Source organism: Gopherus flavomarginatus, chromosome 2 (assembly GCF_025201925.1).
Source record: "Gopherus flavomarginatus isolate rGopFla2 chromosome 2, rGopFla2.mat.asm, whole genome shotgun sequence".
NCBI lineage: Eukaryota > Metazoa > Chordata > Testudines > Testudinidae > Gopherus > Gopherus flavomarginatus.
In genome coordinates, this window is record NC_066618.1 from 133,760,950 (window position 1) to 133,833,038 (window position 72,089).

Consider the following 72,089-nt stretch of genomic DNA (forward strand, 5'->3'; position numbering starts at 1 on the left):
GACATGATCTTAATATTTAGGGCCAGTTCCTGATACTCTCATTTATATTGGACCAGAACTTCTTAATCCTTTTAGTGAGCAGTTAATCAAACAAGCAATCATATTGACTTCAGTGGGCCTACTCATGCCATTAACTGCTCACTAACAGGAATAAGGAGTTCACAATCTGGTCCAAAGAGCAGAACTTTAAGAGTAGAACTTTAAGTAAGTATTGCCACTGGTTGCTGAGCTCTGTGCCTTTATCCTTACACACAACTATTTCAAATTTGATGACAATATATACCTCCAGATCAGTGGCACTGCTATGGGCAAATGCATGGCCCCACAATATGCCAACATTTTTATGGCTCACCTGGAACAACGCTTCCTCAGCTCTCGTCCACTCACGCCCCTTCTCTTCCTACGCTAAATTGATGACATCTTCATCATTTGGACCCCTGGGAAGGAGTTTCTGGAAATATTCCACCACGATTTCAACAGCTTCCACCCCACCATCAACCTCAGCCTGGACCAATCTACACAGGATGCCCACTTCCTAGACACCACGGTGCAAATAAGTGATGGTCACATTAACACCAGCCCATACCGAAAACCTACCGACCGCTATGCCTACCTTCATGCCTCCAGCTTCCATCCCGGGCACATCACATGATCCACTGTCTACCACCAAGCACTGAGACCAACACCTACAAAATCTCCACCAAGCATTCTCAAAACTACAATACCCACACAAGGAATTAAGCAAACAGATCAACACAGCCAGACGTGTACCCAGCAGCCTCCTACTGCAAGACAAGACCAGGAAAGAAACCAACAGAACTTCACTGGCCATCACATATAGTCTCCAGCTAAAAACCTTCCAACGCATCATCAGGGATCTACAACCCATCCTGGACAATGATCCCTCACTTTCACAGACCTTGGGTGGCAGGCCAGTCTTCGCTCACAGACAACCCACCAACCTGAAGCATATTCTCACCAGTAACTACACATCGGACCATAGTAACTCTAACTCAGGAACCAATCCATGCAACAAATCACGATCCCAACTTTGCCCACATATCTACACCAGCGACACCATCACTGGTTCATTCATCTGCACATCCACCAATATAATATACGCCATCATATGCCAGCAATGCCCCTGTGCTATGTACATCGGCCAAACTGGACAGTCCCTATTATAAAAGGATAAATGGACACAAATCAGATAGTAGGAACGGCAATATACAAAAACCTGTAGGAGAACACTTCAATCTCCCTGGACACACAATAGCACATTTAAAGGTAGCAATCCTGCAGCAAAAAACCTTCAGGACTAGACTTCAAAGAGAAACTGCTGAGCTTCAGTTCATCTGCAAATTTGAAACCATCAGCTCAGGATTAAACAAAGACTGTGAATGGCTTGCCAACTCCAAAACCAGTTTCTCCTCCCTTGGTTTTCACACCTCAACTGCCAGAAGAGGGCCTCATCCTCCCTGATCGAACTAACCTCGTTATTTCCAGCCTGATTCTTGCTTGCATACATATACCTGCCTCTGGAAATTTCCAGTACATGCATCCGATGAAGTGGGTATTCACCCACGAAAGCTCATGCTCCAATATGTCTGTTAGTCTATAACGTGCCACAGGACTCTGTGCTGCTTTCACAGATCTAGACTAACATGGCTACCCCTCTGATACTGAAACCAAGGTGACTACAGAGTAAGATACCAATAGAGGTGAATAAGAGTAAGGGTGACGAAGGACCTAGGTCCTATGAATATGCACTCCTATTTAGGATAGTATTTAAGCATATGCTTAAACTCTAGCTCTGCATACTAATTGATCCATATAAATAAAACATTAAAAACAAAATTTTGAAAACACAGATTAATTATACACCTTGATCTTTGGTCTTTATTTTATTGATACTCACTTTTTAAAAGTCCTCAAAAATGAATCCTGTCATACTTGAGACCTTGTTTGCCCTAGACTTTTTTCTTACAGTTGCCCTTAGTTACTACTGCTAGTGATAGATAGATACCATCCACACATCCATGCATACATCCATGATCTGTTTCAACTTGTATTTAGCTGTGACACTCTGAGTACCTGAAGAACTCAGTATAGCTCAAAATCTTGTCTCTTTCACCAATAGAAATTGGTCCAATAAAAGATATTACTTCATCAAGCTTTGTCTTTCTACCATCCATACAGGAGAGAAACAAAAGGGAAAAATGATGTGCAATGTTTTTGACATCATATAATGTCTTTGTGTTGCTTATATAGCCCTAGCCTGCAGGCATCAGCTCTGCACCTAAGAAATTATTTCAGTAACAGAAACTGAGGAAGTGAACAAGCTTCAGATGAATAATCTCAGTTTGTAAAAAGTCACTTTATGCTGATGTGTGCTGCTTTACAGCTAACAGCATTTGTCCCAACTGCCTATATATTCACATAAACACAATTTGTGAGACTGTCTGAAATGGCACCATCTGGTGACTTTCATTTATATTAAGGCAGAGGAGTTGCTTTTGATGTCAAAATATTTATGCCAATAAACTACAATTTGACCATGAAGAATTATTTGTTGTTGAATCATTTTGATAATGATACAAGTAATGAAAGGAATAGATAAATGATACTGAGCATTTGCATACATATACCTGCCTCTGGAAATTTCCAGTACATGCATCTGACGAAGTGGGTATTCACCCACGAAAGCTCATGCTCCAATATGTCTGTTAGTCTATAACGTGCCATAGGACTCTTTGCTGCTTTCACAGATCTAGACTAACATGGCTACCCCTCTGATACTGAAACCAAGGTGACTACAGAGTAAGATACTAATAAAGGTGAATAAGGGTAAGGATGACGAAGGACCTAGGTCCTATGAATATGCACTCCTATTTAGGATAGTATTTAAGCATGTGCTTAAACTCTAGCTCTGCATACTAATTGATCCATATAAATAAAACATTAAAAACAAAATTTTGAAAACACAAGGAAGACAAGAAAGAAAAATTTCTGCAGCAACTCTGTTGGTCTTGAAGCCACAGGATACAGTACTGCAGGGTGATTTTAACTGGTGACTAATACAGTCAGAGTTCTAAAGTAATGGTGACAGCAGATTTATGATCTAGAAAAGGAGGAGTCCAAAGCTTCCTGGAACTACTTCTTACCAGTTTTATTATTATTTGCATGTTGTCCATCTCCTCTCCCTTCCCACAGATTGATATGCCCACCACTGAGTCCTGCCTTAAATTAAGTGTGAGCTCTTTAGGGCAGTGAATGCCTTTTTATGCAGAGGTGCTGGGGGTGTTGCAGCACCCCGGCTTCAAGTGGTTTCCATCATATACAGGGTTTACAATTTTGTTCAATGGCTCTCAGCGCTCCCACTGTACAAATTGTTCCAGCACTCCTACTTTTAAGAGCAATGGGAACATATATTAACATAAATAATTTATGTGCATAGTTTGATTGGTATGAGTCTTAAATATATATGTGTGGGTCTGTGCATATAAATGATGAATAATATCAGAATTTTTTATCGGCCAGCTCCTGAGCCATTACCTATTGGATATTTTCCATAGGCACTGTAGCAAGATATGGGTCTTGAGGAGGAATTTAATGGAGTACAGAGTACTGGTTTTACAAATCAGTTAAGCAGGCATTCTACACATAAGGGACAATGTGAAAGCAAAGTGTGAACAACTGGCAACAGAGGCTTGCCTCAATGATGGAGTGAAGGAGAAAAAGTGAGACAAAAATGGAAAAGTAAAAGAAAAGGTGGAAGCTTGTGTCTGTATGGGTGATTGATGGAGAGGCAGAGAACAATTATAGAATAAAGAACTGAGGGGGAAAATTTGTTTAATTTTTTCTGTGGGTTTTTTCTAGATTTTTTTGTAATCTCCTAATTCCTAGACCCCTTCTCTAGCTAGTTAGTGTAGGACACCAGAATGTCTCTAGCTGCTGCAATTTTTGATTCCCTGTTACTGCAACTCCCCAAAATTCTTATTTCTACATTTAATGAATCTCTCATGAGGGAAAGAGCTTATACATTGTTTGACAGAAACATTGTTGTTGTCTCCTGAAGCAGCATTCAGTTTTACGGTAGCTTATAGCAGAATCAAGATTAATTTATTTCTCCCATAATTTAAGTCTCACAGTGAATTCTAAAAGGGAACATTTCTATCTACTCTGTTACACATACTACACAAATTGTTAAACTATATTTTTTCTATACATTCCATTTCATAACATGTCAGTTAGATCTACTTCATTTTAATAAATACTTCTAAAAGAATAGTACCTTGCATGTAACTCTGCAGGTTCTTTTTTTTTTAACTTGGTTTGTAATGCCAGACAGATTTAGCAATTTTGGCCAAGTTTTCATTCATCCTACCTAATATTTTGCAAATAAACTGCCTGCAAAAACTTTTGTAAGGTATTAAACTGTCCTAGACGGGCACAATTGCATATTTTAAGTGGATCATACATTATTCTGACTGTTATTACCCTGAAGTTAAATTGTATGTATTTATTATTTTAGGTTCATCATGTTTAAGAAGCTTCTGACTTATCAAGGACCCAGTCTGTTCCCACTGAACCTGTCACAAACAGATAGCTAAGGGTTAATGTCTCTTTCACCTGGAAAGGGGTAACAAACAACACCTGACCAGAGGACCAAACAGGAAACAAGACTTTTTCAAATCTGGGTGGAGGGAAGTTTTGGGTGTGAGTCTTTTGTTCTTGGTCTGTTCTTTTTCTCGGCTCTGAGAGTGACCACAGGAATCTCCAGGCTTTCTAATCTTCTGTTTCCAAGTTGTAAGTACAAGGATAGTAAGACAATAGGTTTATTTTGTTTTTTTTTGTATTTACATGTGTGTAGTTGCTGGAGTGTATTCTTTTTGGATAAGGCTGTTTATTCATTTTTCTTTTAAGCGATTGACCTTGTATATTGTCACCTGGATACAGAAACCCTTTTATGTCCTTTTTCATTCTTTTTATATAAAGTTTTCTTTTTAAGACCTGTTTGAGTGTTTTTCACTGGTTAAGGCTAAGAAACGAAGGGAGGGGGGAAATCTCTTTGTTTTAGATTTACTAAGCCTGACTTTGCATACCCTCTGGGTGAGGGGGGGAGAGAGATTAGATCTCTCGGTACTTGTGTTTCAAGGACTTGAAGCAGGGAGTATCCTAGGGTCCCCAGGGCGGGGAAATCTGGGAGGAGGTAAAGAGGGTGGAATCCCTTTGTTTAGACTCACGGAGGTTGAATCTGTATATCTCTCCAGGAACCCAGGGAGGGAACACCTGGAGGGGAGGAGGGGGAAGGGAAATGGTTTATTCTCCTTTGTTGTGAGACTCAAGGAATCTGAGTCTTGGGGTCCCTCAGGGAAGGTTTTGGGGAGACCAGAGTGAGCCAGACACTGGAATCTTCTGGCTGGTGGCAGCAATATCAGATCTAAGCTGGTAATTAAGCTTTGGAGGTCTCATGCTAGCTTCTCATGTTCTGAACTCTAAGGTTCAGATCTGAGTAGAAGAGTTATGACAGAACCCTAGAGCGAAGTTTCTATTTATTTCAATGGGAACAGGATAGAGCCCCAAAATGTGTTTTTAAAACTGAACATCTGTTGTATAGATAACATCTACTACATCACTCCCATTCAGAGAAAAACATCATTTTGGCAGAGTTTAGAAACCATTATAGAAACTGATACCCTTCCATAACATATAAGTTTTGATATATAATATAGGCTTTGGGGAAAAACCTCTTCTTTTTGATGTGCTATTTGGTATGAAGACCAAATTGAGTAAGCAAGGCTAAGATGTTAGAGTACTTTAGAAATGAATAAATCAAGATAAAGAAACAAGTGTATTTTAAATAAAAACACATGCTCTGGTAGCACTAAGTATCATATCCTGGTTAAATGTAATTTATACGTTTGTTCCTTCTCAGATGTTACTACATGTCTAATTCTCATCAGGGAAGTTGGAACACCTGAAGGAAATGCCTGTTTTTTGTGTTGTACACAAACACGTTCTTAATGCAGTCATACACAGGCATTCCTGAACGTAGAGAACAGAACCATCAGAGCATAGATATCAGAAAAAGAAGAGACTTACTAATTAATCTAGTCTTTCCCCAGTCAGCTAGGGATTCTTTGATGGAATTCCCAGTACTTTTCCTTAATCACTTTTACTTTTTTCCCTGCTACCCAGCATAAATTTTCCTTTGCTCAGCTTCTCATTACTACCCTAGTTGGACCATAACCGCCCTAAATAATCCCTCTCTATTCTTAGTGTTTTTACATACTTCTAGTAACAGACTTATTATAATATCTTTAGCAACGTTTAGCCAACCCAGATCTTCTGCTGCAGGCAAAAAGCACACAACATAAGGGAGGAGCCACCTTTGTGCTCCCTCCATTCTGGGCATGCTGTGCCAGTGTTGTCACCAGGCATAAGTCAGGGCAGCCCTCAATGCTGTTATGGCAGCCAATGATCCCCTGGGCATAAGAAAATCCAGCCACGTTGTGATAGGTACTGCTAAGCCATATCTGCAACACTGTCCAACTGCCTATGCAGGAACGATTCTCGAGCAGTTGGCTATTCTGATTTGAGAGTTACTTTGTGTTGGTGTTGTGATGCAAAGCAACCTTAAAGCTGGGGAGAATCAGAGCCTCTCTATTTATATAACTGGATAGCAAAATGCAAAGTTATACATCTAGGAACAAAGAATGCATGACAGATCTATAGAATGAGGAAAGCACTGACTGAAAAGGTCAAGCAACCTATCATGTGCTCCTAGAGTGATGCTGTGGGAAAAAAGGTTAATACAATCTTTAGCTGTATAAGCAAGGGGAGTTGTGAGAAGTAAGGACATGATTTTACCTCTGTATATGACTTCAGTGAGACTGGTATAGGAATACTGTGTCCACATATCAAAAAGATGTTGAGAAATTGGAGAGATTACAGAAAAGTGCCACAAAAAAATTATTCAAGGGCTGGAGGAAATTCCTTCCAGTGACAAGTATCAGAGGGGTAGCCGTATTAGTCTGGATCTGTAAAAGCAGCAAAGAATCCTGTGGCACCTTATAGACTAACAGACATTTTGGAGCATGAGCTTTCGTGGGTGAATACCCACTTCGTCAGATGCATGTAGTGGAAATTTCCAGGGGCAGGTATATAGATGCAAGCAAGCTAAAGATAACAAGGTTAGTTCAATCAGGGAGGATGAGGCCCTGTTCTAGCAGTTGAGGTGTGTAAACCCAGGGAGGAGAAACTGGTTTTGTAGTTGGCAAGCCATTCAGTCTTTGTTTAATCCTGAGCTGATGGTGTCAAATTTGCAGATGAACTGAAGCTCAGCAGTTTCTCTTTCAAGTCTGGTCCTGAAGTGACAGCATCACAGGACCTAACCAGATCAGCCACACCATCACCGGTTCATTCACCTGCACATCCACCAATGTAATATACGCCATCATATGCCAGCAATGCCCCTTTGTTATGTATATCGGCCAAACTGGACAATCTCTACTGAAAAGGATAAATGGACACAAATCAGATATTAGGAATGGCAATATACAAAAACCTGTAGGAGAACACTTCAACCTCCCTGGCCACAGTATAGCAGATCTTAAGGTAGCCATCCTGCAGCAAAAAAAGTTCAGGACCAGACTTCAAAGAGAAACTGCTGAGCTTCACTTCATCTGAAAATTTGACACCATCAGCTCAGGATTAAACAAAGACTGTGAATGGCTTGTTGTCATAAACGGATAGTTAAGAGTTAATAGAACAGAAGTACTTCATCTCTCTTTTGCCTGTAAAGGGTTAACAAGATCAGTGACCCAGGCTGTCACCTGACCAGAGGACCAATCAGGGGACAGGATACTTTCAAATCTTGAGGGAGGGAAGTTTGTGTGTGTGCTGTTAGTTTTCAGTTGTTGTTCACTCTGGGGGCTCAAAGGGACCAGACGTGCAACCAGGTTTCTCTCCAATCTCTTTGATACAGTCTCTTATATGTCCACAATAGTGAGTACTAGGTAGATAAGGCGAGTTAAGCTTATGTTTGTTTTCTTTATTTGCAAATATGTATTTGGCTGGAAGGAGTTCAAATGTGTATTTGGCTGGAAGGAGTTCAATTTGTTCTTGTATACTTAGGCTGAGAGGGTATTCCCAGTGTCTATAGCTGAAAGACCCTGTAACATATTCTATCTTAAATTTACAATGATAATTTTTTCTGTTTTTCCCTCTTTAATTAAAAGCTTTTCTTGTTTAAGAACCTGATTGGTTTTTATTCTGGTGAGACCCAAGGGACTGGGTCTGGATTCACCAGGGAATTGGTGGGGATAAAGGAGGGAAGGAGGAGAGAGAGGCTAATTTCTCTGTGTTAGGATTACTGTGTCTCTCAGGGAGAATCTGGGAGGGGAAGAGAGAAGGTGCATTTTCCTCTCTGTTTAAAAATTCAAGGAGTGTGAATCACAGTGATCTTCCAGGGTAACCCAGGAAGGGGAAGCCTGGGAGAGGCAACGGTGAGGGAAAGGGTTTACTTTCCTTGTGTTAAGACCCAGAGGGACTGGGTCTTGGGGGTCCCCAGGCAAGGTTTTGGGGGGACCAGAGTGTACCAGGCACTGGAATTCCTGGTTGGTGGCAGCTCTACAAGTACTAAGCTGGTAATTGAGCTGAGAGGAATTCATGCTGGTACCCCATCTTTTGGACGCTAAGGTTCAGAGTGGGGAATTATACCATGACACTTGCCAACTACAAAAGCAGTTTCTCCTCCCTGGCTTTTCACACCTCAGCTGCTAGAACAGGGCCTCATCCTCCCTGATTGAACTAACTTCATCTCTAGCTTGCTTGCATCTATATACCTGCCCCTGGAAATTTCCACTACATGCATCTGACGAAGTGGGTATTCACCCACGAAAGCTCATGCTCCAAAACGTCTGTTAGTCTATAAGGTGCCAGAGGACTCTTTGCTGCTCTTCCAGTGACAGACCTACAGAGCTCAATCTGTTTAGTTTAGCAAAAAAGATTGAGAGGTGATCTGATTACAGTGTACATGCATCCTCACAGAGAGAAAATATGGGGTACTAAAGAGCTTTTTAATCTGTCACACAAATGCATTACAAGAACCTATGACTGGAAACTGAAGCCAGTCAAATTCGAATTAAAAATGCAACATAATTTTTTAACAGTGAGGATGATTAACCATTGGAAAAACTGCCAAGGGAAGTGGTGGATTCTCCATCTCTTGATGTATTCAAATCAAGACTAGATTCTGAAAGATATGTTTTAGCCAAACACAAGATATGCTTTAGTCAAATACAAGTTATGGGGCACAGAAAGGGATAACTGAGTGAAATTAAATGACCTGTGATTTACAGAAGGTCAGACTAAATAATCTTATGTCCCATCAGTCCTCAAATTTCATGAACCTATAAATCTGTTAATATTTACTCTGTCCTTATATGTCAGATTGATATTCATATACACATTATGTAAAATTTATCATTGGCACAGATATGAAATATTTTCCATCTCCATTCTCCCCTCTATTTCTCCCTTCCTCCTATTATTGTTCTGCTTCATTCCTCTTCAATTCCATTTTCAATCTTCAGTCCCTTCCTATTCCACCACCACATACCTTCATTCTCTCTACCTGTTACAGTAATTCAATCGCTGTCTTCTATTTGTCCTCTTTGTTCTCCTCCTCCTCTACCATTCTTCCCCAAGAAACAGGGGGAAACTTCTACGTCCCCTCCACAAACAGAAAAGGTAGGAGAGCTTCACTGCCACGTTCCTACACCACCACCAATACCAGTGTTATCCCTGACTGCTACTTAGTGACCTTGGGCAGTAGTTACAGACCAGGGAGCGAGACAGAGTAGGATGTGGAGTGATAAGGGAGTACTCACAGGCTGAAAACCAGAAGACAGATTCTGTTCTTCATAGAATATTAGGATTGGAAGAGCCTGCAGGGGGTCATCTAGTCCAAACCCCTGCTCAAAGAAGGACCAACCCCAAATAAATCATCCCAGCCAGGGCTTTTTCAAGCTAGGCCTTAAAAACCTCTAAGGAGGGAGATTCCGCCACCTCCCTAGGTAACCCATTCCAGTGCTTCACCATCCTCCTAGTGAAATAGTTTTTCCTAATATCCAACCTAGACCTCCCCCACTGCAACCTGAGGCCATTGCTGCTTGTTTGGTCATCTGCCACCACCAAGAACAGCCTAGCTCCATCCTCTTTGCAACTCCCCTTCAGGTAGCTGAAGGCTGCTATCAAATACCCCCTCACTCTTCTCTTCTGCAGACTAAATAACCCCAGTTCCTTCAACTTCTCCTCAGAAGCCATGTGCCCTAGCCTCCTAATCATTTTTGTTGCCCTCCACTGGACTCACTCCAATTTGTCAACATCCTTTCTGTAATGTGTGTGGGGCAAAACTGGATGCAATACTCCAGATGTGGCCTCACCAGTGCCAAATAGAGAGAATTAATCATTTCCCTCTATCTGCTGGCAATGTTCCTACTAATGCAGCCCAATATGCCATTAGCCTTCATGGCAACCGGGGTACACTGCTGACTCATATCCAACTTCTTGTCCACTGTAATCCTCAGGTCCTTTCCTGCAGAACTGCTGCTTAGCCAGTCGGTCCCCAGCCTGTAGCAGTGCATGGAATTCTTCCTTTTTACGTGCAGGTCTCTGCACTTGTCCTTGTTGTGGATATCAGTTTGCTTGTAGAGAGTGGCCTCTGCCTTCCTGACCCTTCTGCTCTTTTGTTAGCTTGATCACCAGCAGTGACATCTAAACAGCAGCATCCTACTGTAGGAGACATGTATCTGTCTTTTTTACACGCAAAGGGAAGGATATGTACCAAATCCAACAGACCACCAAAGATTAAGCTGTTTCTTTTAAGTGGATCCAGACACCTCTTCCTGCTCAAGACAAGCCTTCTCTTTAATGGGATACAACCTACAGATTCCAAGCTCCTTGAGATCTAGCCCCAGGTCCTCAACGGTGCTATGCTGATTTACACCAGCTGGGGTCTGTCCCCTAAATGCTTTTTGGGAGAGCAGCTGAATACTATTTCTGAGTACTAGTCACCTACGTGACTAACAGGTCTATGTGATCCATCTAAATCATAGTAAGTACAGGAAAATCCAAAATGCAGACATGACAGGAAAACTAAACAGAATCCTATAGGAATTAATATTGGTTTTCCCTGAGAAAACTAGTACTTTAAATTCTGCTACATTAGCATTTTGTCATTCAGTCTCATCATACAGGGTTTGGGAAATTTATTTTTAACTCTACATGACATGTAACAAGACTTAGAACTAATGATGTGATGTGACTTGACAACATTTTCAGCATTAGTTATTATCTCTCTGCTGCCAGTGTATCAGCCTGACTATTTCCCTGTAGAAGAAAATGTTTGCAGTACAAAAAGGTGACCTTCTCTTTGCCTCTAGTAACTGATACTCATTGCACTACATACAATGGCCCATAGAATTCCCACATTTTATCAAAGACTACTTAGCCTTTCTAGATTTCTAAACTGATTTATTTATCAATTCATATAGTGCTCTTCGCCAGCTGTCTCCTAGAGAGCAAAGTTGAAACATTAGAACTGGGTCTAGTGGCTCAGGGGAAAAGCCAACTGTTCTGCTAAAAATAATGGGCAAAAAAAAAGAAAAGAAAAGTAATCCAGAAAGCAAGAAAAAGGGGAAAAGAGCCCTAGATGGCAACGGTAAATTGACCTGAATAGAATGGCTTTACTTATACTAAGCCTTAAAGACAGCTACAGAGAGCTCTGGAAGATCTAGAGAGAGAGAGAGAGAGAGAGAGAGAGAGAGATTGGAGATCGAGAGAAAGATCGATCCACAATTGTGCTCTCTGGGTTCTTATGCATTTCATAAATAAAAAGTTTCTTTTCCCTTTAGAACTAATTAGTTCTTATGTTTTGCAACTTTTATAGAGCAGAATTGCCAAAAAAGATTTCATATCACTCACCTACAAAACCTGGGCTCTTTGAGGAAAGCAAATGCTGTCATCTAATCATCTTATTCACTAGTTTTAAGCAAAATTCTGCAGTGTTGATTAGAATAGTGCCAACCTGTAGATCATGGAATAAATGGATAGGCAAGAAAATGTCTAAGAAAAATATATATATATATATATATATATATATATATATATTAGTGTGTGTGTGTGTGTGTCACCTATGGCCCAAGATGGTTTCATTATTGATTGTTATTGTTTATTATTTGTATTATGATAGTGCCCACAGAGCCTGAGTCTTGCCATCACTTTCAATGAGTATTGGATCACATCCACAACCCCTAGTCAGGTTCAGTCCCCCATTGTATGGAGCACGCTATAAACATATAGGTAACAAAGTATTTAACCTAAGAAATTTGCAGTCAAAGGCCCTGATCCTACACTGCAGGATATGAGTATAGGTTGAAACATGATGCCACACGCGTGTAACAAACAAAAGGAGGAAAGCTGAGAAGGGAGCATGAGAATAGTAAAATTCAGATTACATGGTTACACAGGTAACTCTTGCATGACTTGATGCTTTCTGATGGTTCCTAATAATCTAAAAATATGGAAATAAATAAAACTTATTCCTGACTGCTATACAACCTAGCTACTGCTTATTCATTTCATTTGTGAATATCTGAGACATATGTTCCTTGTATTTATTACTCATTATTATTCCCTTCTTTTGATCCTTTTCTGTTTGTTTTCTTAATTGGAATCCATTTCATAAAGATTACAGTTTCAACTCTGAACACTGAAACTCTCACCTACCCTACAGGTGATTGCCTGCCCTGCAGAGTGAATTTCACCAAATTGCACTGTGTTTCTACAAAGAAGACACCCCTTCCTGCAAGCCATTTAAAACTGGCTGGCTGGATTTTTCAACTAATTAGGCGTTTTTGGTTTTTTAAACTTTCTTATGTAAATATTTTTTCATAATGTCAGTCAACATTCTATGAACAGTTGGCTTTCATTTTTTCTACTTGTGTAACCCTTCTGCCCCTCTGAGTTGGTAGCAACAAGGGCTGGGTTCAGTATCCAGGGGTTCCGTTTCAGTAACGCAATGCATAACCGGCTCGAGCCCTCACCCAGTGACCTGGGACACTCACATACCACACCCCCCTGGGCGCCTCTAGGAGGCAATACTTCCCCTCTCGCAAGCACGGAGTCTGAGTGTAGCAAAATCTTTTTAATAAAGGAAGGAATCAATGCGGCATCCCATTGGAGAAACACCACAAACAGGGTTATAACACAAACCATAAACAAAAACCCACCTCCAAGTATGTTTGGCAATGTCCTTTTTCCCCTTAGGGTTTTAAGTCCAATCACCCCAAAGTCCAACAACCCAAAAGTCTCTGGTCAATGCCACCCCACAGTTTGAGAGTTTATCTGTAGAGGTCCCTCCCCCCAGCCTGGGTAGAAAGGGGCACCTTACGTGGTCCAGGGCCAACTGCCCTGCCTCTCTGTGGGTTCTGCTTCTGCCTTCTCCACAAACTGCTCCGCTTTAACAGCCGCTCCACTCTGCTTCTCCAGCCATCTTCACAAACTGCTCCGCTCCACCAGCTGCTCTGATCCATGAGCTGTTCCAGTTCTCCCTGCAAACTGCTCGGCTCTGCTCACTCTGTGGGCCACTACACCTGTTCCACAGCTACTCTGCTCTGCCAGTTGCTCCACTCCAGCAGCTGTCCCGTTATCCGCTCCAGCCATCCCCACAAACTGCTCCACTCCGCCAGTTGCTCTGTTCCACAGTATAGCTTCAGGCTCCCCCACTAGTTAGCACAGTACTCAGTGCTCTCAGCTCAGTAATTTCAGCTCTTTAGTGATTTCAGCTCTTAGTAGGGGAGCCCCAGTGCTAGTGCACCATTAGCCCAAAGTGAGTTCAGCTCAGTCACCTGTATCTAGATTCTTAAGGGAATTAAAAAAAATCAACTCTGACATTCCACAGTGGAGAGAGGAGGGGGTGGAACTGGTGCTTCTGGCTCCACAAGGAGACTGCACCACTAGGCACAGATACCTGTCCCCAGTCTCTCTCCATTCATTGCATTTTGGAACCCATGTCCCTTGTCTAGCAAGTACCACCCAACTGAGGTTGAGTCATTTCTGTCACAAAGCAGTCCCACAGCTCGGCAGCCTGGGATGGGGTAGGCGTGCCTATGCAAATACACTCTCTGAAATTCTTTCCACCAGATGTCAGGGTAGAGCTCATCCTGACTCTGCTTACACTTGTATATTTCAACTCTTCTCATCTGCTGCTTTTCATGTCCAGACATTGTTTGACCATTATGACTCTGAATACAATTGCTTTGCAATCCCTAAAGCAGGATGTCATGGTATAATTCCCCACTCTGAACCTTAGCGTCCAAAAGATGGGGTACCAGCATGAATTCCTCTAAGCTCAATTATCAGCTTAGAACCTGTAGCGCTGCCACCAACCAGGAATTCCAGTGCCTGTTACACACTGGTCCCCACAAAACCTTGCCCGGGGACCCCCAAGACCAGGACCCTCTGGATCTTAACACAAGGAAAGTAAACCCTTTCCCTCACCGTTGCCTCTCCCAGGCTTCCCCTCTCTGGGTTACCCTGGAAGATCACTGTGATTCAAACTCCTTGAATCTTGAAACAGAGAGGAAAATTCACCTTCCTGCCTCCTTCTCTCTCCCCCTCCCAGAGTCTCTCTGAGAGAGAAAGTAATCCTAACACAGAGAGAAAATTAACCTCTCTCTCCCCCTTCCCTCCTTTCTCCCCAACAATTCCCTGGTGGATCCAGACCCAGTCCCCTGGGGTCTCACCAGAATAAAAACAACAATCAGGTTCTTAAACAAGAAAAGCTTTTAATTAAAGAAAGAAAAACAGAAAAAATTATCTTTGTAAATTGAAAATGGAATAAGTACAGGGTCTTTCAGCTATAGACACTAGGAATACCCTCCCAGCCTAAGTATACAAGTACAAATTAAAATCCTTTCAGCCAAATACACATTTGAACTCCTTCTAACCAAATACACATTTGCAAATAAAGAAAACAAACATAAGCGTAACTTGCTTTCTCTACCTAGTACTCACTATTTTGAATCTAAGAACCTGTATCTGAGAGATTGGAGAGAAACCTGGTTGCACATCTGGTCCCTCTGAGCCCCCACAGTGAACAACAACCAAATTCTAACAGCTCACACACAAACTTCCCTCCCTCAAGATTTGAAAGTATCCTGTCCCCTGATTGGTCCTCTGGTCAGGTGACAGCCAGGCTCACTGTTCTTGTTAACCCTTTCCAGGCAAAAGAGATATGAAGCACTTTTGTTCTATTAACGCTTACTTATCTGTTTATGACAAGGAGCTAACAAGCTTACTTCTCCCTGTAAAATATTCTACAGAGAGTTGCATGAGAAAATCCATACTGTTTCTCCTGGGGCCTTTTTTTTTAATCAAAAGGCAGATTTTGAAAATTAAAAATTATTTAACAATAAAATTTGCTTAAGCTGGGAATGTTAAAAATGAATAGATGAAAACAGTAAATTTCTGAGTGACAAATGAATAAAATTTCATGGTTTTGCACTTGGGGTGGAGATTCAATATGGAAGGGGCAAGGAAGGAGGAGAATGGAATTTTACCCCATTTTTGTAAAAATGAGGGGTGAGACTCTGCTCTCAATTACACAGTTGAAATATAGAATAACTAAATAGTGGATTCATCCTTTCCCTAATTTAAATAATAGTTTCTACAACACATTCTCTTTGTATGGTTTTATAGCAGGTTTTTTTTATACTGGAAGTACAGAAAATTTCTACAAGTTTTCCTAGGAGCTTAAGCACATCACTGCCAATGTGCCACTGGTTCTCCGAGGAAGGGAGTGTTTCAAAGCCATTCCCCATTATGTGTGTCTATTTTATTCTATTTAGAGTCTTATACCAATCCTATTACAATGGATACGAGTCCCAGAGAATTGTACTGAAATGTTTCCAAGTCATTGAGTTATTAGGCTTTTATTTGTAACTTTATGTAAAAAAGTCCGAAAGCGATGGCAACAGATTATATTGCAATTGTCCAAGATCTGTTACAATTCCTATTGTCAGTTTTGTAAGGATATGTTTTCCAGTATTAGAATCTGTAAGCTTTTCTGCCTGGCTGAAATCTAATTTTCTGTTTCGATTCTGTGCTGAAGAAAGTGGCTTTTTCCAGTTTAGCTATATGGACTAACTGCATCTGAAGAAGTGGGTATTCAGCCACGAAAGCTCATGCTCCAAAACGTCTGTTAGTCTATAAGGTGCCACAGTATTCTTTGCTGCTTTTACAGATCCAGACTAACACGGCTACCCCTCTGATACTTAACTGTAAAGTAATTATTTTCAGATTCACTTAATTTATCTTTTAATTCCACTGGCTTAGATCAATGCCTTAATGAAAGCTTCAGTGATTTCAAAGATTCCTGTTGTAGCTAGATGATATGAAAGAAAGTTGAAGGCTAATAATTCAGATGTATTGGCAGTTAGTACAGACTACCTATGCTCCCCTATCATCCACGTGCGCACCTATTGCTGGTACTGAGAAGCTGTTTCTGTATTATTAACTTTCAATGGGTTATTAAGGTGACTGTTAGATGGATTCAGCACTCAGTAATGTGCATTACAGGCATTGTTCTGTAAACCTGTTTGAGCAGTCTGGCTTGGAAAGGGAAGAAAAAGAAATTGTCAGTTGTTCTCTATGATTTATCACCTTCCCTTTCTGCACACAGGATCCAAACTGACTAATGGGGTCCCAGTGGGGTTTTTGGCTCTATGCAATTTAACATTTCTATCAATGACCTTTAAGAAAACAAAATCATTGCTGATAGTGATCAAATTTGCAGATGACACAAATATTGAGGTAGTGGTAAACAATGAAGAGGACAGGTCACTGGTACAGAGCCATCTGGGTTGCTTGGATGGGCACAAGCAAATAATATGCATTTAAATACAGCTAAACAAATCTATACATGGGTTAATTGGAGTTGAATAGAGGGAGACCAAGGCTGGTACCTCAAGAGCAGTGACTATGCTAAATAGTAAAAATAATGACGACTTTCACAGAACTGAGGGACTATTCACAAAACATTAAGACTGAAGAAAGGGTTAAGCTTGTTGGATGATTTATTCACAAATAATTTGGTGAGCTATAAAGATCATCATAGAGGGAACAATAAGAGAATCACACTGCTTATTGAGGAAAGAGCACCAAACATGAGAAGAGAAAAAAAATATCCAGAAATATTCTCTCTGCAAGTAGACATTTTTGGCACTGGTTGTACTGAAAACAGTGAAGCATACTTTAACTGATACACATATTTAATCAACTTATGTTTTAATGCAGCACAGGCAGTAAATGAAGCTCAGATTCAGTAAACATTAGTATGTAAAATGTCTTACCTTAGAAAATTATATAGAGTCTTTTGAAATATAAGGCCACATACCAGATGTCTGAGCTTGATCCTGCAGAGAGCCAGCCACAGCCCCTGACTGCGCCAGGAATCAGAGCCTCCCCAGGCCTGCTCGAACCCCAGCGACTGGAGAAGCCACAGGAGGCAACCGGCACAACTGGAGAATCCGAAGCCTCACGGGAGACCCCAAAGCAGATACTGGTAGGAAGTGACCCAGGGAGGGTGACAGAGTGGTACCTCCCACCCGGGAAACCTCAGTGTGTTTTGGAAGAACACTTCCGCTGAGTCAGTAGCAAATTGCTCTGTCCCTGGATCTGGCCCTGGTGGTCAGGTGGGCCCAGCCCCCACCGCCCTTTGTGGGTGCCCTACCAGACATTGAACTTTGACTGCTAGGCCATACTGCCCTGCACCCAAGGGCTGCTCTATTGAACTCTAGCCACTAGGTCACACCACTCTGCACACAAGGGCTGTTCTATTGACTCTGGCTGTTAGGCCACACTGCCTTGCATCTCAAGGGTGGCTTCATTGTACTCTGGCCACTAGACCATGCTGCCTTGACCCTAGGACAGCTTGGGAGAGGAGTCATAGGCAGTGCTCTTCCACCCTCAACCCCCTATTTTTGTGATGAGGGGTAGGGGGTGCGTAGACCATCACAGGCATGTAATGACATAACTATATGCACTCAGTACCCCCTTCTCATTAATCTGGGAACTTTTAAATCAAATACAGTTGGCTTGGGTGTTCACTAAGCAGGACTTTAGAGAAGCACATAATCTAGTTTGAGTCAGGGCAGGGGTGAATAGAAAACATTCTTTAGAACTAGGTGTGGACACTTTGAATATTTGGTAGTGCCCTTTATACTTGCCAATGCACCTGCCATTTTCCAGCATCTGATCAAGGACATATTTTGAGATATCTTGGACAAATTTGTGGTGGCATAATCAGACAATATATTAATATAGTCCACTAATCAAGCAAGGCACAACCACCATGTTAGTGAAGTTCTCACATGATTCTGCCAGCACAGGTTATCTGGAAAAGTGCAGATTTGGCCAATCCTCTGTCAATTTTTTAGGGTTCATCCCATCAACAGATGGACTATGAATAGACCCTCAGAAGGTATCTGTAATTCAGGAGTAGACAGAACCCCACACAATCCAAGATATTCAAAGATTCATGGGCTTTGCCAATTTTTACAGGTTTATCAGATTTCTCAAAGGTCAGAGCACCTATAACTGCCATCATCCCCAAAATGGCAAGGTTTCACTGGTCCCCATAGAAGCCTGCCAAGCCTTCAAATGTCTGAGGGTAGTTTTCATCTCTGCCTCAGTATTGATCCATTTGTTTTCCCTATCACTGGTAACATCATCCAATAGTACCAGCCAGTACCATCCTATACCACTAAGCCTGGGTCAACAACTTCCTTCATATCAACACCTGCCTATACATTTGCAATGGTTCCCCAAGACTGGAGGTGCTGCGCATACATCATGACACAACCTGGGCAGGTCAATTTGGACAGTCTAAAACTTTGCATGCTGTAGACCTCTCTTTCTGGTGGCCACAAATGAGGGATGATGTCTGGTCCTGTGTCAAGTCTAGTGCAGCCTATTTGGCCTTCTAATGCCATTTGAGACTTCTGCCTGGCCCTGGTCTTGCATAACACTCAATTTTATAGCGGAACTACCTGAATCAGTGGGCCACAACACCATATCGACTCTCATGGACCAGCTTACCAAAATGGCACATTTTGAACTGTGCACATGTCTCCTAACTGCAGAAACTACTGCATGCCTTCTAATTATATGTCTTCTGCTTCCATGTCATCCCTGACAATCTTACAATGGATGCTGGCTCTCAGTTAATATCCAGGTTCTGGAAGGAAGTATTTCATCTCCTGGATGTTTGGCCCCATGCATCCACCACATATCAAGCTCAGATGGATGGCCAGTCATAATGAGTCAAGCAAGTGCTCAAACAATGGCTGCACTGCTTCTTGAACCGCTATCAATATAACTGGGTTGCATTACTCCTATTATCTGAATTTGCTTAAAACAAAGTGGAAGCACACCTTTACCCAATCCAGTTCCTTCTGCTCCAGCTATGGTTTTTGTTCATGTTTCCACCACTCTGTTCCCTTGTCCAGTGGTTCCCACTGCCTCTCATCTGGTACAGACCATTCTTGAAACTCAAACCTGTCATGGCTAGGTTATGGGCAGCCAGACCTATTAGTTGGAGCCAGAGTCCACAGTCATGCGACAGAAGTCAAGAGTCCACTGGGTCAGGATACTCAGAGGTCAGAAGCAGGAGACAAACTGGAGATCAGAACCAAGAGTTGGGAGGTAGCGTCAGTCTGGTTCAAGATACCAGGGGGTCAGAGGCAACACACAAACTAGAGGTCGGGATACATAAATCTGATGCCAGGAGTCAAGCCATGTTGGGATGCCAGGAAATCAAGTCACAGGAGCAGGAAGCACAAGACAATTCAGAGCAGGGTAGAGCCCAGATGTTCGGACAGTTTCCTGTTCCTGCTGCTGGCTTAAGTAGGGCCAATCAGCTTCTCTAGGACTCCACCAATTGGACCTCAGGGGCGGAGTCTCACATTGGGGCTGGACATCACGGGTTCCAGATAACTGATTATCAGTAGGCTGGCAGGTGGAGTGTTGGAGTGTGGCTTCTCCCACAAACCCTGCTGGTTTGAGACACATGGGTCATGACAAAGCCAAACTAAAAGAGCACTTGAAAATAGCCAACAAACACCATGCTGACAATGTCTGCCAAGAAGCCCTGCATCTAAAAGCAGACCAAAAGGTGTGGCTTTCCACTAAAAGCTTACAGACTGGCTGACCTGTACACAAATCAGATCAGTATGCAGGCCTTTCATCATTACTTGGCTGATCAATCTGGTGGCATTTGAATTACGGCTCCCTCGATAATGGAAGAAGCATCCCGTATTCCACATCTTCTTCCTGAAAGCTTTCCTTGACAATCCATTCCTCAGCTAGCTTGCACTATCTCCATCCCCAGTTCAGCAACAAGGCCATGAGGAGTACATCATCCACAACATGCTGGACTCACAAATGTTGAGACAGACTCTGTACTATCTGATCAATTGGGAGGGGGTTTATGGGCCTGAAGAATGCGCTTGGGAGCCAGCTCAACACATGCTCCACCCTTAAAAAATACAGGCCTTCCACAAGAATCATCCTGCAAAGAGTCTGGGCCCATATATCACCTTGGGAAGGTGAGTGGTGGCAGGTATTTCAAATCCAGTCCTGTGTTGGTTGCAGAGCAAAAGCCTTATCCCTTGTGCCACCGCACCACAAAGTCAGCCAATGGGACTTCAGTTAACACCCCAATGCTAGTTAGGTCAGGTGACTAACAGCTAAGGTTGCCAAAGTTCTAATTTCTGAAAACTGTACCCCCTGCCCTGTTTCTTCCCCCAAGGCACTTCCCTCTGCCCTGCCCCTTCCCCCTCTGCCCCATCCCTGCCCTGCCTGTTCCCTTGAGGCCCTGCCCCTGCTCCTCCTCTTCCCTCTAGGCCCCATCTCCTGCTCCACCTCTTCCCTTGAGGCCATGCCCCTGCTCCTCCTCTTCCCTCTAGGCCCCATCTCCTGCTCCACCTCTTCCCTTGAGGCCATGCCCCTGCTTGCTCCTCTCCCCCTACCCCCAACACTCACTTCTCTCTCCATCCCCCTTCCTCATCACTCAATCCTCTCCACCTCCCTCCCATGCCCTGCCAGCTGGGCTCTTTCTGCTCTGTGGCTGGAATGGGAGCTGCAGCCTGATATGAAGCCTGCTGCCTGCCTTCCCCATCATGGTAACCAGACTTTTGCTGTCCAGTCAGTACCTCTGACCAGACACTTGCAGGTCCCATTTTTGACTGGACTTTCTAGTCGAAAACTAGATGGCTGGCAACCCTATTAGCTAACTGAACACCACTGGGAATAAACCTTCCTGTTCCTGACCCACCACTTGCCTGAGCAACACTTCATTAGGCCTGCTGCTGATCAGCTCCTTGAGACCAAGGTCCTACCTCCTTGCCTAGTGACTCTGACTCTGGTTTGGACCTTTAGCATGACTTCTTACTGTGACCCCCAGCTCTGCCCTGGCTCTGCCCACCAGGTCAGACTTCCCCATGATTTGCCCTGACACACTGGAAGGAATAATTTGACTACTCAGACATATTGCTGGGTTCTAAATTAACTGTAACCACTCAGGAAAAAGATCTAGCTGTCATATTGTGTGTAGTACAAAGAGGATCTCTGTTCAGTACAAAGTGATATTAAAAAATTAAAACAAAATATTAGGATGAATAAAGAATAGAATATAAAGTAAAAGTGAAAACATTATAGCCACATTAAATAAAATCAATGGAACTATTTATAATGACATTCCATGTTCTAATGTGACCACACTATATCCAAAAGATAGAGCAGAAAAAGAATGGGTCCCAATAGAGAGACTTTCATATGAAGAAATATTGAAAAATCTGGGACTGTTAGAAGAGATAAGTAGGTTGAGTGACATGATAAAACAGTGTGCTGCTCACCAGGGTACTCAGGCCTGGAATGGTGGAAGCTTCCTAAAAGTTGGGAGGCCACTGGTGCCTGAACCGTGGCCTCACCCTCTGTACCACCTTTTCCCCCAAGGCCCTGCCCTCACACTGCCCCTTCCCCACGTGGCCCGGCCCTCATGCTGCCTCTTCCTTCCAAGACCCAGACCCCACTCACTCTTCTCCATCCCCTCCCATTTGTTGCTTGCCCTTACGGTCAGTAAAAAGTGATGGGACCATGGCCCCTGTGTCCTCCCCACCCCCGTTTCAGCACTCCTGACTCAGGGTTGTGAGACACCTCACCTTCATCTGCCCTTAGTGTGAGGAAGTCCTATCTGTGCCTGCTGTGGATCAGCTCACTGAAACCACCAGCCTCTAGTAACACCAGTACTGCTTTCCAAGTCACCTCAGGCCTTGCAGTCTCTGTACAGGCTAGCGATAGGCACACCCCACGCCACAAGTCCCGAGTGCCTTTCCTGCAGTGTCCAGCCACTTATAAACTGAACACTCTAGAATTTCCAGGCCTGCTGTTCCCAAAGGAACAGCTTTGTAGTTATATATTAGAACACAGCTCTGCTGAGCACACAACATTTATATATATTTGCAGTGAAAATAAGAATAAGGTCATTTCCAAAGAACAGAGATTTAAGTGATTGTTTCCAATATTCTTGTTCGCTAACAGTTATAAAATAAAACCATAACGTACTTTCTAGAGACTACACTTAACAAAACAAGTTATCCTCTTATGTAAAGAAAGATATTTCACCCAAAGTTCTCTCCAGTGTTTTCAAGTAAGCCTGCTTGAGATGCCTTTTTTATAAAGCAAATTCACTGTCTGTTTACTTCCTAGGGGAAGGAGTCTCTCTTTGTAGCCCTGGCCTAAATACACCCACATAGACATTTGATGTGCACCTCAAGATGCAAGGTTCCCCTAGTTCCTGTCCCTGCCGTTTACCTCATCCGGTTACTTTTCTTTCTTTGAAGATTTCACAATCCTTCATTAGCATTTGGTTCAGACTGATGAATGGTAGTCCATTGTTAGCCAGACAATACTTTACATGTAAACAGACAGATAAATAATTAATTAAACATTTCTTGTCTGAAATAAAACCCGTTTTTTCACATTTGCTGGTGACTAGTCCCTAGACAGACTTTAAGTACATAATTTACAGTATAAATATATCACCCCTTATACAACATCTGTACATGTGTTTCACAATGATATTGATGGCCAGTGTGGCATGAACTTTTATCAGAGACCGCACATGACACTCTTTGGTGAACCAGGACATAAATACTAGACCCAGGGGATTGCTACAATTCTTATGCTCCCCTTATGCCAGCTGACATTTGGCATCAAGAGGTCCCTGTGTCACAAGCAGTCACTGGTATAGAGAAGTGGAAAACAGTCAGGTGACTTAATTTGATCTTCTCCATAAATCAAGAACAAGGTGACATTCAATGCAATGTAAAGGCAACAAATGTAAAACCAATAAAATAAACACTATACCATGTGATCCACAGTTAACCTGTGGAACTGTGCGCCACCTGATGCCACTGAGGCCAAGAGCTTAACACAATTTGAAAAAAAGGATCGTCATTTATACATATGTTAAAAATATTCACAGTTAAACATATAGGATTAAATTAAATTTTAAATTGTTAGGATTATAAACCTTCATGTTTCAGGGCACAAACATTAACAGATGGGGTTAAGGAGGGCATTTCCCCACTAGTCAGGTTATTCCATAACAGTCCATTATGCATAAATGTATCCTGCTTTTGACTGTAAGGAACAAAGACATGAGACTAAAAGAGGGTTGAAACTGAGCTTCAAAATGTTGTCCTGACAAAAAAATGTTTACATGAAAAAAGAGTTTGTATATACTGTTACACTAATAAAATAATACCAACAGGATCTCATAAGAGGGACAAGGCAAATCTCCACATTTATTGCAAATACAACAAAATACTTTTGTCAGCTGTTATATTACATTCATTTGCTCTCAGTCATTTACACAGATTCTGCAAAGATAGTTATAGTTACCAGCCTGAGTATTCCTCATGCCAAGTCACTGGCCAGGTGGCCTGAACATGAGAGTGGAACTGAATCAAGTCAGATGCACATCCGATGCTCCTGGAGGGTGGTCGCAGAACCAGACTAAAAAAGCTCAGTCCCCTGGCTCTGTTTGTATAGTTTTTTGCCTCAATGTATGTCTATGGAAGTTGCTTCATCATGCTGAATCTGTGATTAGCTTAACCATTAATCAGCTTGATCAGCAGATGGTACATCCATGAGTCTCTCTCTCCATGATGCGCTTGGGTGGGTTCCGGCATGCCCTCCGGGGGATCATCCAGTTGTCTCCTCCCTGCATTATCTTCAGCCCATTGATAGTTGTGAGTCTTTGGTAGATAATTGATCAGAAACTAGTACCAGCCAAAATCTGTCACAAACATTCACTCTCATGCATTCAGCATTCTTAAATCAAACCTGTTAAGTCTGGATGTAATTCCTTTCCCCCCCTCTTTCCATTGCTTAAAGATTTACATAGACTTAATCAGGTTCCCAGGGGGATGAGAGAATCAGTGGGTATTGCTTAAGAAAACATTGTTTTCCCAGAGTTCTTAGCATCACTTGGTACAGACTTTCTGTCCTGTAACAGCATTCTCATCATTTACATAAGCATAATCAGTTTCTGTACAGACCTTGGATAATTGGTGTACTGGCCTTGGGCTTGTTACAGAGATTCATTCAACAGAATTCAGCAGGCAGAAGCTCACTTAACACAGATTCATAGACTCATAGACTCTAGGACTGGAAGGGATCTCGAGAGGTCATCGAGTCCAGTCCCCTGCCCTCATGGCAGGACCAAATACTGTCTAGACCATCCCTAATAGACATTTATCTAACCTACTCTTAAATATCTCCAGAGATGGAGATTCCACAACTTCCCTAGGCAATCTATTCCAGTGTTTAACTATTCTGACAGTTAGGAACTTTTTCCTAATGTCCAACCTAAATCTCCCTTGCTGCAGTTTAAGCCCATTGCTTCTTGTTCTATCATTAGAGGCTAAGGTGAACAAGTTTTCTCCCTCCTCCTGATGACACCCTTTTAGATACCTGAAAACTGCTATCATGTCCCCTCTCAGTCTTCTCTTTTCCAAACTAAACAAACCCAATTCCTTCAGCCTTCCTTCATAGGTCATGTTCTCAAGACCTTTAATCATTCTTGTTGCTCTTCTCTGGACCCTCTCCAATTTCTCCACATCTTTCTTGAAATGCGGTGCCCAGAAATGGACACAATACTCCAGTTGAGGCCTAACCAGCGCAGAGTAAAGCGGAAGAATGACTTCTCGTGTCTTGTTTACAACACACCTGTTAATGCATCCCAGAATCACGTTTGCTTTTTTTGCAACAGTATCACACTGTTGACTAATATTAAGCTTGTGGTCTACTATGACCCCTAGATCTCTTTCTGCCATACTCCTTCCTAGACAGTCTCTTCCCATTCTGTATGTGTGAAACTGATTGTTCCTTCCTAAGTGGAGCACTTTGCATTTATCTTTATTGAACTTCATCCTGTTTACCTCAGACCATTTCTCCAATTTGTCCAGATCATTTTGAATTTTGACCCTGTCCTCCAAAGCAGTTGCAATCCCTCCCAGTTTGGTATCGTCCACACACTTAATAAGCGTACTTTCTATGCCAACATCTAAATCGTTGATGAAGATATTGAACAGAACCGGTCCCAAAACAGACCCCTGCGGAACCCCACTTGTTATACCTTTCCAGCAGGATTGGGAACCATTAACAACTACTCTCTGAGTACGGTTATCCAGCCAGTTATGCACCCACCTTATAGTAGCCCCATCTAAATTGTACTTTCCTAGTTTATCTATAAGAATATCATGCGAGACTGTATCAAATGCCTTACTAAAGTCTAGGTATATCACATCCACCACTTCTGCCTTATCCACAAGGCTCGTTATCCTATCAAAGAACGCTATCAGATTAGTTTGACATGATTTGTTCTTTACAATTCCATGCTGGCTATTCCCTATCACCTTACCACCTTCCAAGTGTTTGCAGATGATTTCTTTGATTACCTGCTCCATTATCTTCCCTGGCACAGAAGTTAAACTAACTGGTCTGTAGTTTCCTGGGTTGTTTTTATTTCCCTTTTTATAGATGGGCATTATATTTGCCCCCTTCCAGTCTTCTGGAATCTCCCCCGTCTCCCATGATTTCCCAAAGATAATAGCTAGAGGCTCAGATACCTCTTCTATTAACTCTTTGAGTATTCTAGGATGCGTTTCATCAGGCCCTGGTGACTTGCAGGCATCTAACTTTTCTAAGTGATTTTTTACTTGCTCTTTCCTTATTTTCTCTTCTAAACCTACCCTCTTCCCGTAAGCATTCACTATACTAGACATTCCTTCAGACTTCTCAGTGAAGGCTGAAACAAAGAAGTCATTAAGCATCTCTGCCATTTCCAAGTCTCCCGTTACTGTTTTCCCCTCCTCATTGAGCAGTGGGCCTACCCTGTCCTTAGTCTTCCTCTTGCTTCTAATGTATTGATAAAAAGTCTTCTTGTTTCCCTTTATTCCCATAGCTAGTTTGAGTTCATTTTGTGCCTTTGCTTTTCTAATCTTGCCTCTGCATTCCTGTGTTATTTGCCTATATTCATCCTTCGTGATCTGTCCTAGTTTCCATTTTTTATATGACGCTTTTTTATTTTGTAGGTCATGCAAGATCTCAAGGGTAAGCCAAGGTGGTCTTTTGCCACATTTTCTATCTTTCCTAACCATCGGAATAGCTTGCTTTTGGGCCCTTAATAGCGTCCCTTTGAAAAACTGCCAACTTTCCTCAGCTGTTTTTCCCCTCAGTCTTAATTCCCATGGGACCTTGCCTATCAGCTCTGAGCTTACCAAAATCCGCCTTCCTGAAATCCATGGTCTCTATTCTGCTGTACTCCCTTCTACCCTTCCTTAGAATCACAAATTCTATGATTTCATGATCACTTTCACCCAAGCTTCCTTCTACTTTCAAATTCTCAACAAGTTCCTCCCTGTGTGTTAAAATCAAGTCTAGAACAGCTTCCCCCCTAGTAACTTTTTCAACTTTCTGAAATAAAAAGTTGTCTGCAATGCAGTCCAGGAACTTATTGGATAGTCTGTGCCCCGCGGTGTTATTTTCCCAGCATATATCTGGATAGTTGAAGTCCCCCATCACCACCAAATCTTGGGCTTTGGATGATTTTGTTAGTTGTTTGAAAAAAGCCTCATCCACCTCTTCCGCCTGATTAGGTGGCCTGTAGTAGACTCCCAGCACGACATCACCTGTGTTTTTTACCCCTTTTAGCCTAACCCAGAGACTCTCCACACTTCCGTCTCCTATGTCCATCTCCACCTCAGTCCAAGTGTGTACATTTTTAATATATAAGGCAACACCTCCTCCCTTTTTCCCCTGTCTATCCTTCCTGAGCAAACTATACCCATCCACACCAACATTCCAGTCATGTGTATTATCCCACCAAGTTTCAGTAATGCCAACAATGTCATAGCTGTATTTATTTATTAGCACTTCCAGTTCTTCCTGCTTATTACCCACACTTCTTGCATTTGTATATAGGCATCTAAGATACTGGTTTGATCTTGCCTCCCAGCTTTGCCCTGACCCTCCTTCCTCTCTGCCATTATAGCCCGTGCTCCCTCCTGTTTCCAACCCATCTCCCAGGTCTTGTTCCCCACTTACCTGTGGGCTTTGCTCACCTGTCCCCGTCGAACCTAGTTTAAAGCCCTCCTTACTAGGTTAGCCAGTCTGTGCGCAAATAAGGCCTTTCCACTCCTCGAAAGGTGAACGTCATCTCCGCCTAGCAGTCCTTCCTCAAATAGCATCCCGTGGTCGAGGAAGCCAAAGCCCTCCTGGCGACACCATCTTCGCAGCCAGGCATTCATCTCCACGATGCATCTGTCTCTGCCCGGGCCCCTACCTTCGACAGGAAGAATCGAAGAGAATACCACCTGCGCTCCAAACTCCTTAACCAGTACTCCCAGAGCCCTGTAGTCACTCTTGATCTGCTCAGTGTCACACCTCGCAGTATCATTTGTGCCCACATGGATGAGTAGCATGGGATAGTAGTCAGAAGGCCGGATAATCCTCGACAATGCCTCTGTAACATCTCGGATATGGGCTCCTGGCAGGCAGCATACCTCCCGGGATGAACGGTCAGGGCGACAGATGGGTGTCTCCGTCCCCCTCAGCAGAGAGTCTCCAACCACCACTACCCTACGTTTCTTATCAGTGGTGGCAGCAGACCTCCCAGCCTTAGGGGTACGAGGCTTCACCTCCTTAACTGTTGGGGGTGATTTCTTCTCTCCTGTATCAAGAAGAGCATAATGGTTATCTTTTACCACAGCAGGAGGGATCGCAGCAGCGGTGGAGCACTGCCTGCTGCTAGAAGTAACCAGCTGGCTGTGTCCACCCTGAGCCTCCTCCTCCACTGGTGTGTCAGATACACCCTGAGGCATCTCCTCCTCCACTGGAGTGTCGGTAGTCCTGTCAACTGGGACAGCAGCGTCAGCTGTCTCCACATGGATACTGTCCAGGAATTGCTCATGGATATGGATGTTCCTCAGCCTAGCCACCTCCTCCTGTAGCTCTCCCACCTGCTGCCTGAGAGATTCCACCAGTAGGCACCTTTCACATTGGATGCCACCCCCAGCCTGGATATCAGTAAGTGGAAATTGCAAATTACAGTCTTTGCAAGCCCACACCAGAATCTGGGTAAAAGCATCCATGCTTTGGTACTCTGTCTGGCTACAGGCACAGGTGGAGGAGACAGAAGCAGTGCTGGCACAGGTGTTGCGGGTCCTCCTCACCATTGTAAGCCTCCCTCTGTCAAACTCTCTCAAATTCCCATCTACAGCTCCCTGTCTGCTCTGCTCTGCTGTAAACAGAAAGGTTTTGGATGTGGCTTGGTTTATAGGTTCAGGAGACCAATGGGTCACAGATGGGACCAACAAGTGACCCCCCACTCCCTTCCTACTCCCCTTCCAAACTCCCTTGCAAGACTCCCTGTTAGCAGCTCCTGTTCGCTAAGCATAAAACAGGAATTTCCTTTAACAATTACATTACTTTTCCTTATATCTACTCTTATTCTTACTATTATACTTCAATATATGAATTTACTAATATCGGGGTATGATCCAACATGTACAAGATACTATACTCTGGGCCATTACCTTATTGATGACTTTATGCACAGAATTACTGGAGAATTTTCACTGCTGTAAAGGAAAATGCTGAAAAAGCTGTAGTAATGTAGGTCTTATCTCATACTAAAATCATGCACTCCATCAATATTCAGGTGCTCTTTTAGCATATTTATGGAGATAGAGGGCAAGATGCTGATTTCTGGCTGAACTGAATACAGTGCAGGTCAAACCAGGGGCGGCTCCAGGCCCCAGCACACCAACCATGTGCTTGGGATGGCATGCCACGGGGGGTGCCAAGTGCGTGCTTGGGGCAGCATGCCACGGGGGGTGCTCTGCTGGTCACTGGAAAGCCCGCAGGCAGGCAACCTTTGGCGGCACTCCTGTGGAGGGTCCGCTGGTCCCGCGGCTTCGGTGCAGCCGTGGGACCAGCGAACCATCCACAGGCACGGCTGCAGGAGTCCACCAAAGCCGCGGGACTGGTGACCGGCAGAGCGCCCCCGCCCCCCCCCGTGGCATGCCACCGTGCTTGGGGCGGCGAAATGTCTAGAGCCGCCCCTGGGTCAAACAGTGGGAAGGCTGTGTGCAAAGATGGCATAACTTTCACCTTTGAACTCCTCTGACCCTGGGGCCACTCTGGGCAAAGCATGGGGATGTTAATCTGAAGACCACTCTAGAATGTATTCCAGCTGCTAATGACTCCAGGGGACTGAAACTATAGCCCAGGATCAGTGCAAGGTGGAGGTTGATTCACCGCACCCCATATTCTTCATGGTGATATTATGATATGATTATAGCATAATTATGATGTAATTTATGCAAGATAAGTCATGTGAGGTGTCATTGGAAAAATTTGCTGAATATGATTAACCTGTCTGTATGCATGTATAATTTTTGTATCTGAAGTTATGAATATTGACTATGTATCTGTATTTCAAATGTAGTTACACCTGTGTGATGCCCACTAGGCAAGGTGCTTTCAGTCTAGATAGCTGGTTGGGAAGGGCCTGTTCAGGGCAATGAGCCATTAGGGAAAACAAAGAGAAGCTTATCTCCCACCTGGTGAGTCTTCCTGAGAATGCTACAAACAGCCTGTAAATAATGGCTGCTGTGACTCTACAAGGACACGTGACTAGGCCACATGATGCTGGACTCCATCTTGGAATATCAGTATTTTTTCATAGACTGGTCTGGGAATCAAGCTTTGGAACAAAGGGTTCCTGCCATATGCAAAAGCTATATAAGGCAGGGAGTGCCATCTGTCGTTCTTCACTCCACACACAAGAAGACTCCTGAAAACACCTGAGGAACAAAGAACTGGGGGAAGTGCTGGACCCAAGCTAAAGGAATTTCTAGCCTGTGAATGAAACACCAGGGGATTCCAAGCTGTAAAGCAAATGCAGGTTTTCCCTTAAGAATCTGCATCCTTCTTGTATCATCTCTTAGGGTGAGAATCTACTAATTCATATCCAGTCTATTTAGTGTATTAAGCTTAGTTTGCTTTTTTTGGTTAGGTAATCTGGTTTGATCTGTTTGCTATCACTTAAAATCTATCTTTAGAGTTTTAGTGAAGTGTATGGGAGTTATAGCTCAAGGGGCAAAGGCTGTTGAATATTCCTTTCCACACTGAGGGAGGAGACAAACTTTATGAACTTACACTGTACAGTTCCCTGTGCACCATAAGACAGTATAATTTTGGGTTTTATACTCCAGAGGAAGTGTATCTGAGGAGCTGGGAGTTGCCTTGACTGTAGCCTTCTTATGCAGAGGCTGGTCAGAGAGCCTGCATGTAACTGCAGCTGGGTGCGTCCCTACCCATATGAATGCTGGTGAAAGTGCAGGCTGGAGGGCTTTGCAGCTTGTCACAGCAGGCCAATGTGAGAGGGAGTCCAAGCTGGTCGATCAAGGGGCTCAGTGGCACCCCAGTTCCAGGTAACACCCGGGGGGATCCTATCACAGAGGTGTCCCCTACATGCTCCCTTTTCTCCAGCCCCATGCCCTCTCTACTCTGGTGGTAGAGAGGAAGTATCATGTAGGAGTCACTGCAGTAGAGAAAAGTAAAGAAAAGCTGAACTTATTTCTGATTCCTCCAAACTCTTAACCACAGTATGATCAATGTTCACACAAACACATGCTCCTTACAGCACATCTGTCACTCCTTGAAACACCCATATTGCTTTGCTGCCTACGTCTGTAGCCGAAATAAATCTCCTAGAATAATTATTGTCCCATTAGCACACAGGAAACCCAATCCTGTTCATATTTAATTCAATGGAAGATTCCCCCACTGACTTTACTGGGAGCAGGCTCAGGCTCATGATGCTGAGGCTGATGCTAATATGAGTTTGATGATGCTTAGCGAACAGGAGCTGCTAACAGGGAGTTTTGCAAGGGAGTGGGGAGTCCCTTGTCAGTCCCATCTGTGACCCATTGGTTCCCCTATAAACCAAGCCACATCCAAAACCTTTCTGTTCAAAGCAGAGCAGAGCGGACAGGGAGCTGCAGACAGGAATTTGAGAGAGTTTGACAGAGGGAGGCTTATGATCGTTAGGAGAACCCGCAACACCTGTGGCAGCACTGCTTCTGTCTCCTCCACCTGCGCCTGTAGCCAGACAGAGCACCAAAGCATGGATGCTTTTACCCAGATTCTGGTGTGGGTTTGCAAAGACTGTAACTTGCAATTTCCACTTACTGATATCCAGGCTGGGGGTGGCATCCAATGTGAAAGGTGCCTACTGGTGGAATCTCTCAGGCAGCAGGTGGGAGAGCTACAGGAGGAGGTGGCTAGGCTGAGGAACATCCATATCCATGAGCAATTCCTGGACAGTATCCATGTGGATACAGCTGATGTAGCTGTCCCAGTTCACAGGACTACTGACACACCAGTGGAGGAGGAGATGGCTCAGGGTGGACACTGGCAGCTGGTTACTTCTGGCAGCAGGCAGTGCTCCACCCCTGCTGTGAACCCTCCTGCTGTGGTAATAGATAACTGTTATGCTCTTCTTGATACAGGAGAGAAGGAATCACCCCCAATAGTTAAGGAGGGGAAGCCTCGTACCCCTAAGGCTGGGATTTTGCTGCCACCACTGATAATAAGAAACGTAGGGTAGTGGTGGTTGGAGACTCTCTGCTGAGGGGGATGGAGACACCCATCTGTTGCCCTGACCGTTCAACCCGGGAGGTATGCTGCCTGCCAGGGGCCCATATCCGAGATGTTATTTATTTCAGAAAGTTGAAAAAGCTACTAGAGGGGAAGCTGTTCTAGACTTGATTTTAACAAATAGGGAGGAACTCATTGAGAATTTGAAAGTAGAAGGAAGCTTGGGTGAAAGTGATCATGAAATCATACAGTTTGCAATTCTAAGGAAGGGTAGAAGGGAGTACAGCAAAATAGAGACAATGGATTTCAGGAAGGCGGATTTTGGTAAGCTCAGGGAGCTGATAGGTAAGGTCCCATGGGAATCAAGACTGAGGGGAAAAACAACTGAGGAGAGTTGGCAGTTTTTCAAAGGGACGCTATTAAGGGCCCAAAAGCAAGCTATTCCGATGGTTAGGAAAGATAGAAAATGTGGCAAAAGACCACCATGGCTTAACCATGAGATCTTGTGTGACCTACAAAATAAAAAGGCATCATATAAAAAATGGAAACTAGGTCAGATTACAAAGGACGAATATAGGCAAATAACATAGGAATGCAGAGGCAAGATTAGAAAGGCAAAGGCACAAAATGAGCTCAAACTAGCTATGGGAATAAAGGGAAACAAGAAGACTTTTTATCAATACGTTAGAAGCAAGAGGAAGACCAAGGACAGGGTAGGCCCACTGCTCAGTGAGGAGGGGGAAACAGTAATGGGAGACTTGGAAATGGCAGAGATGCTTAATGACTTTTGTTTCGCTCTTCACTGAGAAGTCTGAAGGAATGTCTAATATAGTGAATGCTTACGGGAAGAGGGTAGGTTTAGAAGATAAAATAAAAAAAGAGCAAGTAAAAAATCATTTAGAAAAGTTAGATGCCTGCAAGTCACCAGGGCCTGATGAAATGCATCCTAGAATAATCAAGGAGTTAATAGAGGAAGTATCTGAGCCTCTAGCTATTATCTTTGGGAAATCATGGGAGACGGGGGAGATTCCAGAAGACTGGAAAAGGGCAAATATAGTGCCCATCTATAAAAAGGGAAATAAAAACAACCCAGGAAACTACAGACCAGTTAGTTTAACTTCTGTGCCAGGGAAGATAATGGAGCAAGTAATTAAAGAAATCATCTGCAAACACTTGGAAGGTGGTAAGGTGATAGGGAATAGCCAGCATGCACTTGGAAAGAACAAATCATGTCAAACTAATCTGATAGCATTCTTTGATAGGGTAACGAGCCTTGTGGATAAGGGAGAAGTGGTGGATGTGATATACCTAGACTTTAGTAAGGTATTTCATAACGTCTCGCATGATATTCTTATAGATAAACTAGGAAAGTACAATTTAGATGGGGCTACTATAAGGTGGGTGCATAACTGGCTGGATAACCGTACTCAGAGAGTAGTTATTAATGGCTCCCAATCCTGCTGGAAAGGTATAACAAGTGGGGTTCCGAAGGGGTCTGTTTTGGGACTGGCTCTGTTCGATATCTTCATCAACGATTTAGATGTTGGCATAGAAAGTATGCTTATTAAGTTTGCGGACAATACCAAACTGGGAGGGATTGCAACTGCTTTGGAGGACAGGGTCAAAATTCAAAATGATCTGGACAAATTGGAGAAATGGTCTGAGGTAAACAGGATGAAGTTCAATAAAGATAAATGCAAAGTGCTCCACTTAGGAAGGAACAATCAGTTTCACACATACAGAATGGGAAGAGACTGTCTAGGAAGGAGTATGGCAGAAAGAGATCTAGGGGTCATAGTGGACCACAAGCTTAATATGAGTCAACAGTGTGATACTGTTGCAAAAAAAGCAAACGTGATTCTGGGATGCATTAACACGTGTGTTGTAAACAAGACACGAGAAGTCATTCTTTCACTTTACTCTGCGCTGGTTAGGCCTCAATTGGAGTATTGTATCCAGTTCTGGGCACCGCATTTCAAGAAAGATGTGGAGAAATTGGAGAGGGTCCAGAGAAGAGCAACAAGAATGATTAAAGGTTTTGAGAACATGACCTATGAAGGAAGGCTGAAGAAATTGGGTTTGTTCAGTTTGGAAAAGAGAAGACTGAGAGGGGACATGATAGCAGTTTTCAGGTATCTAAAAGGGTGTCATCAGGAGGAGGGAGAAAACTTGTTCACCTTAGCCTCCAATGATAGAACAAGAAGCAATGGGCTTAAACTGCAGCAAGGGAGATTTAGGTTGGACATTAGGAAAAAGTTCCTAACTGTCAGGGTAGTTAAACACTGGAATAGATTGCCTAGGGAAGTTGTGGAATCTCCATCTCTGGAGATATTTAAGAGTAGGTTAGATAAATGTCTTTTAGGGATGGTCTAGACAGTATTTGGTCCTGCCATGAGGGCAGGGGACTGGACTCGATGACCTCTCGAGGTCCCTTCCAGTCCTAGAGTCTATGAGTTGTGTGGGTTTCTAAAAGGATTTTTGGCTGCAGAAATAAATGGGTGTTCTGCAAGAGAAAAAGGGGCAAGGTAAGATAGTTGAAAATTCTAGCCACAGTGGTTTGAAAAGTAACAAAGTTTGAGGGATAAGAACTGGCCAGCTCAGCCACCAGAGACCAGTAACAAAGCAACCCACACACCCAGTATTTATATGAAGCAGCAACAAAGTCTAGAGAAAGCAAGGTTGAAAAAGGTGGTACTATAGACCATGACAGATCCCAAAGAGCAGGAAGAAACACTTTTATAGATATCAGAAACATATTCAAAATATGTGATCAGCATTGAATCCAAAGAGCCTGTGGATAGTCAAAAGAGGAGATATACCAAAATACATTAAGGGAAACGTCCTGTTAAGTGCTGCAGTGTGCAAGCTGCAGAAGAATTATGGTAAGGAAGTCTTAATCCCAAATACTGAAAGCTTCCTCACAGATGTAAGCCCTGATCTGGCAAACACATACACACATCCTTGATTTTATCCATGTAAGTCCCATTAACATAATTGGAACTAATTATTAATGTTACTCATGTGTAAATGAAGCGTGTGGATATGTCCTAATAAGAACAGGGCCTAAACTTGTATTCACCCATGCTACACAACACCAACATTGCCACCAACATACTAGTTCTATTGGATTAAATTCTGCTTTGAGTTGCCTGCATGCAACCACATTAACTTCAGTGACTTTAGAAGGGCTTATACAGGGCAGATTTTGGTCTAGTAAACTTAAATATATGTGGTATATATTGAACATGTACAATTCATGTTTACACTATACAAGGCATTTTGCAAAAGGTTATAATATAAAAATATATTACACAAATGCTTCATATCTATATTTCCTTTGTATTTATTTTATTAATTCTCATTAATATACTTCAATTGGCAATTATCTACATTGGTGCATTTGAACCCCATGTTTATAAATGCACAATGTGTGTCTGATATATTTTGCAAAACATGTCATGTTGCATATATTATATATATATATAATGCATGTGTTTCATGTTGTGTATTTTACATAATATAAAAAGTTTAATTTTATCATATTTTAAATATATTTTCAATGATGACACTGCAATATATTTTCTAATATATACTTGAAATATACATTTCTCCTATTTGAAAGCGTGCACCTTGAGGCTTGTATAAACAAGGAAATTTACTGATTTATTTACACTAGTATAACTCCCTATATGGACACTTAATCCAGAATAAGAGCGCCTTTTCCAGAACAGTTTGTCTCTCTTTGGAATTGGTATGCCAGTAAACTGTCCCAGGTAGACAAAACCTTAGAGAGGATGCTAGTGTACTGGTGTGGTGGGGGTGTTTTGATGTTGAGGATCTAATGTTTGGAGAATGGTAGTGTGTTAGCTTTGACTGTTTTCATAGGGAAACTTTCTAAGGCACAAATGGCAATTCAGCTTCCACTGAGAGATAACCCACAGACTATGTGCTCACCATGTACATCGCACTTTAGCCCTCAAAATGAGTCTTGATGTGATGCATAGTCTGGTGCAGAGTTGAACTTCACCCAAGATGAGTTAGTTGATGAAATTTGGAACTTGTGAATTATTTTCTTTTTAAATTAGAGGTCTGCAAATACATAAATATATAAATTAAAAAAATAAATAAGTAAAATATAATCCTTCTGAAAAGGTTTCAAATTTCATAAAAGGTTCATTTTCAAAGGTTTCCACTACAAAAAACTCTTTTATAATTAATTATAACAAAAATTATATACATAATGTTCTATACTCTTGGGGATTTTCTGTGCCAAAATTTGGAGACTGAACAAATTCACTCGGTGATATATAAAACAGATTTTAGTCTTTCTTTCAGTAAAAATCATAATGCAGCCATAACTATGCAGTCAGTTCTAATGCCTCCATGAGATATATTTAAATAAATAATCAAAAGAAGTGAATGTTATTTTAGCCATTGTGGCAAATTGCCAGTACTGTTATGCTGGGTCTCACGCTTTCTCTTCTTTGGGGAAGGTTCAGGGCACCATTGCTTGCCTCTGAAACGGTATTTTAATTACCTCACTAGTGTTCTTGAGGAGGGGAGTGGAGAGGGAGGGACCTGGGCCCACCCTCTTCTCCAGGTCCCAACCCAGGGGCCCTGAGGTTTGTGGTGAACCACTTGAACTAGCAGTTCCTTCCCCTGGGCTACTTCCCTCTCCTGCCCTTCACCTTTGAAGGGGCTTCTTGCCCTCCTTCTACATAAACCAGTTGCCCCTTACCTAGAGTTTTTTTGGATTTCTCAGCTCTCCGCAGCACTCCTCCAAACTTTCCTTTTGGTCTCTCTTCAAAACTGTTCTCTGTTCCAACTCCTTCAAAATGCTCTCTGCTCTAACTCCCACATTGTCTGATTGAGCGGGGGGGGGGGGGGGGGGGGGTTATCACATGACTGACTGCTGATGCTCTAATTGGCTTCAGGTGGTTTAATTGACTTCAGGTGCTCTGATTAATCTATAGCATACCTTCCTCCCCTTGCAGGGAATAAGGCTCCCTGCTAACACTCTCCTGCTGCCTTCTGGCCATGCTGTATTACACCAATTAGAAGAGAGCAGATTAGTGCCAGAGAACAAATGATGTATGAAAGTATGTTCCTCAGCATTTATACAGCACTTGCAATTGCAGTCTAATCTGTTCCTAGTTAACATAGCTACTGTGCACTTCCATTTTTCTGTTGAAGACAGAAAATGAACAAATGCAAAATTTCCTTTGCTGGTGCACTAGATCTAAGCAGTTATGTCAAATTACTTTGCATACTGCCAAAAACTGAAAAGTAACCTTCAAAAAACCCACTCTCCTTGATGCTTTGTCACTGTTGATATAACCTAGCTGAGGAAAATGATTATTGCCAAAAGAGCGTGGCCTTTTTTTTCTTGTCAATGTAATTCAGAAGAAATGAGCAATCATCAGTTCATGGAAATCTTAATTGTCACTTTCCCAGGCTATTTCAAACTACCAATGGCACTGAAAAATCTTAGAGTAAACAAGTGAATACAAACAGTAACTCCTCCATGTCAAACTCCAAGCATTATTTATGGCATCAAGTGAAAACAGAAAGAGAGAAAGATATTCTTTCTGATATATTGCAAGCTCCTAAAAGTTAAAGAAGTGTTGGGGCTTCTCATCAGAACATTATATTTTCTATATGTGAAAATTGAAAATGTTTCCAAGGTGCATTAAAAAAACTCAAAAAAATAGCATATTAGTTTGGCAACAACCAAACAGAACAGGGCTCCAATGTGTTGCTGTGTGGGTGTCTCTATTTCAGTTATGTTTAATGGTATCAAATTGCAAAGGTTTTCTGAAAAGGCTAGATTTCCTTATTGCGAGCAGCTGTGACTTTGACAGTGAAGTGGGCCCCTTCTATCTGATCATCTGAACACAGAAAGTCAGATTGACATAAATGGAATAGAAACAAAGTGTTGTTAAATAGCAATTTCCTTGCTACAACTACATGTGCACAGGAATAATATCAGCAAATGAGGGGAAAGTAGGCTTGCCATTGTGCATTGTTGATCTGAAATCAACAGCAACACTGCTATTCTTTTCATTTCAATGATGCAAGATTAGGCCCTGTAACAGCAGCACAGTTTATACTATATAGTGCTGTGTTTAATGAACAAGATCTCTGTGTAGATGTGGCTGGGGTTCCAATATACATACTCTGGTAAATTTTAGTCAGTGTTTCACCCACACTTATCCTGAGAAATAGATTTGTGCTTGTCATAAACAGATAGCTAAGGGTTAACGTCTCTTTCACCTGGAAAGAAGTAATCTGAACCACCTGACCAGAGGACCAGAGGACCAATCAGGAAACAAGACTTTTTCAAATCTGGATGGAGGGAACTTTGTGTGGGAGTCCTTTTGTTCTTGGGTCTTCTGCCTGTATGCTCTCTCAGCTATGAGAGGATTTCTATTTCCTGCTTTCTAATCTTCTGTTTCCAAGTTGTGAGTACAGAGTTCATAAAAACAATAAGGGTTATTATTTTTTTCTTTTGTATTTACATGTCTATAGTTGCTGGAGTGCTTTGAATTGTATTCTTTTTGAATAAGGCTGTTTATTCAATATTCTTTTAAGCAAATGACCCTGTATTTGTCACCTTAATACAGAGAGACCATTTTTATATATTTTTCTTTCTTTTTATATAAAGCTTTCTTTTAAGACCTGTTGGAGTTTTTCTTTAGTGGGGAACTCCAGGGAATTGAGTCTGCAGCTCACCAGGGAATTGGTGGGAGGAAGAAGTCAGGGGGAAATCTGTGTGTGTTAGATTTACTAGCCTGACTTTGCATTCCCTCTGGGTGAAGAGGGAAGTGCTTGTGTTTCCAGGACTGGAAATAGAGAGGGTGGACTCCCTCTGTTTAGATTCACGGAGTTTGCTTCTGTGTATCTCTCCAGGAACACCTGGAGGGGGGAAGGGAAAAGGTTTATTTCCCTTTGTTGTGAGACTCAAGGGATTTGGGTCTTGGGGTCCCCAGGGAAGGTTTTTCGGGAGACCAGAGTGCCCCAAAACACTCTAATTTTTTGGGTGGTGGCAGCTTTACCAGGTCCAAGCTGGTAACTAAGCTTGGAGGTTTTCATGCTAACCCCCATATTTTGGACGCTAAGGTCCAAATCTGGGACTAGGTTTATGATAGTGCTACACTATGTGGCAGACAGTGCCTGGCTGTCTGATAGGAACAGCAGCTGCTATATAGACATCATGATTTTAGTACTTGAATGTTCTATAGTGATGCTATGTAACAATTAAAATGTCTGCAAAAAAGGACCAACTACATTTGCATGGAGATGAAGCAGTTTCCCAAAGGGGTTGAAGGCAAATAACACAGAAAATGATGCTTTATGCAGACCACATGCTGGCCACATCTCTTAGATCAAGTGTATTTGTTAGAAATGTGTAAAAACCTTTTACAGAATCCAAATCCAGTAACCATGTAAATAAGAGAACAGAAAAAAGAAATTAGACTCAGCCATAAACCGCTATGCTGGGGGAAATTAGTTTTATAAATAGCCATGAGAGTTAACCTAATAAAATAGACTATAAAAGGAAGAAATGTGTCGTATTCTTTGTGTGATATCCTCTCAATGCAAGGGTGCAGAGGGACATGTAAACCTCACAAGATCCCTGCCTCATTCAAGACTTGATCCAAAGCCCGTTGATGTCAATGTGAGACTTTTTGTTGAAATCAATGGCTTTGTATCAAGTCATCAGTTCACAGGATAGGTTGTGCTCAAGGAATAAGGCAGCTGTTTCATATTTCTTTCTTTTTATCATCATCATTCAATGTGTGGCCTTAAGCTCTATTTACAGCACACTCTCCAAACCCCTCATTGAATGTGGGATATCAAATCTTAGTTGTCAGGTAATTTGAACCATCTCCAAGATCTTATACTAACAAAATCATCCAAAGCACAGGACTTGGTAGTGATGGGGAACTTCACCTACTCTGACATCTGTTGGGAAAATAACACAGCAGGGCACAGATTATCCAGCAAGTTCTTGTAATGCATCTAAGACAATTTTTTATTTCAGAAGGTGGAGAGAGCTACTAAGGGAAAGGCTGTTCTAGATTTGATTTTGACAAATAGGGAGGAACTGGCTGAGAATTTGAGAGTGGAAGGCAGCTTGGGTGAAAGTGATCGTGAAATGGCAGAGTTCATGATTCTAAGAAATTGTAGGAGGGAGAACAGCAAAATAAAGACAATGGATTTCAAGAGGCAGTCTTTAGCAAAGTCAGGGAGTTGATAAGTAAGATCCCATGGGAAGGACTCTTTTTTGATTTTTAGATCATTGAAGATCTCCTGGTAAAGCCAGGATGGTCTTTTGCCATACTTCCTATCTTTCCTATACAGTGGGAGATTTTGCTCCGGTGCCCCTCATAATGTCTCTTTGTCAAACTGCCAGCTGTCTTCAATTGTTTTTCCCCTTGGACTTGCTTCTGAAGTTTCGAAACAATTGAAGCTTCAAAACAAATTGAAGACAGCTGGCAGTTTGACAGAGACATTATGAAGGGCACCAGAGCAAAATCTCCCACTGTGTAGGAAAGATAGGAAGTATGGCAAGAGACCATCCTGGCTTTACCAAGAGATCTTCAATGATCTAATAATCAAAAAAGAGTCCTACAAAAAGTGGAAACTAGGTCAAATGACAAAGGATGAATATAAACAAACAACATAAATATGTAGGGACAAAATTAGACAGGCCAATGAACAAAATGAGATCAAACTAGGTAGAAACATAGAGGATAACAAGAAAACATTCTACAAATACATTAGAAGCAAGAGGAAGACCAAGGACAGGGTAGGCCCGTTACTCAATTGGTGAGGGAGAGGGGACAATAACAGAAAATGTGGAAATGGCAGAGGTGCTGAATGACTGCTTTGTTTCGGTTTTCACCAAGAAGGTTGGTGGTGACTGGATGTCTAACATAGTGAATGCCACTGAAAATCAAGATCAGAGGCTAAAATAGAGAAAGAACAAGTTAAAAATTACTTAAACAAGTAAGATGTCTTCAAGTCACCAGGGCCTGATGAAATACATCCTAGAATACATAAGGAGCTGACTGAGGAGCTATCTGAGTGATTAGTGATTATATTTAAAAAGTCATAGAAGACAGGAGACATTCCAGAAGTCTGGAAAAGGGCAAATATAGTACCCATCTGTTAAAAGGGAAATAAGGACAACCCAGGGAATTACAGACCAGTTAGCTTAACTTCTGTATCCAGAAAGATGTTTGCAAATTGATTGCTTAATTACTTGCTCCATCTATAAGATAATAAGGTGATAAGTAACAGTCAACATGGATTTGTTAAGAACAAATCATGTCAAACCAACCTGATAGCTTTCTATGACAGGGTAACAAGCCTTGCAGATGGGGGAAGTGGTAGACGTGGTATATCTTGACTTTAGTAAAGATTTTGATACTGTCTTGCATGACCTTCTCATATCATAATACAGCATCCAGGAAGCAACAATAAATACCCAGCCTCCCTTCATTGAAAGTCACTTCACTAGTCATGGAGGTGGGGACACAGGCTGGGGCTGCTCTCAGGCACCCTGCCGAGGGCAGGTGGAAGGTCCAGGGCTCCATACAGTGGACCAGGCTCCCTAAATGGCTCTTACCACAGCCTGACTCTGGCTTTCAGCCTGGCCAGGGGACAGGGCCTTGGGGCAAAGAGGAGAAACAGGAGGTAGGGCCACGTTTCAAGCGCCAGTGCCCCTCCACATTTTTACACAGGTTATGGAGCTCCTGAGTGGTGACAGAGGCTTCTGAGGCAATCAGTCATGTGTTTTACTCAAAGGAGCTGGGCATAGAAGACAGGGCTGGCTTTAGGCCAATTCGCCAGATTCCTGGGAATCGGGCCCCTCGCTTTAGGCCCTTTTAAACCTTTTAAATTTTTTTACTTACCCAGGCTGCAATCTGCTCCCGGGTCTTCCATGGCCCCACTCCCCTGACCAAAGCGCCGGCAGGAGCGCCGCTGCCCCACAGCCCCACTCTCTCAGCTGGAGCTATGACCAGAGCACCGCAAGCCCTGCGGCCCCACTCTCCCGGCTGGAGCTCTGGCCGGAGCGCGACAAGCCCCGTGCCCCTGGCTGGCGCGCCGGGCCCTTTAAATAGCCCCCAGAGCCCTGGGATAGCAGGGGGTTTTGGGGGCTTTTTAAAGGGCCGGGGCTCCAGCTGCCTCTGCTGCACCCCCTGCCCTGCCCGCACCAGCCCTGCCCCCCCACTGCCTGCAGCCAGCTCTGCACTACCTGCTCACAGCCAGCCCCTACCAAACCCCTTGCCCTGTTTCCAGCCAACCCCTGCCACACACCCCTGCCCGCACCAGCCCTGCACTGCCCGCCCTGTCCTGTCTCCAACCAACCCCTGCTGCACCCCCTGCATGAAGCCAGCCAGTCCCATACTCCTGTCTCCAGCCCTGCCAACCCCTGCTGCACTCCCCTGTGGCCCTGCCTGAAGCCAGCCTGCCCCACACTCCCCTGTCTCCAGCCAGCCCCGTACCCCTTGCCCTGCCTGCAGCCAGACCCTACCTCCAATCAGCCCCTGCCCTGCCTCGAACCAGTCCCATGTCCACTGCTGCCCTGCAGTTCCCAGGCCAGTAACCTGCACACCTGCTTCAATGGGGGGGCAGGAAGCAGTGGAGACCCACACATGTGCACACCCCCAGGGAGTGGCGGGGACCCACACATGTGAAACGGCAGTCATTAATAACCAATCAACAGCATATACGATGCAATGTACATAATATACAATTTTATTATTTATATAGTTATGGAAAGTAAATAATACATGGAAGAAATGGAAGGCTTTTTTTTACACTTTTTTCTTTTTAAGTCATCCCTGCCAGGGCCCTGCCGAAAGTGTTCGAATTGGGCCCTGCATTTCCTAAAGCCAGCCTTGACAGAAGATATTCCTGAGGTAAGTGCTGGCTTTGAAAGAATGGGGTTTCCAAACTGCACTGAGGTCATTGACAGGACTCATGTGGCCATAGTTTGCCCTCCTCAAGTCGCAGACAAGTACACAAACCAGAAAGGGTACTACTCCATTGTTATGCAGGCCCCCATGTGTCAGAATTCATGAGGGAATCAACAGGATGCTGCACTAGCTTCCACATGGCTTATCCTGTTATGGCTGCATTCAAAGATGCAGAAGTCCACAGCCTTCCTCCTCCCTACTCAACCCTGGCACATTTCTGGACAAAAATTCAATCCCCAGTCGTACTTGGGAAAAATAATTTTGTCACCGATGGGCTGCATGGACTAGCTCTAACTGAAATGGACTAATTTTGGAAATGGATCACATTTCTCCAAACACCTACAGAGAGTTCACTGTTTCCATGCAACTCCATAGATTGTTGAGTAATTACAGAGCAGAAAACTTAAATGCATAGCAATGTAATGTTATTACTTTTAAGAAACAGGACTTGCCCTAGCAAAAATCTGTGCCTTTCCGCTAAAAATAATCTTTAAAGGTGTTCTTTAATGTTGGTATTTCCTGGCTGCCATTTTGAACTCCATGTGGTAGGGAAAGGGGGTGGAGGCAGACTCAAGGCCCTGGGATACAATCCACTATTAGCAGATACATGCTGCTAGCCTGAGCTTGTCATAATTTGCACTGATTCTTAGAATGGAAATGCCTCCCATTACTGTAGCACTGAACATTAAACTGCAGTCAGAAACTTATTGGTCTCAGAGGTGGCTGGTGTCCCTTCCATGTTTGGTGAAGGCTTGACAGCAGGCTGTTCCTCTGGGGGTAGAGGGAGATCAAAAAGCTCCTCTGAGTATGCATCCAGAATTTGCTGCTGATCCTGCTCCAAAGTCATCTCTGTGACTGGTTTCAGCAATAGAGTGACCTCATATTCCTCACTCAGTGCCTGCTGCTGGCTGTCATGAATCCGTATGCTGGATTCTGGGGCCAGCAGGGCACCAGTCCATCTGACCAGGTCATTTTGCACCAGAGCTCTGTATTGGGCACAATGCCCAGCACCCAATCAAATGCCTCATAAAATGGGCACAATGTTGGCAAGTTGCCCAATGTGCAGTTCTGGTACCTGGTCTTCTGATATTCACACTTGAGCGGCTTAATCCGCTCTCTGCACTGGTCACCAGTCCAGCAAATTTGCAAAGTTGCCAGCTTCTTTGCTATACGCTGGTTTGCATGGGCATTCCTTATATTTCTACTAAAGTCCACAGTTTTGTTGGCCTCGCATCAGAGATTCACCAAAATGTGACTGTGTTCCCATGATCATGAAACAGCGTGCTTTTGAAAAGGCTTTTTTGGGTCAGTTTCCATTACAAATATAGAAGGCTCTATGATGTAGTGTTTGCAGTTCAGGGTGAGAAGACAATGGAAGATTTAACACTGACTCGCTGAGCTACTGCAGAACACCAAGAGAGGAGTTCCATTTTCAATGGAGTCAACTGGAGATTCTTTGTCCTCTCTATCCCAACAAAGTTGGGCCATGGGATTGCCATATACCACTGGTGGACTCCCAGGACCCAAGTCAAATGGGGCTGTGTCTACACTGCAAAGCAATTGGGTTTGAACCCTGCAGGATCCTAAGGTCTTATGTCTGAGCCCAAGTCTGAAAGATTTGTGTGTAGATGGAAGAGAGAGTTGAGCTCAGTCCTGAGCCCAGGCTTACATTGCAGTGTAGACATAACTAAGGTTATGCCTTCACTGCAATAAAACATCTGCAGCAGGCTCATGTCAGCTGACTCAGGCTCATAGGGCTCAGGTTGCAGGGCAAAAAAGTTGCTGTGTAAACTTTTAGGCATGGGCTGTATCCTGGGCTCTGCAAAGTGGTGAGGGTCCCAAACCCTGGGCTCCAGCCTGAGCCCAGATGTCTACACTGTAATTATATAGCTCCACAGCCAGAGCCCCATGACCTAAGTCAGCTGACATGGGCCAGTGTTGACATACCCTGACAGTCAAGCTGGGTTCTTTATGTCTAATGCATCATAGAATCATAGAATATCAGTGTTGGAAGGGACCTTAGGAGGTCATCTAGTCCAACCCCCTGCTCAAAGCAGGACCAATCCCCAACTAAATCATCCCAGCCAGAGCTTTGTCAAGCCTGACCTTAAAAACCTCTAAGGAAGGAGATTCCACCATCTCCCTAGGTAACCCATTCCAGTGCTTCACCACTCTCTGAGTGAAAAAGTTTTTCCTAATATCCAATCTAAATCTCCTCCACTGCAACTTGAGACCATTACTCCTTGTTCTGTCATCTGCTACCACTGAGAACAGTCTAGATCCATCCTCTTTGGAACCTCCTTTCAGGTAGTTGAAAGTAGCTATCAAATCCACCCTGATTCTTCTCTTCTGCAGACTAAATAATCCCACTTCCCTCAGCCTCTCCTCATAAGTCATGTGCTACAGCCCTCTAATAATTTTTGTTGCCCTCCACTGGACTCTTTCCAATTTTTCCACATCCTTCTTGTAGTGTGGGGCCCAAAACTGGACACAGTACTCCAGATGAGGACCCACTAATGCCGAATAGAAGGAGATGATCACGTCCCTCAATCTGCTGGCAATGCTCTTAATTATACAGCCCAAAATACTGTTAGCCTTCTTGGCAACAAGGGCACACTGCTGACTGATATCCAGCTTCTTGTCCACCTTAACCCCTAGGTCCTTTTCTGCAAAACTGCTGCCTAGCCACTCGGTCCCTAGTCTGTAGCAGTGCATGGGATCTTCCTTCCTAAGTGCAGGACTCTGCACTTGTCCTTGTTTAACCTCATCAGATATCTTTTGGCCCAATCCTTTAATTTTTCCATGTCCCTCTGTATCCTATCCCTACCTTCCACTGTATCTACCACTCCTCCTCGTTTATTGTCATCTGCAAACTTGCTGAAGATGCAGTCCATGCCATCCTCCAGATAATTAATGAAGATATTAAACAAAACCGGCTCCAGGACTCACCCTTGGGGCACTCCGCTTGGTACTGGCTGCCAACTAGACATAGATCCATGGATCACTACCCATTGAGCCCGATGATCGAGCCTGGTTTCTATCACCTTATAGTCCATTCATCTAGCCTATATTTCTTTAACCTGCTGACAAGAATACTGTGGAAGACCATGTCAAAAGCTTTGCTTTCCCCTCATCCACAGAACCAGTTATCTCATCATAGACGGCAATAATCACTAATAATAGAAAGTTAGCAGGCCAAATTATGTCCTCAGCTGCAACTGTACAGCCCCATTGTCTTCAGATCATGCCCTCAATGACACCTGTGGAAACCCACTAGCTCTAGCTACAAAGGAGGTGGGGAGAAGTAATTTGAGGACTGGGGATGAAGAGTCATGGGGTTTTCTGAGGGAATCTCAGATTTGTACAAGCTTTGAAATGAACATGTGGAGTTTTGGATGCCTATCTAAATGTAAATTGGAGTTCTTTGAAGTTCATCCATCACAAAGGTTGTTTTATTTACAGATTCATAATCCCCCTTTTCACTAAGGCAAACATATATTAATATTTTACATTAAATGCATTTGTGTTTGTAAATAAAATTATTCTCTGTTTTATAAAAGTGAAGGGCATTTGCTTAACAGAACTTGAAACTGAAACCTCCCTGCAGAACAGTTACTATACATGTGGTTAGTTCGGTCTTCATTACCTTACTTTCCTTGGCTTATCTGTTCAGGCTATTAGCAAGAGTACTAATTAATGCAAAATATACTGAGATGTGAATATACCTGTCCTTTAGGAACTGAACTGATGCTACAAACCCATGACACAAAGACCACCTACTTCTCAAGTGATGATAGTGATTCCTGGTTGCCAGCAACCTGGCTTAACTGTCGGGCAATACAAAAGAGAATTTTCCATCTCTAGATCACTGATTTAAAGTTAAGGCATCCAGTCTGCCTCTCCAAAATGAATACTAATATTTGATATCAGTAGTATCACTATGCAGATTTCTATAAAGAAGCTTAATGATATAATTAGCATTCTCTAGCCTGAAATACATTACTCCCATTACTAACTGCAGCATTAAAAATGCATGGCATGTTTCAACTAATTGAGTTAATTTGCTGTTTCTGAAATAAAACTGAAAAGTAGCAAGACCTGAGATTTCTAGCCATTGCCCGTTTTGTTAGGTCAGGATTTCAGTGGCCAACGTGCTGCTAATCATTCTGACCAGATATGGTGGGAACATTTTTGACTACATTTTTTTTAATTGAATTGCTGTCTCATTGAAACTGAAACATTCTATGGAGATGTCTATGTTTTAACAAAAAGATTTCTGAGGTTCTTGGTGCATTCTCTGGTCATTCCAGGGGCTGGAAGGGGTGGGGGGGGACACAAATCACAAACCTGAACTTTTGTTTGGAAAACAGATGTTTTGACACAATTTTCTTTCATGAAAATGTTTGAAAGTTTTTGTTTTCCTTCCAATGTGGTTATAAATAACCAGAGGGAAGTTAGATGACATTCCCAGTCTACAATAGCTCTAAATCGTCTGTGGTTCTTTATAATTAATCATCTTCATTAGCTTCATGTATTCACAGACTATACTTGAAAAACCCACCTTGCTGTTTGTGTGGTACTGCTGATTTTATTTATCAAGATGTGCTGAGCAAAATCCGTGTATCACAAAGTCACAAGGTGCTTAGTGTTCCTAGTTAATTTGTTAGGGTGACCTTCAAAATCACAATGATGTCCTTACAGTTAAACTGTCAGGGGCAGGCAGAGGTCCTTGGGGAACTCTTAATGCAAACCTTTAAGTAAACTTCCTGGAGAATAGAGAAGCCAGATAAATAAAGAAATACATAAAAACAACCCCCACACTCAGTAACTGGCATTTAAAAGGAGATTGGGTTTTAATGCTGTTTGTCCTGTGCACAGGTGCTGACTTTCCAAGGTGCCGGGGGGGGGGGATGTGCTTGACCTCCAGCTCTGCTCCAGGCCCCACTCCCACTCCACCCCTTCTCCTAAGGCCCTACCCGCCCCATTCCAACCCCTCCTCGAGCATGCCACGCCCTCAATCCTCCCCTCCAGAACCTCCTGCGTGCCTCAAAACAGCTGACCGCCATGGGTGGGAGGTGCGGGGAGGGAGGGGTCTGATAGAGGGGCTGCCAGTGGGTGCTCAGCACCCACTATTTTTTCCCATTAGGGCTGGAGCGCCCATGGAGTCAGCATCTATGATCCTGTGTCTCAGTACAGAGACGATCACATGTCTTTTCTTCTCCCCTCTGGGCTTGGCTACACTTAAAACACTGCAGCTGCACCACTGTAGCACGTTAGTGAAAATACTACCTATGCCGATGGGAGGGGTTCCTCCCCAAGTGCTGGTAACTATGTTGATGGAAGAATTCTTCTCCCATCAACCTAGTGCTATCAGTTTAACTTCTGACCTAATTCAGAAATTCTGGGTCTACCATAACAAAAAATAGTTTTAGGGATACTGAGGCCTGGTCTACATGAGGAAATTGAGGCCTGGTCTACATGAGGAAATTAGGTTGATATAATTATATCACTGAGAAGTGTGAAAAATCTCCTAAGCAATGCAGTTAATTATCCAACTAACCTATCTGACCCATTACTAAAAAGAAATTGTATATACAGAAGAATCAATATTAAATTGTAAAGTACAAATCTTTTGAAATTAGCCTTTTAATTATCCAAGTAACACAAATCATTGTTTAATTCCTTTGCAGATATTGATTTTAGACCATTGAGCATCATTTGCTTTTCCTGTCAATCTCACTGAGACAAGCTTCCCTTGTGGACAGGTCAGATAAATATTTGAGTCACATTTGAAAGATCAACATTGCACTGCACTGAAGGAACTACTTATGGCTATTATTGTGCTTTCTGGATTATAAAGTACAAAATCCTGCAGTGGACCGAGTGATTTCCAATAGAAAAAGGAGACAATTAATGTTCAATTTATTTGCCTTTATGTTTTAAAGATATAGTCCTTCCTATTTATTCTTCTATAAATCTTCCTCAGCAGAGACAGAAAGCCAATTTATTACAAGTATCAGAGGGGTAGCTGTGTTAGTCTGGATCTGTAAAAAGCAACAAAGAGTCCTGTGACACCTTATAGACTAACAGACGTTTTGGAGCATGAGTTTTCGTGGGTGAATGCATTTATTACAGTATGTCTGCTTCTTCCTTTTCAGCATCTTACCTGACAGCACTAGTGAAAATGCCAGCCTCTTTTAGCCTCCAGCCACTTAATGGCAGGTCCTTCAGGGAAGTTCCATCTCAAGAGGAAGCACTGCTGAGAATTATGAGAGACTTGATGCACCACACCTTGGATCCAGAATGGCAAACTCACAGTTCATATAGCGCAGGAATCTCAAACTCAAATGACCACAAGGGCCACATGAGGACTAGTACATTAGCCCGAGGGCCGCATCACTGACTGGTGGCTCAGTAGTCTGTGGCTCTGTGGCAGATCCAGCTTTAAGGCTCACCCCACTCAGGTAGGGGTACGTCTACACTACAGGATAAATTCGAATTAGCTTAAACTCGATTTTATAAAACAGATATTATAAAGTCGATTGTGCGCGTCCACACTAGGCACATTAATTTGGTGGTGTGCGTCCGTGGTCCGAGGCTAGCGTCGATTTCTGGAGCGGTGCACTGTGGGTAGCTACTGTAAAATAATGAGGCCTATAACGTCGATTTGGGTCCACACTAATCCTAAATCGATATAGTAATATCGAATTTAGCGTTACTCCTCTCGTTTTGTAGGAGTACAGAAATCGATTTAAAGAGCCCTTTAAATCGATATAAAGAGCAGTGTAGTGTGGACGGGTGCAGCATTAAATTGATTTAAAGCTGTTAAAATGGGTTTAACAGTGTAGTGTGGACCAGGCCTAGGTGTCGTAAGGAACACAGGAATTCCATTTTCAGCCTCTGGAAGCAAATGCCTGCTTCACTGTCATCTGTCTTATTTACCTAAGACATTTCTAATTATATCATCACTATAGTATGTAGGTACCATGCCAGTATCCCCTATCTACATGACTATGTTTAGGATTACATTGTAGTCATGGATGTAGCTACTAGCCCTCTCAGCCTCACATCCACTGGGCTGTGATGCAGTTCCTACTTGTTCAGAGAGGATATTTAAACTGGGAATTGTGGTGCTAATTATACAAAAGTCTTATGCCTCTGCTGGGAATTGCTCTTCAACCATAAATTCCTGGACTCCTTTGCTTATCTGCCCTGGCTGGGATATAGAATCAGAGAAACGTAGGGCTGGAAGTGGGGTCAAACGGATCAAATTCACAAATAAGCTAAAAACGAGAAGGAAGATAGTCTTTTGGTAGAAGCACAGATCTTAGAGTTAGAAGAATTTATTCTTATTTGTGGCATACCACAGACTTCCTTGTGTGACCTTGGCCAAGACACTTAGGTCCTGTCTTGATGGGAAAAAAGGGTGTTTTTGAAAAAATTGTGTTAGCGCAGTTGAGTTATTTTAACATGACTGAAAAGCCCCATCAAGACACAGGCTATGCATTTGATCATGTTGGTCTGCCTGAGTTTTAGCCTGAGGAGAAATCAAGAAAGCTAATGAAAATAGGTGCCTATGTTCCATTTCAATAAATTTAAGCTTTTTTGAAAATCCTAGTTTTAACTGCTCCATGCCTCAATTTCCCCATTTGTAAAGGGGACGTATTTATTTACCTCGCAATGGTGATTTGAGACTTCATTCACCTGTGCTTGTAAAGTGCTTCAAGACCCTCACCTGGAATACAACCTTACTGAAATGAGGAGCAGAGTATATTTTTTTACAGTCCTGTCCAACCCTCACTGTTGTTTTGCAAAAAGGAGTCACATCATGTGTTTCCAGATAGTGAAAGCATCACACCCTCAGCTTTCTTTTCTTTCCCTTTTAAAAAAAAAGAGGTTCTAGCCTCATGGCTGTGAAAAAAAGCATGAAAACATTGCCTTGTTGTCGCTCACCTTAGCCTGTAAGCCCTTTGGGTCAGTTTTTTTTTTTTTATTATGTATATGCACAATGGAGTCTGATCCTTGATTACAGTACAACTAAATGAAGTCAGTAAAGTTCTATCAGTGTAAAGTGAGCATGAAAGATGGGGAAATCATATCTACAGTAGCCAGATTATTTTTATTCTGTTTTTTTAATGTGAAACACAAGATTGTTTTCGCATTTGTGAACTCCACAATTGTAATTATTCCCATGAGATGTAGTTCATTTCAGTTGATAGTAGAGTTCATTCATGTCACTGTAATACTGTGACTATAAAAGTGCTGTTAATTACAAACCAGTGGCAATGCAATTATGTCTCCATGATATATTAACTGCTGTGTTACTGGTTCTATTAATGAAGAGTTGGAGGGAAACTCTTTCCCTTTTCCCTATAAATTCTTGTTAGGAAGAAGGGGTTTTCCTACCTGCTCACTATAGGTACTGCTATAGAATAAAGCCTCATTTGGGCCCTGGAGAACACATTAAACCCCCCGCCTGCAAAGGGCTGCCACTGGCAACCTCTTTCCATGAGCATTCAAGAGATAAGGGGTGACATGATAGCTTCCTTTGGGGTCAGTGGCAACAGTCCCATTGACTTAAACAGAGCTAGGATTTCACCTCATGTTTACACTGATATAAATGTTTCCAGAAAGCAAATTTCACAGTTGCATATGAATGTATTTTTGGACTCTGAATTTTAAATTCAATATGGAGGGTATTCACACTAGAAACACTTGTATGACCATAAGAATAGCTATACAGGGTCAGACCAATGGTCCATCTAACTCAGCGTCTGTCTTCTGACAGTAGTCAGTGTCAGATACTTCAGAGGGAATGAACAGAACAGTGGTCTTATCCCATACTTGTTAGCTTGGTGGCTTTGCTTGCCTTATATGTAAATGTACTTGCATTGTCCTCTGCTGGTGATCAAGGTAGTCAGACAAGAAAAAACACATTCCTTTGTTTAGGGCAGACTAAGCTTATGCACTGCCTGCCAAACACATTTTAAAGAACATATTTTCAGCACACATCTATAACTCTTTGTATATGCCCCATACACGCACCACACAATGATTTTTGGGGCAGCATGGTACTGATTTGCATGTGATACCTTACATGACAGCTTTTTTGACAGTGTGTTGGGGCGATGAGTGTGTCAGGTCTGGGGTAAGTTACAGTATGGTTCAACCTCTGCCAGTTGGTATTGAGGGGCTTCCCAGATCACAGAGGGTTTATCATGTTTGAAAACTAAATCAATGATTTGGGGACTATTTCTAGGGGGTGCAGATGAACCTTTAGTTATGTCTTCAGTCTGTAAGAACAATCTGCTAGCAGCTTGATCTTATGAGAAGGGACATCAACCAAACTGTTTGAAAATACTGGGGAAAGAACTTGGGGGAAGCAATGTTGTAAGAGATGGGGCAGTGCCTTGTTAGTTCGGCTTAGTGTCTAAAAAGTGTGTTCCGATTTTGGTTTATATGTAATATTCTCTCTCTCTTCTACATGTATCTTTGTTCTTTCATAATCAACTTATTCTTGTTTTCACTATTTATACATAAGTGCTGTGTTAAGTAAAATGATGATTCTGAATTGAATCTTCCAAGTTGGTGTGTACTATTCCTTTGGGAATAATGGATCTCAGAGTTCTATGAGTGTTCAGTGGAAGTGGGGCTGGGCACTTCAGAGGGACACTTAGAGAACTCAGGGTACCTATCATTAATCTGTACCGAGAGCACGAGGCCTGTGGCAGCTTTGAAAGCAGTACTTGTGTAGCCAGAGACTGTTAATTTTGAGGAGCTAATCCACAACAGGCACATGCAAGACTTTCTTATGCTAAGGACAGGTAGTGATGAGGTGCTTCACAACCATGGGTACTCCTGGGGAGAGTCACAGAGATATTTTTAAGTATCATTCATTGCATCCCCATTGTTGATCAAAAAGTAATTTCCAGTCTAAAGCCTTGTATTAGTCACTTGTATTTCTCTCAAAAATACTTTTTGGGTTGAAATTTCTTATGCTAAGTTATAGCCCAGAAGTGAAATAAATGTATAAAAATCTGTCTGCTCACTTTTGAGTTCCCAACCATGAAAAAAGATATAGGAGCATTTTCTGTTGTTCATACCTTACCTATTCCAGCTGATTGCCTTGTATTTGCATAACTCAAGCCTGACTGAGACTTTCCATACCTAAGAGTCAGGAGATTCAGTTATATTTCCACATACTATGAGCCTGACAGATACGTTTGTTTATTTAATATTTATAAGGACTTGAAAATAAGGGCATATAATGAAAGTGGGTCCTCAACCACTGATATATCATCACTGCCAGAATATTACAAGCAGTGACAGCTGATGCCCAAGTGGTAGAGCTGGAGTCGGCAGTGCCCTCAGCCAAAAAAAGATTCCTGAGATGGTGCTTGTGCAAATCAATTCTGTCAAGACAATGAGCTCTCTCACTTCCCTGTCATGTGTTGCTACCTCCCCTCATCATGATATCCCAAGATATCAGATTGCCTTGTTGAACTCCCTATCCTCTTCAAGAGAGAGACCATGATGCACCATAGAAGATGTGGTCTGAACAGGGAACCTGGACTTTAGAGGAGAATGGGTACTTGAGACACCTGAATTACATCTCCCATAAGGTACTGTGGCAGCTTTTCCAAATCAAAATATTTTGTTTTTTGAACAAAATATTTTGGGTTTTAAATTTCTGCCCACAGTCATAATTTTTCACATATTTATTTATTTTACAAGCCCTAATCTGGGGCAATGGTGTTCTGATAGGAAATGATTAATACTCTTCACTTATTGGCCCCCATCTACATGGGGAAAATGTCCACGGCCATGTTCTACCTGAACAAGCAAGGCAGAGCCCACTCATCGCCGCTCTGTAAAGAAGCCCTCCTTCTGTGGGACTTCCGCTTAGCCCACTCCATCAGCCTTCAGGCCTCATACCTGCTGGGTGTTCAGAACGTTCTGGCGGACAGCTTGAGCAGGCATTTTCTCACTCACAAGTGGTCAATACATCCAGATATCATTCATTCCATTTTCCACACTTGGGGGTTTCCCCAAATCGACTTGTTCACTTAGCAGACCAACAGGAAGTGCCCTGCCTTCTGTTCCTTCTGGGCCACAGTCGGCCTCAATAGCAGATCACATGGTCAGGTCAGCTGCTTTATACTTCCCTCGTTCCGGTTAGTGCACAAGGTGCTCATCAAGGTCTGCCGGGACAAGGCAGATGTCATTTTGGTAACCCCTGCCTGGCCGCGTCAGTGTTGGTACCCGACCCTGCTGGATCTGTCAATCCAGGCTCCTCTGCGTCTCCCTATCAGCACCAACCTCATCTCTCAGAACCATGGTTGTCTCCTGCATCCAGTACAGTCACTCCACCTCACAGCCTGGAGCATCTGGTGCTAAACAAGGCTGAATGCGTGTGTTCTGACTTGGTAAGGTGGGTGCTACTCAAAAGTCGCAAGCTGTCAACTAGGCTTACCTATGAAGCCAAGTGGAAAAGGTTTTCCAGCTGGTGCACTCAGCGGCAGGTGCCCCTGCTTCAGGCTCCAATTCCATGCATCTTGGACTACCTGATATTCCTAAAGGACCAGCACCTAGCCTTTGGACCCCTTAAGGTTCAGCTCACAGCCATCTCTGCATTTTACCCAGGTGCGGTTGGGCGCTCCGTGTTTGCACATGCGGTCGTGCGGCATTTCCTCAAAGGCTTAGAGAAAATCCATCCTCCAACAAAGCCACCCGTGCTTGCATGGGACCTTAACTTGGTCCTCTCTTGCCTTATGGGCCCTCCTTTTGAGCCGCTGGCCTCCTGCTCACTTCTCTATCTCTCCTGGAAGGTCACCTTCCTAGTGGCCATCACTTCCGCACATCAAGTGTCCAGACTACGGGCTCTCACATGTGAGCCGCCCTATACAGCCTTCCATAAAGATAAAATTCAACTGAGACCTCACCTGGCCTTCCTACCAGCTTCCATGTGAGTCACTTGCCTTCAATATAGACCAAACAAAGCCCTTTAGAAAAACAACCCAGTTGTTTGTCACCATTGCGGAGTGGATGAAAGGCGCCCTGATTTCCTCTCACCTAATATCTTCGTGAATCACCGAGTTTATTCATGTTTGCTATAACCTGGCAAAAGTCCCTCCGCCAGCTGTTACAGTTCACTCCATGAGAGCTCAGGCATCATCAGCTGCCGTCCTGGCACACATTCCTCTCCTGGAAATCTGCCGGGCTGCTATGTGGGCCTCGGGTCACCCCTTTACGTACCACTACGTCATCGTTCAGCACTCTCGGGATGATGCGGTTTTTGGAAGAGCAATCCTCCAATCTGCGGTCCCTTGACTCTGACCCCACTTCCAAGGTAAGATTGGGAGTCACCTAACTGTAACTGATATTAGCAATCACTCAAAGAAGAAAAAATGGTTACTTACCTTTCTATAACTGTTGTTCTTCGAGATGTGTTGCTTATATCTATTCCATTCCCACCCACCTTCCCCTCTGTCAGAGTAGTGGCAATAAGTGGAGGTCGGGCCAGCAGGGTCTTATATAGAACACCATATCAGCACCACTCCAGGGGGCCCCCCAGTCAGCCCGACGGATAGCTGCTAGGGAAAAAGTTTCTGGCAGCCATGCACGTGGCATGTGCACACCTAACTGGAATAGATATGAGCAACACATCTCAAAGAACAACAGTTACAGAAAAGTAAGTAACCGTATTTTCAGTCAACAATAGGTAGAATGAAATATATCAGAAGGGTAACTTACTAAGATGACTTCCAAGAGAGCTTTTATAATAGTTTGACCATTTCAATTTCCCTCTGCCCCCAGTTGGAGTGGATTAGCTCATTGTTATCAAATTATCAAGTGACAAGTACAGTCCTAAAGTATAAGTACTGTATGCATTTGATTTATTTTGCATTAGAATAAGATCTTGGGGTGTGCGTGTATATTATTATCATGTGAAAACAGCAGGTTATAATAAATATCGTCACATAACTTTAAATATATTGGCCCTTTCCAGGCAATTGCTGTAATGTGAACTTTAACAAATATTTATCTATGCTCTATTCAGTTGAAAAGTACTGGAGTTTTCTTTGGATACCACAAGGACTTTACATCAGGACTATATGAATAGAATGGATCTATTCAGAACTCTGACAAAGTCCATTCAAGACAATGGCTAGGCTTCATTAGGCCATATATCTGACCTCTTTAGATCTTTATGGTTTAATAAATGTACAGTAGTCTAGGAAGAGACCTATTATATAAGAAGGATGAAATGCGTATGCTTAGTTGGTGCAAGGGGATGCACCCCGTGTTCAGACCCTGCACATTATTGTAATAATCTTTATACAAAATATGCCTTGTGAGGTGTCGTTTGAAAACTTGTAACTCACTGGTTAATAATATCATGATGAAATATGAGTAGCAACGTTACATATAAAGTTATAAACATAAGCTGAAATTAGGTATGAAATGTGTTTGCAAGACAAGTCTGTGTAAACCAGTGTCTCAAAGACAAAGGACAAGCTGGCAAAGTTAATGGGCAATCACCTGTCAAGTGATAATTCTTTGGCAAGGAACAGGGGATAAGAATAAACTGATCTGTATTTTAGCAAACAGCATGAAACCTCTTTCATCACTTGACTCCTTTTCGCCATCTTCACAGCAGAAATGAACTTTGTCTAGGAGTAATCCTCAGGAAAATGCTTTTCAAAGGGTGACCAAACTATAATAGTGCGGGGCAAACACATTCCACAGTATCTCTCCCTGTCCATCTCTCTTCCTTTTTCACTAAGAAGACAAAAGAACCAGGCTTTGGACTTCGTGGGGAATCCTGACCTGAAATTTGATCAGATCTGTTGCTGGGAGCATGTGGTAAGAATTTTATTTTGAATCAAGTCTAGTTTAAGTTTTAGCTCTAGAAAGTATTATATTTTTGCTTTTCTTTTAACTATTTCTGCCTTTAATGCCTTGTACTTGCAGTGAAATAAACTTCTTTGCAGTGAAATAAACTTGTTTTTTTCTTTAATTAAACTAAACCAGTGTTGCATTCAAACTCAATTGTTTGGGTAATGCCATTTAAAGTAGAAAACTGTTGAATTTTGTTTCCTTACAGGATCAAAGGATCTATATGTGAACTGCCCAGGAGAGGGCTGGACAGTGCAGAACTTATATTTTGCAGGGAAATTCAGGACTGGAAGTGTGTTGGGGTCACCCTGAAAATGGTCACCAAAGTTGGTGGAAGCTAGAGCGTGCTGGCTAACGGCAGGCATACACAGATACTCAGGGTGTGACCTGCATGTTGTTTGGCTGTTTGTGAGGAGCCCAGGTTGGGAGCTACAGCTGCAAAACATTGTGAGGCATCCCAGGTTGCAGGTCAAGTGGTGACACAACCTCTCATTGGTCAGGATTGCACCCCAGAATGTCATACTTGGATTGTGCCTCATAAGAGTACAGGGTAGGATTATTGGTCCAAATATGGGTTTGTTTGACTAGGGGTTTTCTGAGTGAAGGCTCCCTAAAAGCAGAATTTTACAAAACAACCTGTATATAACTTTTTTTGCATACCTCAGGGGCTCAGACTGGCTCAGTTGCTGAGCACTTAGCTAGTACACAGCCCGCAATGCCCCTTTGGGAGAGCAACAAAGAAAAAATTCCGGACTTTACAGATTGGATCTGGAGCGCAGTTTGTGCCAACTTGAGGAGACAAATAGAGTGATGTGCACAGGTGCAGCAAGACTAGGGCTCTGTTATCAGCCAGAGAGTTTCCTGGCAGCTTATTATCATAGTATAAGCACAGTTAATAGGAGCTGTCATTCCAGAACAAACAAGTGGTCTGTTTTAATTCAACATCCTAAAGCTGTCAAAAAGTTGTCCTTAGTTGTAAAGTCCACCTTAGGAAATAAGTACCAGTGTATACAAGGAGTATTGTATTTCAGGAGGCAAATTCTTTGGGCACTTCTATAGAGTTACATCTGAAATACTCAACTATGCTCAACTGTCAATATTTTACCCAGGTCCCGTGGGCGCTTGGGCAGGTACAGCGGGTCTGGCGCCTGGGCGCTCTACGGCCTGGGGAGCAGGGCCTTGGGGTTTCGGGGCTCCGGCAGGGAGAGCGGGATCACTGGCTTGCGGCGTTCAGGTCCGGGGGAGCGGAGCCGCGGGGTTGAGGGGCTCTGGCAGGGGGAGCGGGGCCTCGGGGTTGTGGGGCTACGGCCGGGGGCGCAGGGCTGAGGGGTTGCAGCGCTCTGGCCGGGAGAGCGGGGCTGTGGGATTGTGGGGCTCTGGCCGGGCAAGCGGGATCGCGGGCTTGCGCCGCTCCGGCCAGGAGAGTGGGGCCGTGATGTTGCGGGGTTCCCTCCTGGGTAGCGGGGCAGAGGGGTTTTTGCGCTCTGGCCGGGAGAGCGGGGCCGCGGGGTGCCGGCCTGGGAAGCAGGATCGCGGGTAGCGGGGCTCCGGCTGGGCTCTGGCAGGGAAGTGGGACTGCGGGGTTGCAGGACTCCGGCGGGAGTAGCGGGACCGTGAGGCTGCGGGGCTCTGACCGGGGGCGGCCACAGAGCTCCAGCTGGGAGAGCGGGACCCTGGGGTTGCGGGGCTCTGGCAGGGGAAGTGGGACCCTGGTTCCTGGCTAGGGTGATCAGACAGCAAGTGTGAAAAATCGGAGGGGGGCGGTAATAGGAGCCTGTATAAGAAAAAGTCCCAAATATCGGGACTGTCCCTATAAAATCGGGACATTTGGGCACCCTATTCGTGGCACTCTGGCTGGGAGAGCTGAGCCCCCACCCACCGCTCCCAAGGGGAGAGCGAGTGGAGATTGCCACCAGGGCCGGCTCCAGGCACCAGCATCCCAAGCAGGTGCTTGGGGCGGCAATCTGCAAGAGGCGGTAGTCCGTGTGTTTTTGCCCCCAAGCAGTACACCGAATTGCCGCCGCCTACGGTGGGGGCAGTCTAGGTACCGATAGGGCAGCACATGCTTTTGTGTGGCGGCGGCAATTCGGCTGCAGCTTCTATCTTCAGCTGTCAGCACGGGCGCAGCTTCTGTCTTCCGGCTGAAGACAGAAGCTGCCTCCGAATTGCCGCCGCCAGGGAAATGCACATGCTGCCCTAAGGGTACACGGGCTGCCCTCGCTGTCTGCAGCGGCAATTCGGCGCGCTGCTTGGGGCAGCAAAAACAGTAGAGCCGGCCCTGATTGTCACCTTCCAGCGAGGGGACCAGAGCTGAGGATCTTGGCGCTCTGGATAAAGTACCCACTCTTCCACCAGGTTCCATCCAAACTTGAGGATCCATTTGCTTCATGTTTGCGAAAAGTTCAGTTTTACTTACCATATAGTAAATCTAAATATGGCCTAGAGTCTCCAACAGCTCCAGAACACAGGAACTGGACTTTATTTCCTCCCACAGTTACATTGTTTGACTCAGGGTGGGAACTGTAAATTCCCCTTCACATAGTAGGGATCGATATTCATGGACTCCAGTGGCTACTATTACAGAGAGAAAAATTGCAGAATGCTATTTAGTTAGTGGTATTGTCATCAACTTTTCTTTGCTTTTCCTTTTAATAGGTTACTGAGATCTGATAACTAGAGCAGTAAAGGACCAATTATCACTGATGTGAGCATTGGTCTCATAATAATTATTACTAATGCAATCACTGTATATGGTGATTTTCCTCAAAGGAGTGAAGTGATTTTCTTGATCCAGCAGGGCCAGTCCAAGTATATTTGGAGTCCTCTTTGAACAATGAGACAACAGCCCTTCAACACACACTACTGTGAAAACTACATTATACACAAAACTTATTAAAGGACCCCAGGTAATTAACTAGTGGATCCTGGTGGTTTCAAGGTCCCTAGATGTCTTGGGTTGACCCAGGACAAGATTTCAATATTCCTGCAAGTGAGTGCAAGTGTATGCTACCAGAGTACTAGACATTAGTACTAGACAGAGTACTAGACTAGTAGCATCCATGTACTAACAATGCAGATACAGATGAGCAATCATTTTCATGTTCTCTCCACAGGAACTAGTGCAAGGAGTGGACTAGATGATACAGCTGAGGGAAGAGAGCAGAAGGAGACTCCACCGATTGGAAGGGATGAGATGCACTGTCCTAGGGATGGTGGTTCCACAACCACCGCTCCCAAGAGAAGGAGGCAGGCGGTGGTGGTCAGGGACTCCCTCCTTAGGGGGAATGAGTCATCTATCTGCCATCTCGAACGGGAAAACTGAGAAGTCTGTTGCTTGCCAGGAACTAGGATTCACGATATGACAGGGAAACGGCCGAGACTCATCAAGCCCTTGGATCACTACCCTTTCCTGCTTCTCCTCATGGGCACCTAGTGAGCAGGGCTTTAAACTAGGTTCACGGGGAAAGGAGACCAAAGACCTGAGGTAAGTGGGGAAATGGGGTACTGGGAGGAAGCACAAGCAGGAGAGCACAAGAGGGGAGGACTCCTGTCTCAGACTGAGAAAGCAGGACGATCAGCGAGTTATCTTAAATGCACAATGCATACACAAATGCAAGGAGCCTGGGCAACAAGCAGAACTGGAATTCCTGGTACAGTCAAGGAATTATGATGTGATTGGAATAACAGAGACTTGGTGGGATAACTCACATGACTGGAGTACTGTCATGGATAGATATAAACTGTTTAGGAAGGACAGGCAGGGCAAAAAACATGGGGGAGTTGCATTGTGTGTAAGAGAGCAGTATGGCTGCTCTGAGCTCCGGTATGAAACTGCAGAAAAACTGGAAAGTCCCTGGATTAAATTTAGAAGTGTGAGCAAAAAGGGTGATGTCATGGTGGGAGTCTGCTACACAGGACCGGCTTTAGCAAGTGCAGGGCCTGATTTGTACTCACCTGGTGGTGCTCCGGGTCTTTGGCGGCACTTCGGCAGTGGGTCCTTGTCATGGTACAATTCCCCACTCTGAACCTTAGCGTCCAAAAGATGGGGTACCAACATGAATTCCTCTAAACTCAATCCCAGCTTAGAACCTGTAGCGCTGCCACCAAGCAGGAATTCCAGTGCCTGGTACACTCTGGTCCCCCCAAAACCTTGCCCGGGGACCCCCAAGACCCAGACCCTCTGGATCTCAACACAAGGAAAGTAAACCCTTTCCCTCACCGTTGCCTCTCCCAGGCTTCCCCTCCCTGGGTTACCCTGGAAGATGACTGTGATTCAAAACTCCTTGAATCTTTAACAGAGAGGACAATTCACCTTCCTCCCTCCTTCTCTTTCCCCCTCCCAGACTCTTCCTGAGAGAAAGTAATCCTGGCACAGAGAGAAATCAGCCTCTCTCTCCCTCTTCCCTCCTTTCTCCCCACCAATTCCCTGGTGAATCCAGACCCAGTCCCCTGGGGTCTCACCAGAATAAAAAAACAATCAGGTTCTTTAACAAGAAACTTTTAATTAAAGAGGAAAAAAACAGTAAAAATTATCTTTGTAAATTTAAAATGGAATAGGTACAGGGTCTTTCAGCTGTAGACACTGGGAATACCCTCCCAGCCTAAGTATACAAATACAAATTAAAATCTTTTCAGCAAAATACCAATTTGAACTCCTTTCAGCCAAATACACATTTGCAAATAAAGAAAAACAACATAAGCCTAACTCGCTTTATCTACCTAGTACTCACTATTTTGAATCTATAAGAACCTGTATCAGGGAGATTGGAGAGAAACCTGGTGGCACGTCTGGTCCCTCTGAGCCCCCAGAGTGAACAACAACCAAAAACTAACAGCACAGCACAAAAACTTCCCTCCCTCAAGATTTGAAAGTATCCTGTCTTCTGATTGGTCCTCTGGTCAGGTGACAGCCAGGCTTACTGAATTTGTTAACCCTTTATAGTCAAAGAGATATAAAGTACTTCTGTGCTATTAACTTTTCTTATCTGTTTAAGACAGTCCTGCACTCACTCTGGGTCTTCAGCGGCACTAAAGGACCCGCTGCCGAAATGCCGCCGAAGGCCTGGAGTGAGTGAAGGGCCCACCGCTGAAATATCGCCAAAGACCTGGAATGCTGCCGGGCAAGTAAAAATTAAAAAGGAGCTGTCGTGGGGCCCTCTTAGGCGCAGGACCCGAATCGGGGGAATTGGGCAAATCGGTCTAAAGACGGCCCTACTGCTATAGACCACCAGACCAGAGAGATGAGGTGGACGAGGCTTTCTTCCAGCAACTAACAGAAGTTACTAGATCGCAGGTTGTGGTTCTCGTGGGAGACTTCAATCACCCTGATATCTGCTGGGAGAGCAATAAAGCAGTGCACAGACAATCCAAGAAGTTTTTGGAAAGTGTAGGGGACAATTTCCTGGTGCAAGTGCTAGAGGAAACAACTAGGGACAGAGCTCTTCTTGACCTGCTGCTCCCAAACAGGGAAGAATTAGTAGGGCAAGCAAAAGTGTATGGGAACCTGGGAGGCAGTGACCATGAGATGGTCGAGTTCAGGATCCTAACACAATGAAGAAAGGAGAGCAGTAGAATATGGACCCTGGACTTCAGAAAAGCAGACTTTGACTCCCTCAGGGAACTGATGGGCAGGATCCCCTGAGAGAATAACATGAGGGGGAAAGGAGTCCAGGAGAGCTGGCTGTATTTTAAAAAATCCTTATTGAGTTTGCAGGAACAAACCATCCTGATGTGCAGAAAGAATAGTAAAAGTGGCAGGTGACTAGCTTGGCTTAACAGTGAAATCCTTGCTGATCTTAAACACAAAAAGGAAGCTTACAAGAAGTAGAAGATTGGACAAATGATCAGGGAGGAGTATAAAAATATTGCTCAGATATGCAGGAGTGAAATCAGGAAGGCCAAATCACACTTGGAGTTGCAGCTAGCAAGAGATGTTAAGAGTAACAAGAGGGTTTTTTTCAGATATGTTAGCAACAAGAAGAAAGTCAAGGAAAGTGTGGGCCCCTTACTGGATGAGAGAGGCAACCTAGTGACAGATGATGTGGAAAAAGCTGAAATACTCAATGCTTTTTTTGCCTCTGTCTTCACAAATTAGCTCCTAGACTACTGCACTGGGCAGCACAGTATAGGGAGGAGGTGACCAGCCCTCTGTGGAGAAAGAAGTGATTCAGGACTATTTAAAAAAGCTAGACAAGCACAAGGCCATAGGGCCAGATGCGCTGCACCCGAGGACGTTAAAGAAGTTGGTGGATGCAATTGCAGAGCCATTGGCCATTATCTTTGAAAACTCCTGGCAATTGCGTGAGGTCCTGGATGACTGGAAAAAGTCTAATGTAGTGCCCATGTTTAAAAAAGGGAAGAAGGAGGATCTGAGGAACTACAGGGCAGTCAGCCTCACCTCAGTCCCTGGAAAAATTGTGGAGCAGGTCCTTAAGGAATTAATTTTGAAGCACTAAGACCACGTCCGCACTACCAAGTAAAATCGAAATTAATAAAATCGATTTTATAAAACAGGTTTTATAAAATCGATTTTACGCGTCCACACTAGGGCACATTACTTTGGTGGTGTGCGTCCATGGTCCCAGGCTACCATCGATTTCCGGAGCGGTGCACTCTGGGTAGCTCAGTAAAAGAATGGGACCAGTAACTTCGATTTCCGTCCACACTAACCCTAAATCAATATAGTAATATCGATTTTAGGGTTACTCCTCTCGTTGAGCAGGAGTACAGAAATCAATTTTAAGACCCCTTAAAATTGATTTTAAGTGCCTTGTAGTGTGGACGGGTACAAATTAAATCAATTTAATGCTGTTTAAATCGATTTAACGCTGTAGTGTGGACCAGGCCTATGAGGAAAGGAAAGTGATCAGGAACAGCCAGCATGGATTCACCAAGGACAAGTCTGCCTGACTAACCTAACTGCCTTCTATGATGAGATAACTGGCTCTGTGGATGAGGGAAAAGCAGTGGACATGTTATTCCTTGACTTTAGCAAAGCATTTGATACCATCTCCCACAGTATTCTTGCCAGCAATTTAAAGAAGTATGGGCTGGATGAATGGACTATAAGGGGGATAGAAATCTGGATAGATCGTCAGGAACAATGGGTAGTGATCAATGGATCCATGTCTAGTAGGCAGCCAGTATCAAGAGGAGTGCCCCAAGGGTCGGTCTTGGGTCTAGTTTTGTTCAACATTTTCATTAATGATCTGAAGGATGGTGTGGACTGCACCCTCAGCAAGTTTGCAGATGGTACTACACTGGGAGGAGTGGTAGATACACTGGAGGGTAGGAATAGGATACAGAGGGGCCTATACAAATTAAAGGACTGGTTCAAAAGAAATCTGATGAGTTTCAAACAAGGACAAGTGCAGAGTTCTGCACTTAGGAAGGAAGAATCCCACGCATTGCTATAGACTAGGGACTGAGTGGCTAGGCAGCAGTTCTGCAGAAAAGGACCTAGGGCTTATGGTGGACGAGAAGCTGGATTTGAGTCAGGAGTGTGCTCTTGTTGCCAAGAAGGCTAATGGCATTTTGGGCTGTATAAGTAGGGGCATTGCCAGCAGATCGAGGGACATGATCATTCCCCTCTATTTGACATTAGTGAGGCCTCATCTGGAGTACTGTTTCCAGCACTACAAGAAGGTTGTGGAAAAATTGGAAAGAGTCCAATGGAGGGCAACAAAAATGATTAGGCGTCTGGAGCATATGACTTTTGAGGAGAGTTTGAGGGAACTGGGATTGTTTAGTCTGCAGAAGAGAAGAACGAGGGGGGATTTGATAGCTGCTTTCAGCTACCTGAAAGGAGGTTCCAAAGAGGATGGATCTACACTGTTCTCAGTGGTATCAGGTGACAGAACAAGGGGTAATGGTCTCAAGTTGCAGTGGGGGCGGGTTAGGTTGGATATTAGGAAACACTATTTCACTAGGAGGGGGATGAAGCACTGAAATGGGTTATCTAGGGAGGTGGGGGAATCTCCTTCCTTAGACATTTTTAAAGTCAGGCTCTGCTTTGAGGAGGGGGTTGGACTAGATGACTTCCTGAGGTCCCTTCCAACCCTGATATTCTGTAATTTTATGATTTTCCCCTTAGTGTAGATACTATTTGGTATCAGCTGTTTGTGGCAGGGTCCGGTGAGGCTGCTGTCAAGTGGCTATGTACATTCCTTGACAAGGAGGCCCAGAGGCAATTGCTTCTCTTTGTCTTGGGAACTCCAACCTCTGGTTTTGAGGTAAAGTTCCATTCTTTCTTCTTCACTGTTCATTCTGTAGATGAGGATGCAGGGAAGAGCATTCAGATATATGGCTTATGGGAGTGTCAGTAATCTCACAATACACAGTTCTGTGCCTCTTTTTCCAGTCAAGCCATTTTGGACTGTCTATCATAATAGATAATGATACCAGAATAATGGTAGTGCCCTCCTTTGCTTTTAGATGTACTGTTGAAAAACACTATATAAGAGCTAGGTTACTGTTGTTATTATTATTAGTAGTAGTAATAGCCAAGCATGATTAAAAATAATAGTATGTTGGCACATTAGAAGGACAGGGATGTGAAAAAAACAGTTGTATGTGGAAATGCTTCCATTTCCCCATGTTGAGAAAGCTTCTGGTGTAGGATAAAGTGAAGACTAGATTGTTCTTTCTGCATTTACAATAGATCTAGGAAACCAGCAAAAACATTTAAATGATGACCTTTGGTTTACTGGATTCTCACAATTGCTATTTTTCTAAAGGTTAGAGCATAAAAACACCTTCAAGATTTAGGAGCCGTTCCTCTCTTTTATTAAGTCATCATCTGTCTTCTTATATTACTTCCTATAGTCTTTAAACCAAGAAACATCTCTGCACTTCCCTACCTTTATACAGTAAATTATATTTATAGGAAAGTAAACACTAAAGCTTTGGCTACATAAAGTAATGCATGGGCTCACAGACCTTTGGCCAAACCCGCCAACTGTATCAAACTTTTTTACTCTCATAACTTATGAGCTTCAGGCACACTTTTCAGTCTACCAGGGTCCAAATGCAGGAAGTTGTATGTGGCAAAGGCCCAGAATGAGAAACACAAAATTATTATACATGCAGGAAATGTAAAATAATGTGAAACTTCTTCTTTTAGTCAAAATAGCGTTTTCTGTAACCTCCGTTCCAGGTTTCTATATTTCTGATTTGAGAACAAACCACATTTGTGTGGATAACTGTGGGTCTAAAATTAGTGTTTTCCTTCCAAATGAGGAACATTTTAGAATCTCAGAATATCAAGATTAGAAGGGACCTCAAGAGGTCATCTAGTCCAACCCCCTGACATGTTGGAGGTATAGTGTTAGTTACACTCCCCACTTCTTCTGCAGAGGTGAACAAATAAATCTCCAGCAGTGTGACAGATTCAGCACTTGCCCCTGTTGAATGGTGATGTTCAAGGAGACATGTAGCTTTGTCTTATTATTTGTATCAGTAGTGCTGACTTCTGTGATTTTTTTATATTTTAGAATCAGGGCATCATAGAAATGTAGGTCTGGAAGAGACTTAGGGATGGTCTAGGTTTGCTTCGTCCTGCCACTGCACAGGGAGCTGGACTTGATGACTTATCTGACATGCGTTTGTCCAAACTGTAAAAATTTCCAGTGATGGTGATTCCACAACTTCCCTTGGAAGCCTATTCTAGAGCTTAGCTACCGTTATGGTCAGCTCCTCATCTGACGAAAATCAGTATAGCTCAATTGACTCCAGCTCAGCTGAAGTGATTTACATGGGTCATTGCTCAACTCTGTTTAACTTTCTGTAGTGTCTGTCTCTAGGATCCAGAGATGGGAATAGTCTTGGCCAAGGCTCAGAGAGAGGCCATCCCTTCAGTCTGCCCAGGTGGTTCCCTTGTTCCTCCCTCCTTCACCTCATGCAATGGGGCTGATAAAAAAATGTATGGAACCTCAAGGTCTATAGGTGGCAGCCCATGGGTCTTGGAGCACCACTGGGTGGTAAATAGAAGAGCAGAGATGTACTTGGGGGATATTATTTCAGTTATGTCCTGGGAAGACATAAGACACAAATACTGTTTGGGTAAGTTATTTATTATTGAGAGCAAATATGATGTAACTTTTTAAACAGCATACAGCAGAATGAGTAGATAGAAGAGAATCTTTACTGAAAATAAATTAATCTTTTAATGTGTCATGTCCATCTTGGATCATAGACCAGTGGAATGAAGAGTGAGATCTGGAGCTCAGTTTTCGAAGCCACTACAGGCCTCGTGCTCTCTGGACAGATTAATGATAGGTACCCTGCAAAGTGTACCCTTGCAATGTGACTTTTTTCGAAAGGTCTTTGAATTGCTGAGATTTCTTTCTTTTCTTCTATCATCTCTATGATGGATTAGTGACCTTCTATAACAGGGGAAACTTTTTGTTGGTTTCAGCTTTGTGTACTTAAGAATTCATAACATGTACATTTTGCTTTGTTACAATTGCATGATTTTAATTTTCTTAAAGGACGAATAAAAACAAACTTGAAAATAAACATTTCATCTCAATTGTAGACTGGCAGGATGGAAGAGGTAAGCAGTGTTAAATATTCATGCTCATTACTGTTGTATTTATGTTGTCCAAAGTAAAATAGTGTAATATTCTAGCATGCCATGATCATAGTCTTCTTAATCCCTACAAGCACACTCTGAGTTTGGCTTCAGCATAAAAATGCCAGTCCTGATACCAACAGTACCATATTCCACATACACCTTTAATGACTGATTGATGCTGGCTAGAATGCATCATACATCACTATATTGCAGAGCTGAAGCTCAATTTTAGCAGTGCCAGGTCTGCAATTGTTTAGTTTGGTCATTGCTTTCTTTTCAAAGATGAACGCTCAAGCAGACATATGGCCCCTGACACTCAAATCCTGTTATACATGTGCATGGTGAGTTCCAGTCCTAGCTTGGGCAGCTGATAGAGAACATGTGAAGCATTGTGGAAGGGCACAAGGCACTATTGGATAACCTTAACTCTGCCTTAATGAAGTTTTAGGGTATTTAATTACTGATCCACAGCTCCTTCATAAACTATTCTGAACAATATACTCCTACCTGTCCAGTACAATGTTTACATCTTCAGACACCCCAGTGACATTTCGCATCCAGCCACAAGTGGATCAATGAACTCATAGTAGGACATCCTCACATTCCACAAAAGCCTCCTTTCATGCATAGGCCAGATGTGCTGCTGCTCTGATAGTTAATTTAAATTTGCTTTCAAAGCTGTCAGTTTGATTTTGCGACATTATTCAATATTCTCAGGCTAATAGAGTGTCATTTCATCAACTGCTATCTCAATAGTTTGAATTATTTCTTGAATTCAAGTAATTTAATTCCACAATTTTCATGTTTCTTCCCTATGGAAGCCCTTGTGGCCTCCAGTAGATTAGATCACATTTCTTTTTAATAGGTTTGGAGGGTTATACCCTGGATTCTTAGGATACATTTACACTTCTGAACAACCTAGGTAGTTGCAGGCAGACATAAATCCCAGGGCAGAAGCATGACTAGACACTCAGCTCCCTGTGTGGACCTAGTGGATCAAGGGAATTTTAAAAAGTCTTTTCTATAGATAATTGCCAAGTAAAGGAAAGTCTCATTATCTCACCTCTCAATTACTGGAGCATCCTTTTCTCCAGCACTGACAAATGCACAGTCATATCTTCAGAATGCTGCTGCAAAGATCATTTTCCTAGCCCTTCTCCAAGCTTCCCCTTTTCTGTTGCATCAAATATAAGCTACTTATGTTCACTTTCAAGGCCTTTCATGGCTAAACTCCACCCTACCAATCATCACTGATTCACTACCAAAATGTTGACTCTTGCCTTCAGTCGGCCCATGAAGTCAGCTTCTATTGTCCATTTGTTACATTTTCAACCAAGCTTCTCTGTTCTTTCTCCTATTCTGCCTCTCACATTTGGGAGGAGCGCCCCATAAATATTCACAAACCTACCTGCTTATTCACCTTCCAATCCCTCCTTGAAACTCTCCTTGGCTGTGATGCCTACAAATCCTTGACAGTGGTTAGATTGCTGGCATGTTGAAACCACTGTCTACCATGGTGACCATTGCTTTCTAATTGTTTCTTTGTACTCCCCTCTCATACCCATCTGTTGTCTCTTGACCTACGCTCTAGATCAGGCCTACACAACGCGTAAAGCGGCGAGGGACATATTACTCCAAAGAAAACAGCTGAGGGCTGACCCGACTCCTTGCCCCGCCGACCCCCCCCAGCACTGCCAAGCCCCCGTGAAACACAACAACCCCCCAGCACTGCCCAGCCCCCCAAAATACTCCCCTCCAGCACCGCCTGCCCTGTGGAAACAAACCCTCCTTCCCCAGCACTGCCCCACTGAAACAGTAGGATTGAACCTTGGTAATATGTTATAGTGGGCCCCTAAGGTCATGTAATTAAGGTAAAAGAAAAATGTCTTTTTGCTAGAGGTAGAATAAGATCTTACCTGCATTTTGTAATTAATTGCCCTGTTGAATGAATGAGGTGTGACTGAGGAAGGCGTGGAAAGCAGCACCTCCAGACAGCTGTAGCCCTGGGAGAAGGGATGAGAGCCAGACCAGGTCAGTAGAACAGGTCAGCCACTGACTCCTCGCTTGCCTCCTCAGCCCCCACCCCGCCAGCTTGTCTACTCAGCCCCTACCCACTTGCCGCCACTGCCCACCCACTTGCTGCCTCAGCCCCCCAAACCCTCCGGCTCGTCTCCTCACCCCCCGCCACTGCCCACCCGCCTCTTCAGCCCCCCCTCCCTCACCTACTGCTTGCCTACTCACCTCCCCCGGGCCTCACAGTGAGCCCATGTGGGCAGCATGCTGCCCCCGGGCAGCAAGTTGTGAAGACCTGCTCTAGATGTAAGCTCTTTGGGGCAAGGACCATCTTTTTGTTCTATGTTTATACAGCATCTAGCACAATGGTGCTGTACAAACATGAACTGGGGCTTCTAAGTGGTATGATAATACTATGACTAAAAGAAAACTTAATAGAGCTAGGATGACGTGCAACTAAAAGGCATTCCACATCCTAATTCACCTGTGTAGCCCTATTCTTTATCTCCTCTTGTGTATGCGCACACCACACACTTTTTGAGAGGGATATTGACATAAAGCATGACACGGGGATGGAGTGAAAGGTAACAGATTAAATATATTTTAAAATGACTCAAATCAAATGCATTTATGGTAAGACATTATAGTGCAGGTCTCTGCAGAATGCTTTGAAGTATCAAACAAATCCTAGGACATAGCAGGGAATAATTCAAAGAAAGACACAATCATAGATCAGGAATTTACACATGAAGTGCCTTAATATTGTAGATAATGGAACGGGGAAGAAAAAAAGCCGTGTTTAGGCATCCCATTGCCTCTCAGGTACTGAAATGTTGAGTTTTCCCTAACCTTTTATCTACAATATTGAACTACTTAATATCACTAGCTGAATTACCCTGTATTTTCCTTCTATTCTGTTTGCTGATGTGCTCTAGGATTTGTTGGATGTGTCAGTGATTTGCTGCAGAATGAGGATCCATTCTCTCATTCCCTATTTAACTCCTGAAAGCAGAAGATAATGAGAATATAATTCTGAGCCTTTTAAATTTTATCTTAATGTTGTGCCTCAGGAGTGGCCACTTGAAACTTCTACGTAGGGAACAGTCAGATATATTCAAATTCTTTTGTATCATGCCTGAAAATATCACTGTTCCATAACTATTTCCTGCTGCAGATGATTTTCATGCTCATTTAAACATCAGATGGTTCTGTAGACAATATAACAAAGAGAAGCAGCTTTTAATAGCTGGGAAGTCACTTAGGTCTGGTCTACACTTCACAGTTAGGTCCACGCAAGGCAACTTGCATTGACCTAATTATGTCAATGTCTACACTACAGCCTTCCTCCCGCAGCCATAAGTGCTCTGCTAGACTGACATCATAACTCCACTTCCATGAGAGGCTTGGCACTTATGATGGTGCTGTTAGGGGGAGGCAGTGTTTGTGTAGACACTTAATTACTGACATGGGCTGTTGGCTGTCTTGTCAATTTCATGGTTCCCTGAGCCGTGAAATTGACAACTAAGCTGGATAGCAAGAGCCTGGCTGTCCCTGGAGAGCAGGGAGCTGAGGGCCAAGGGACCAGCAGGGAGTACCCTGGCTCTCAGCAGTCCCACCCCCAATACCCGCTTCAGTTGGCGGAAGCGTTCCTGGTGAGGACATTCACCAGTGACAGAAGGAGAGTAGTGTGGATATCAGCCACTGCAGTAATTACAGGAGTGACTGCAAGTTGGCCTAACATAGGTGGACTTAGCACTGTGATGACTAAGGGCATGTCTACACTAGAGCCACAGAAAGCCACAAAAGAATTAAGCAAATTGGTATGAAGAGGTGCATGTAAAACTTTGGCAGAGTGTTGTGGGGAAGCTTTTGGGAGTGCTTCTTCTGTGTTGCCTCCGATCTGTGGAGAGAAGCCATCATCTTTTCAGATCACGCCTTTCACATGAAACATATTAGAAAAATACTATATTACTTTATTTATCAAATAATTCTAGCTATTAGTGTTATCAAAACAGTGCAACAAGATTTGAGCTATACCATCAAAACAGAAGATTTCATTACATCTATATGGTTATGGCTATCTGTTAATATAACTCATCTGACTGTGTATGTGTGCCCATGTGCTGGGAAATTACTTTGTATTTTCCAGGGCAAATGTAACTGCAGTGTGTTGCACAAAAACATACTTAACAATGAAAAAGAGGGGCTAGGAATGGCCTCTCCAGAGAACGTTATCCCTTAACTGTCTGCTGCAAGGTTTCTTGCACTTTTCTCTGAACTAGATGGGCCACGGCTCTGATCCAGCATGAACAGCA